The 51,255-nt window shown below is 40.0% G+C and overlaps 1 protein-coding gene across 1 annotated transcript; it reads left to right on the forward strand.

The window, feature by feature from the left end:
* Positions 1 to 9,809: 9,809 nt before the first annotated feature.
* On the forward strand, positions 9,810 to 43,580 carry LOC134200053 (uncharacterized). The gene is made up of 3 exons (XM_062671979.1): positions 9,810 to 11,662; positions 11,986 to 13,469; positions 43,510 to 43,580. The coding sequence occupies exons 1-3, from the start codon at positions 9,810 to 9,812 to the stop codon at positions 43,578 to 43,580; spliced, it is 3,408 nt and encodes a 1,135-aa protein (XP_062527963.1).
* Positions 43,581 to 51,255: the final 7,675 nt, after the last annotated feature.

Here is a 51,255-nt window from a genome sequence, read left to right on the forward strand (position 1 = left end):
TAGCAAAAAGTTTCATCCACGCTTCTTTGTGACGGACCATCATTATATTTATAACTAGCTGACCCGGCAGACTTCGTAGTGCCTCAATCGATAAATAAAAGATCTAAACTTCTGTATAAAATAAACTTAAAACAAACAAATGAAATCCGTCCGACGGGAGACACATCAAAGGAAAAACAAAATTGTTATTTTATTTAATTCCGAGCATTTTCATATTTATCTACCTTTTAAACCTTCTCTGGACTTCCACAAATAATTCAAAACAAAAATATGCCAAATCGGTCCAGCCGTTCTCGAGTTTTAGCGAGACTAACGAACTGCAATTTTTATATATATGTCGGCGCAAATATGACTATTTACCTACTGATCATCAACTAATTACTCTGTGATAAGAAATTGATGTTAAACAGTCCCTTTTATTGTAATTTCAATACTTTAAAATCTTGTAAACACGCTCACGTGTTTAATACTTGTAAACACGCTGACGTGTACGAAGTCCTATAAATACGGCCGTGCTGTCTAGCGTTTATTCATTCGTGTCCGAGCCGTAGTACAGTACGGATCTCTCTGTAACGTTGTTATGCTTCTCGTGCAATATACGCAGTTCTCGTGAAGTTTTGTTTTGGAAGCCCAAATATGAGTCATCATCGAGAACTTAAAGACCGTGACGTCAACAATGCTGACGTCACACTTTTTAAAAACATTCCTTCAGCGTTTCTCCTCCGTCATCAGAAGTGGGATCACATGCCGCCTCCGCTCAGCAACAACCTGGAGACCATTTAACCATATCGGCGGAAGAAGACTACCCCCCAGCAACAGCCGATGAGCTTATACATCTACTTCACAAATCAGCATGGTCGAGCAACAAAATCAACACTCAAAGATAAGTTTTTATTTTTGATTACCACAGCGTACGCCCACTGCATAAGTACCACAGTGTACGCCCACTACGTAAGTACCACAGTGTACGCCCACTACGTAAGTACCACAGTGTACGCCCACTACATAAGTACCACAGTGTACGCCCACTACATAAGTACCACAGTGTACGCCCACTACATAAGTACCACAGTGTACGCCCACTACATAAGTACCACAGTGTACGCCCACTACATAAGTACCACAGTGTACGCCCACTACATAAGTACCACAGTGTACGCCCACTACATAAGTACCACAGTGTACGCCCACTACATAAGTACCACAGTGTACGCCCACTACATAAGTACCACAGTGTACGCCCACTACATAAGTACCACAGTGTACGCCCACTACATAAGTACCACAGTGTACGCCCACTACATAAGTACCACAGTGTACGCCCACTACATAAGTACCACAGTGTACGCCCACTACATAAGTACCACAGTGTACGCCCACTACATAAGTACCACAGTGTACGCCCACTACATAAGTACCACAGTGTACGCCAAAACATCACACTACACAACATCCTTATCCGAACACCTTAAATATATCTACGAGAACCGCCGAGAACTCTACGAGAACCGCCGAGAACTCTACGAGAACCGCCGAGAACTCTACGAGAACCGCCGAGAACTCTACGAGAACCGCCGAGAACTCTACGAGAACCGCCGAGAACTCTACGAGAACCGCCGAGAACTCTACGAGAACCGCCGAGAACTCTACGAGAACCGCCGAGAACTCTACGAGAACCGCCGAGAACTCTACGAGAACCGCCGAGAACTCTACGAGAACCCTACGATACCCTCCGAGAATTCTACGAGAACCCTACGATACCCTCCGAGAACCCTACGATACCCTCCGAGAACCCTACGATACCCTCCGAGAACCCTACAATCAAATCGCATTAATAAGTCTCAAACCTACATAGTTACAAGTAACGCAAGTATAACAGATGCGCTACTCAGAGAAACTTTTTATTCCTGCAGGTCAATGAGAATCAAAGAAAAACCTACGAGAATCAACGAGGCCGGTGCAGAGCACGCACCGCCTGTCAGTATGGCCGTGTCGGCGCAAATATGACTATTTACCTACTGATCATCAACTAATTACTCTGTGATAAGAAATTGATGTTAAACAGTCCCTTTTATTGTAATTTCAATACTTTAAAATCTTGTAAACACGCTCACGTGTTTAATACTTGTAAACACGCTGACGTGTACGAAGTCCTATAAATACGGCCGTGCTGTCTAGCGTTTATTCATTCGTGTCCGAGCCGTAGTACAGTACGGATCTCTCTGTAACGTTGTTATGCTTCTCGTGCAATATACGCAGTTCTCGTGAAGTTTTGTTTTGGAAGCCCAAATATGAGTCATCATCGAGAACTTAAAGACCGTGACGTCAACAATGCTGACGTCACACTTTTTAAAAACATTCCTTCAGCGTTTCTCCTCCGTCATATATATATAAGTAAATAGATTTCCTTACAATTTCCATTAAGAATTTGACATATTTACTTACACATAATCGTAATCACTAACTGAATTTATTAGTTGTTATGAGCACGACACCACCGTTAATTTCCTGCAGGTATCCAGATATGCAATTGTTGATTTGAACAATGTACGAATAGAAACTCTATAACTTCAGAATCGATTCTTAAAATGACCCTTGGTACAGTATAGTTTGAGTTAAGTAAATTATAGTGGAGAGAACCTTCTTATATTGTGGAAAATTGTTAAGAAAAATAACCCTTCCTAAGCGAAATTTGATGAACGTATTTCATAAGCATCTACATCTAATTCGAATAACTACAGCTCAAGCGTTTGTTTATAATATATCAAGGGAAACATGCCATCATTTCGCTAAGGGCCCGTATAATAAAACTGAAAGATCATAAACATAATTGCCTTACACAACACATGATTTTAGTACTTATCCATGAAAGGACTGAGCTCATATTTGCTTGTAGTCGTTCCGGGCGCTCTACCCCGAGTAGGGCGGGATGAATCATGCTTTCTAAAGCTATGATTGATGACCGTTAGTTTGATACCGACATGGGACCCGATACTGTAAGTGATTAACAGTGAATTTTGAGGAAAAAACCGAAAGTTCACGGTCTCGACTTGTTTTTTATAATTTATGATGTAGGCTCTCTGTAGAATGACGTGAAAGACAATGTTATAAACTCACTTTTTGACGTTACAAAATATAGTGTGGTTAAGTGACGTCATCATTATTTACATTGCTTATAAACAAATAAAGATATTTTAGTGATTTAGTGTAGCTTTGTATGGTCAATATAATAGCCAATTCAAACTAATATAATTGAATGTAATTACGTAATTGTATGTATGTAATAAATGTAATTGAATGTAATGTAATGAAATTTTATTTTTTATTTCCTTTGTTCAATTATGAACTTATTATGCTCTTGATCTAAGCCTCTTGCAAATCCAACATTAAATCTATCAACGGAGTTCCTTCAGTGGCATTTCGTTTAACAATATTTGTTTTGTAACATGTACTAGCGACCCGCCCTCGCTTCGGAAACTGTAATTTATTATTGATTTCTCCACTATTTAATGGATATTGTTATACATATAAATCTTCTTCTTCAATCACTCTATCTATTAAATTAAACCGCATCAAAATCCGTTGCGAAGTTTTAAAGATTTAAGCATACATAGGGACAGAGAAAGCGACTTTGTTTTATACTATGTAGTGATATTGCGTAAATTTTCGTTTACGCAATTTTAAATTAGTCAGAACAGGTTCCATGTTCTATACGAAGTACAACTAAAATTTGCTCCGTGTAAAACATATATTGAGATTAATGACTTTTCTACTAATTCATTGAGGAAAAGTAAAAATCAATGTCACTTAGATCACGACTCATAACAATAAAAACTCCATCCAAAAAATTCCACCACTCAACTAAATATTTAAAATCTATTTTTTATTATAATTAATTAAAAATCAGCTCTGATATAAGATGCATTATATATGGTATTCGTAAATATTCAATTAGCTATTCACTTTTTCAAAGCATTAGTTACAGACTCGCCTTACGTCTTACAAGAATAAAAGCATTTAATAATAAGATAGCGTTATAAAATAAATATAAATTTTAATTCGAAAAGAAAAAAAACGGGTTTGATATTAGTTATCTGTAGAGATTACTAGTATCGTCTACTAATATCGTAATCTGTAGAGATTACTAATAATAAACTTGTAATTAAGTAATGACATTTGAAATGGACCTTCCATTGACAGATTATCCAGTGTTTATTTGACTAACTAATTCTAAAAAGTCTATACGAAGCTACCAATGGCACCGCATTATCTTTAAGATAACTGTTAACTAGATTTAGAGGCATTGGGCGGAGTAAGGGCTTGTACGAAATACTTAGTCACAGAAGGTTACGTTGAAAACAGATGTTAACATTTTATAGCTACGATACAAAATATAGAATTAGGCGATTTGGGTAAATTCAATTTGGTAGGTACCTAGGCGGCACTGAAAATTTCGGGAATTAACGAAGTGACACAACGTTACTATTTAAAAATGTATTTATTGCTTTTCGAGGTATTCTCCGCGAAATTTGACACATTTTTCCATACGATGGAACCAATCATTGAAGCAATCATTCCATTCGGAAGTTGGGGTCTCCAAAATGGCCGTTTTGTAGGCGTCCACAGCTTCTTCAGGTGATGAAAATCTCTGTCCACGCAATTTATTCTTTATTTTAGGGAAAGTATAGAAATCATTAGGGCTTAGGTCGGGGCTGTACGGCGGATGGTCTAATAATTCTATGTTTTCTTGCTCTAAAAACTCTTTTGTTCTGTGCACGATGTGAGAACTCGCATTGTCGTGATGGAGGATGATGCGGCGGTTGCAGTTCTCTTTACGGAGTTCAGAAACGACCTGTGGCAAACAAATGCTAGCATACCATTCTGCATTAACCGTTATTTGTCCCTCAAGAGGAATAGTCGTAACATGGCCGGTTTTGGAGAAAAACGTGGCCACCATTTTTTTTGCAACACTTCGTGAACGAACAATTTTTGTTGGCTTTAACTCATTTTCGAACACCCAAACTCGTGACTGGTTTTTTGTTTCGGGTTCGTACGCGTATATCCAGGATTCGTCACCTGATACAATGTTATATACAGCATTTGAGGATCCTGCGTGGAATCTTTCGAGAGTTCTGACGCACCAAGTAACGCGAACCGCTTTTTGCTCTTCACAGAGCGAATGCGGTATCCATCGGAAAAACAACTTTTTTACACCTAATTGTTCATGCAAGATTATTTGTATTTGACTCATGCCAATGTCTAAAGTTGCCTGAATTTCGCGGTATGTCACATGTCGATCTTCCTCAATCAGCTTACGCACAGCATCGACGTTTTCTTGGGTGACTGCAGTTTTTGGACGATCTTGACGGGGATCATCACTGAGCTAGACACGTCCACGTTGAAACTCAGCAAACCAGCGATAAATTGTGGTTTTGGATGGGGCTTCATCACCAAATGCAGAAATCATCCGGTCAACACACTGTTTTTGTGTTAAACCACTTTGAAAGTCATAATAAATCATCACTCTTGAATTTTCTCGAGTCAATTCCATTTTCTCAACGACTAAACAAGTTTGACAAAACCTCGTGACAAGACCGAGAATCTTTTTTTAAATAAATAAATGGTATTCGATTTTTAAAACCAAGGAGTTTTCAATTAAAAAGATTTTAATATGACAGGAACAGTGGAAATATTCCATTCCCGATACTTTTAGTGCAGCCCTCGTACATCTAAACTTTCACTACTGCTTAATTTTTATTAACAGATATTAAAAAGGCTGGTGGAATGTACGACTATATTTTTTGTATGTTCACGATTTCTGCCTCGTTAATGGAATTATTTTGAGTTTTTTGTTGTTTCAAACCGTATACTCTTAACGTGGTTATATTGTTAAGTTTAATAGACGTATAACACCTTCGATATCTGTTTTCAATTGCTATTTTTTTAATATGTTCATTTAAGTACTGGTGGTAGGACCTCTTGTGAGTCCGCCCGGGTAGGTACCACCGCTCTGCCTGTTTCTGCCGTGAAGTAGTAATCAGTTTCGGGTTGAAGAGTGGGGCAGCCGTTGTAATTATACTGAGACCTTAGAACTTATATCTCAATGTGGGTGGTACATTTACGTTGTAAATGACTATGGGCTCCAGTAACCACTTAACACCAGGTGGGCTGTGAGCTCGTCCACCCATCTAAGCAATAAAAAAAAAGTAAAACATAAAGAGGTTCTTAAGGGAAATACGTTTCCATCATAGAAACGCGGAACATCTTCTATCACTTATACCAAATAGCTAAGGTAGTTTCAGATAAGACGTGGACGACACAATATATCCAGGGTCGAGCTGTACACGGTTGTGGCGTTGTAACTTCTGTGCCACAAAAGCGTGGACGAATTAACTGTCCACTTCAAAATAAAAGGTCAAGAAAAGTCATTTGAGTACACGCAGACCATTGACTAGTTGATAGTTGCTACATCTGAGCGTAAATGTAACCTTCTAACACAAAAACTGCCACCCATTTTGAAATACAAGTTTTTTTTTCTCACCCAAGTTGATAGCCTTGAGAGGCTTTATCAGCGTTAGCGAACGAGTAGGTAAGCTCACGGAGCTCAAACCTGGCGAAGTTGCTAACACTGACTCTACCACCGGATCGGTAACGCGACCCACTGAGAAGATCCGGCGAGAAACTCAGTGGGCTGTGGCTATGGGTTAGTTTACTCGCCGAGCCCTTCGTCGCAAGCGACGGGTTCGACGAGAACGATGACCGGTGCTTGAGGTACCTAAAAGCACAGCTAGTGGATCGGGAAGACCCGAAATGACGTGTTTTGGGCGATGTCAATTGTTTACCAAATATAACGATAATTCGCAATTGTATCAATAGATAAAATTGACCTAGGCAATTGGTACATATGTAGTAGATGTTGATACTTGATTCCGGGATTTAATAGTTTGTGTCATCTCCGTCATAGTTCATCCAGTGACCCGAATATAACAGCTTCCTTACGTATCAGGACATTTTTGTTTTTCTTCTTTACATCTCATTATAAACTAGTGACCCGCCCTCGCTTCGCTTCGGAAACATAAAATTTTTTTATTGATAGCTGAGTCCCGCGATGTTATGTCCCGTCGTACAGCGGGTGACGCCGCGGGGCGAAGCTAGTCTAAAAAAAGTAAAGCCTACTCCTTATACTTTTTGGAGTTTACTCCTTTAGAATCGATTTACATATATAGGCCCGGGGTATGAAAATTATGGGGACCAAAATCGTACTAGCATGTCACACGAAATGCGTTATGCGCCTGCGCCGGCAGTCCGCCACAAAGCCTCGTACTGATCGCGCGTTTCTCTCATTATTGTATTTTCATATATTTGTTAGTCGTTTGTTTTGTGTCTCGTTAATTTGTTAATAATCTGTAGTGTATCGTGTTGTCGTAATATAGAACTATTTCTCGTATTGTTTCGTTTAATTTTTTATATCCAGTAAACTCCAGTCGTGCGTCGGAGCGGACACATACACTTTTTTTACTCCTTTATCTTTACTCCTTATATCACCAGCTACCTATCGGTGAAAGTCCCGTCAAAATCGGTCCAGCCTTTTCAGAGATTAGCCGGAACAAACAGACAGACAGACAAAAATTGTAAAAAATGCTATTTTGGTGTATGTACCGTATATAATATATTCATATGCATGTAGTAAAAAGCGGTTATTTCAATATTACAAACATACATTCCAATATTATTGATATGTATAGATATCTATAAGCCACTGTCTCTATTCTTTCACGAAATATTATTTTCAGTATTGATTTGAATTATTTCTTCAGAAAACTTCAGTAGCTCAGAACACGTAAAGTCAGAATCTATTCAAGTTATTAATTTACGATTCCATAACGCAGTTCATTGTACGGAACTATACTAGGAACATTCTCGGAACGTTTTCGGGTCAAGATAATGTATTATTATCGTGATCGCGTTTTAGTATTTTGTACACGAATGAATTGTGTAATCGGGTCGGAGGGATGCCGTACATCCAAGTGCTTACGGCCTTTAGATTTAAGGGCCGTAGCTTTGTGCGGTGCGTTAAGCGAGTAAACACATTAATAAATTTTAATATCGTAATGGTTATGAAACTGAATGGAATCCATTTTCTTTGAATGTATAAATTTATAGGCTTCTAAGCTCTTTCTAAAATTATCTATATATATAATACGTGAAGCAAAAACTTTGTATCCCTTTTTACGAAAATCGCGCGTACGGAGGAGTATGAAATTTTCCACACGTATAGAGAATATAGAGAAGAAGTGCACAATGCTTATATTTCTTTAAAATAATGCATAAAAGATACAGTAAACCAATAAAGAAAAGATTACACACACTACATACCATGTATTTGACGCACACACGCATGCATACTATTTATTGTCAAACTTTTGTTCTTGACGTCTGTTCTCAAATTGAGAACAGATTAAATATTGTTTGTCTTTGTTAATATTTTTTATAGTATAGTCTTGGCGAAATTTGTGATTATGGAAGTATAAAATACAATCATAATAGTGTACAAACTTACAATTCCAATTAATTATAGTCGAATTTCGACTACTGCGGGACCTCTAGTTTAAATTAAACTGTCCCAGACTAATGTATTCTATATTTTATAAGCACCAGGAATACCATAAGAAGGAAAAACAAATCGATAAAAAATTCAACTGAAAATCTAAATGTAACCCAATAGAGCAGTTGATAAATCAATTTCCAAAACCAAAATCAACTCTAATTTAAGGACGCGGAAAGCTGTTCCAATAACGGCTTGATCTCAATTGACCTTTCCCCTGATCTGCTGCAAATTTACGCCAAACCTCAATATAAATATTCATTTTGACGTGACAACGTCTTATAATTCGATGGAGCCGGCTGCATGCACGAAAAAACATGATCATGCGGCGTTACGTTGCTCTGAGGCGTATTTTCTTATGACGTTGTGACGTTTCACTATCGTCAGTAAACCGACTTTACAGACAACCGATTTTTTTTTTTTTTTTTAGAATTCGCAAGTTGTGCGCCCACCCGGTCGTGGACGGGCTTGCGGTGCGCACTCTGCGTGCTGTGGGTCTCGTCTGCGGGGGAGTTGCTGGACTTCGACCGGGCGCGTCCGTAGGTGGCGGATCACGGGCCTCTGGGCAATAGTCACAGGGGCATCGCTCCTTCTCTCCCGTTGTGTTACGGCGGGAGAGATTGAGCGACGCGGACCAAAACCAGCACCGGGGGCTACACGCTCTCCTCCCCCTTCACCTGCTGAAGGGTGGTTCTTCTGGAGATGCGTGGGCCTCCACTTTTTTCCCTTTTCTTTGTTACTTTATTGTTTTGTTTTTACTGTCCCTTGGTTATTTTTATTTATCTTAAGTTTTACCCTGTCTCTTTCTCTTCTTTTGTTTCCGTTCATTGTTTTATTTTACACGCTTTTCTATTCTTCTTCGCCTGTGGTTTTATTTTGTTTTATTTGGTTTTATTTTCATCTTCTTTCCCTCTCATACCCAATTCTAAGCTCTGACACCCGGCGAGAGAATGAATGGCTGGTGGGGGACCAGTCGTTAGGGTGTCCCAGGGAATCGTACCCCGGGTTAAAAAAATAAATAAAAATTTATGTAATGGCCAGTTTAAAAAAGTTATTACCCCAGGAGGGTACCTCCCGCTCAGCGGGAGGAGAATCCCTCCGTGTGGCCGACTCGTCGGACGCACGCTGCCCCGCGTATTCTGGGGGGGGCAAAAACTGCCTAGACGTCAGGTCCGGGAAGGACGGAGTTCAAAAGAAGAAAATTATGTCCGAGAAGGACCCTGAAGTAAGCTCCTTAAGAGCCGATGTCGTGTCGGACAACGATATGGCCACAGCTGGTTCGGCCCAGTCGTCGACCCATTCGTCGCCGACACGACGACGACGGAAAAGGGTGCTCAATATAAGCTCGGACGGGCTGAGTAGCAGCTCCGGCTCGGAGGCTCAGGATCCGACAGGTGTGAAGCCCAGAGCAGTCACGCCGTCAAAGCGTGGACGGGGACGCCCTGCGACCACAGGGCAGTACGTTGGCATGGCCGCTGCCAGGCAAGCGTACCTCAAGGCACAAAAAGAGGAGAAGGAGCTCACTGAGAGCGCGCGCACCACACGCCACAAGAGGAGAGCGGCTGAAGGGTCTGTCCCTAAGCCCGATGCCGAGCGTAGGCTCCATCAAAGTGCAGAGGTGGCCCTGATGGTCGCCGCCAAATCCAGCAGCCCGAAGGGCACGTACGTGCGTGCACTGAAGGAGTTGGCAGTCACTGTCAAGGAGGCCACGGAGGACCTTGTGGGCTACACCGCAGCCGAAGAGGCTAAGAGACTGCGAGCGGTCAACGTCAAGCAGGAGCAGGAGATCCTGCAACTGCGTAAGGAGCTCGATGAAGTTAGAAGGGAGTTGGCGAGGGTTTCGCAGGTGCTAGCGTTGCCCACATCGACTGCGACCCCGGCCCCGAACACCAAGGAGGAAGAGGAGGAGTTGCGCCTACAGCGCATTATGCGAGCTGTCGGCACTATGCTCGACGCTCGCTTTGAAGGGCTGGAGGCACGGCTTCTACCGGAGCCCCGAATGCGACCACCGCTAGCGGCGGACAAGCAGAGGAGCCGGGAAGAATCGTCTAATCCCCCTGTCGTCGTTGACGCTGCACCGGATGCGGCACCGTCATCAGTGCCACCGATGACATTGGCGAAAAAGAGGATGCGTGGCCCCAAGAGAAGTGTCACCGCGCAAGCGGCTTCATCCGAAACGCACACCTTCCTCCCGGCTCCAGCTTCCATGATCGAGAGCTGGTCAACGGTCACCCGTAGGGGTGCTCGACCGAGGGAGGAAGCAGTGAGGACGGTTCCAGCGGCAGCTATCGCTGAAGCGGAAAGGAAAGACCGGTCTTCTGTAAAGAGGAAAGAGAAGAAGCTGCGCCCTCCACGCACTCAGGCCGTTGTCCTCAAGCTGCAACCAGAGGCCGTGGAAAGAGGACTCACGTACCGCACTGTACTCGCCGAAGCGAGGGCCAAGGTAGATCCTGGGGCACTTGGAATACCCATCCAGCGCATCCGGTCTGCAGTGACTGGGTCTAAGGTGCTGGAAGTGGAAGGTGCAGACCAGAGCGCCAAGGCCGATCTCCTGGCCCAAAAGCTTCGTGAGGTTCTGCCCGCAGAAGGGGTCATAGTGACCAGGCCAGTAACGACTGCAGCCATCCGCATCAGCGGACTGGACGACTCCCTGATGCCGGAGGAACTTACCGCGGAGCTTGCCCGGATTGGCGAATGCGCTCCTGATGCGGTGAAGATCGGAGACATCAAGTATGGCCCAGGCGGGATGGGTCAAGTATTGGTCCGGTTGCCCGTCGTTGCCACGATGAAGGTTCTCGCCGTTCCAAAACTGAGGGTTGGTTGGAGCGTGCTCCGCGCTTGTTTGTTAGAGGCTAAGAAGCTACAGTGCTTCCGATGCCATGAGCTAGGGCACGTGAGCGCCCGATGTCCTTCGTCGGTCGACCGCAGCCGGGATTGTTATCGGTGCGGCCAGACCGGCCACGTAGCGGCCGGCTGCTCTCTTGCACCACACTGCGCTGTATGTACCGCTGCCGGCAGACCGGCGGACCATGTCTCCGGGAGCAAGGCTTGTGCCAAGTCCCCGAGACCGAGACTTAGAAGAGGAACTTCCGCTGCACTTGAAAATGCACGGAGGCAGCCCGGTACGGCTATGGAGACATCGAATGGCGTCCTGCTATGACAGGTGTCCTTCGATTCCTGCAGGGGAATCTCAACCATTGCGCCAGAGCTCAGGACCTTTTGTTTCAGAGCATGGCGGAGGGGTTGACCCATCTTGCGGTGGTCGCCGAGCCGTATCGGGTCCCTTCGAGCCCCGATTGGGCGGCCGATTTGGAGGGCCGAGTGGCAATCATCCGGCGTTGTTGTGTGGGTGCTCCGCCTACGTTTGCCGTTGTTGAAAGAGGTCGCGGCTTCGTTGCCGTCCTCTGGGCCGAGATATTCGTGTTGGGAGTGTACTTTTCCCCAAACAGGACGCTCGCCGAGTTTGAGGTTTTCCTCAGCGAGCTCAGCCGCGTCGTTGGAAGGTCGCACTTCCGACGGATTCTCGTTCTAGGTGACCTAAATGCCAAGTCATTGTCTTGGGGTTCCTCTAGGACGTGCCCCAGAGGTAGAGCGGTGGAGGAGTGGCTGGTCGGAAGCGGTCTCCTCATCCTCAATCGCGGTACGGAACTCACATGCGTGCGACGTTTGGGCGGGTCCGTGGTGGACGTTACATTCGCCACGCCTGACGTCGCATATCGCGTACGCGGTTGGGCGGTGATGGTTGGCGAGGAGACCCTCTCCGACCACCGTTACATCCGATTCAGTGTCGCCGCGACCCCGGTGGGTTCTGTTCGGGGCTTTTCCTTGCCCATCAGTGGCAGCGCTAGGGGTCCTCGTTGGGCCCAGAAGCGCCTCAACATCGAGCGGTTGCGTGAGGCGGCCATAGTGCAGGCGTGGCGTCTTGACTCGCTTGGCGAGCCAGCAGACGTGTGCGAGGGGGTGGAGCGTCTGCGCGAGGCAATGTCACGGGTGTGTGACGCTGCTATGCCTCGCGTGAGAGCTCTCGCTCCTAAGCGCCAAGTTCATTGGTGGACCGAGGAGATCGCCAGCCAGCGCCGGCTATGCGATATTAGTCGTCGCACATACCAGCGATATCGACGACGAAGAACGCGCCGGGACCCCAACGAGGAGGACCGCCTGTACGAAGTGTACAGGACGGCGATAAGAACCCTGCGCTTGGCTATCGGGGAGGCGAAGGAGGCCGCCTGGAACGACCTACTGGCCTCGCTGGACCGTGACCCGTGGGGGCGGCCCTACAGGCTGGCGCGTAATGCGCTTCGCCGTTGGGCTCCTCCCGCAACCAGCACCCTGCCGCCGGAAACGTTGCAGCGGGTAGTCGGGGGTCTGTTTCCCGATTTATCCGGGACGGCCTTCGTCCCCCCTGTGATGACAATGGCGCGGATTGCTGATAGCGAAGAGCTTGAGGACGTCTCCCAGGTGGAGTTCGATTTGGCTGTGCAGAGGATGCGGGCTAAGCGCACGGCACCCGGTCCCGATGGGATCTCGTCCCAAGCGTGGGCGCTCGCCTTGACAGGTGACGGCTTGGGGCCTGCCCTCCAAGGGCTATTCAGCAGGTGTCTCCGTGAGGGCAGGTTCCCAGAGCCATGGAAGACTGGTCGGCTTGTCCTTATTCCTAAGGAAGGCCGGCCACGTGACGAGCCAAGCGGGTACCGCCCAATCGTCGTGCTGGACGAGGCTGGCAAGCTCCTCGAGCGCATCGTCGCCAGTCGCCTCGTCCAGCACCTCGAAAGCGTTGGGCCTGACCTGGCTCCTAACCAATATGGTTTCCGGAGAGGTCGCTCCACCATGGACGCGGTCTTGCGCGTCCGCCACCTCTCCGATCGTGCGTGCTCCGAGGGGGGCGTGTTGTTGGCTGTGTCGATTGATATCGCCAACGCCTTCAACACGATCCCTTGGAGCACGATCGTGGAATCGCTCCGGTTTCACCGCGTCCCCCCTAGTCTCCGGACCCTGATAGAGGATTACCTCTCAGGGCGAAATGTAGTCTTCCCCGAGAGGAGGGGGTGGGGACGGAAAGCGGTGTCGTGCGGGGTCCCGCAGGGGTCGGTACTGGGACCACTCCTGTGGGACATCGGTTTCGACTGGGTCCTGCGCGGTGCTAGCCTGCGTGGCGTCGACGTAGTGTGCTATGCCGACGACACGCTGGTGACGGCCCGCGGAGCCGACTACAGAGCCGCAGCGATCCTTGCGACGGCGGCGGTTTCCACCGTCGTTAGTCGCATTCGGAGATTAGGTCTTGAGGTGGCCCTCCGCAAGTCCGAAGCGGTGTGCTTTCACCCAGTCCGGAGGGGACCTCCTCCGGGAGCGAATCTCATAGTCGGCGGAGTATCGATCGCTGTCCAGCCGAAGCTCAAATATTTGGGCCTTGTGCTGGACAGTCGATGGCGCTTCGACCACCACTTTGGTGAGTTAGTCCCGAAGCTGCTGGGGATGGCGGGCGCACTAGCCCGTCTTCTCCCCAACGTCGGTGGTTGCAGCGCCGGCGTCCGGCGTCTGTACCTGGGGGTCGTGCGCAGTATGGCTTTGTACGGCGCTCCCGTGTGGTCGCCCGCACTCTCTGCGCGCAATGCAGCTTTGCTGCTACGAGCGCAGCGGGTGCTCGCGGTGAGAGTCATCAGGGGGTACCGTACGATCTCCCGGGAGGTCGCCTGCGCCCTCGCCGGTTCCCTTCCTTGGGATCTCGAGGCTGAGGTAGCAGCTGCGGTATACCGGCGCAGAACACAGTCCCTGAGTCGGGGACGGACGCCCGGCCCGTCGGCTGTCGGTCGGTGGAGGCGTGCTGCGCGTCATCTGGCGTACGCCAAGTGGAGGGAGCGGTTGCTGGAGGAGCTTGGCCAAACGTCAGTCACTCGCCGACGCACCCTCGAGGCCCTGGTGCCCGTGCTGGAGGCATGGTCAGATAGACGACACGGCGTGCTCTCCTTCCACTTAACGCAGGTCCTCTCGGGGCATGGTTGCTTCGGGAGGTACCTGTGGAAGGTCTGCAGGAGAGAGCCACATCCGGGTTGCCACCAGTGCGGGCATCCGGACGATGACGCTCAGCATGCACTCGAAGCGTGCCCGCGTTGGGAGCGCTCGCGGCGAGACCTCATCGCGGTGCTGGGGAGAGACCTCTCCTTGCGGGCTGTCATCGCCCGCATGCTAGAGGACCAGAATTCTTGGGAGGCCATGACCAGGTTTTGCGACCTGGTCATGGCGTTCCGTGAGGCTGAGGAGCGCGAAAGAGAGTGGGATCCCTCTTCGGCTTCACAGCGAAGAAGGCGGAGTGGGCGGCACGGGCGCGAAGCTCCCGTTCATCTCCCGTAGGGGCTGTCGGGTGCCGGGTGCGGGGGTGCCCGGTACTTGGCTGTTGGTCCGGTGGTGAGGCGGCGCAAGGTGGCTCCTGTGCGCCGCTCACGGTGTGTCTCCGAGACGACGTCCTGCGGGATTTTCCCGGGGATGGAGTGCCGTCCTATTAACAGGATGGGTACCGGCGACGGCGAGCCTTCGGCGCGCACTGTGCGGTACCGTGGGTTTCGTGGAGTCGGAGTGGTGGGGCTCGATGGGGTTTAGTCGGTAGTCGTTCTGCGGGGCAAGTGCTTCGCGCGCCTTTTTCAAGGCGTAGTCTCCTGTGAGAAATTGGGGGAGGTGAAGGACCTCGGCTCTTCTCTTCTCCCCTTCTTCCTCTCAGGAGGCGCCGGAGTCCGACATAACCCGGTCCGTTACCCCCCTCGACCGGGTATCCGTAAATGGATTCCCCAGCGTTAAAAAAAAAAAAAAAAAAAAAAAATATATATATATATATAAAAAATGCAAACCAACTTTTAAAATAAATATATTATTACAAAAAAAAAAAAAAACGCTACCGTACATCAGATTGTCCTGTTCCTTATTAATTGTGTGTCCTTCGTTGCTAAATAAATTTCAAACATTTACACGTTTCACGTTATCAGCTTAATACGAATAAAGAAGTGTGAACGATCTAAACATACTTGTGGATATATCAAGATATATAAGTATATATAACGGCAAATAGCAGTTAATATGTATAATCTTTTTTTTTTTTATTGCTTACATGGGTGGACGAGCTCACAGCCCACCTGATGTTTAGTGGTTACTGGAGCCCATAGACATCCACATCGTAAATGCGCCACCCACCTTGAGATATAAGTTCTAAGGTCTCAGTATAGTTACAACGGCTGCCCCACCCTTCAAACCGAAACGCATTATTGCTTCACGGCAGAAATAGGCAGGGTGGTGGTACCCATCCGCGCGGACTCACAAGAGGTCCCACCAGTAATTACGCAAATTATAATTTTGCGGGTTTCAATTTTATTACACGATATTATTCCTTCACCGTGGAAGTCAATCGTGAACATTAGTTGAGTACGTATTTCATTACAAAAATTGGTACCCGCCTACGGGATTCGAACACCGGTGCATCGCTTCAACACGAATGGTTATTTTCAATTATTCATTAAGTCAGAGCCTAACAAGTGGACGGTTAGCGAGGTATGGATACGTGATGCGTAGAGAAGAGATGCATGTGACTAGGAGATGTATGGAAATGGTAGTGAATGATAGAGAGGTAGACCGAAGAAGACATGGATGGAGTGTGTGAATGACGATATGAGAGAGAGAGGACTGAGTGTTGAGATGACGGCTGATAGAAGAGAATGGAATAGAATAATTCGTTGTGCCGACTCCACATAGTGGGATGAGGTGGAGACAAAGAAGAAGATTAAGTCAGAGCCCGAGAAATTTGTAATCAAGTTTGATTATTTTATTTTCTTAGTAGTACAACTACAGTTCTATTCAAAGTGATTACTTTGTGGCAGAAATAGCCAAGTGTCTAGGCAAGGCAAGAAATGGGTAATTACCGGTGTGAACAGACTTACGTCTATACCGTTTCCTTGTTCTCTACTTTACAAAAGTAAAACATGAGTGGTCGTGAAAAAGTCCTTCTCACGTAACACAAATTACATTAGATAAATAACGGGGAAGGCGTAGGTGTGATTACGTGAAAATCCGTAGGATGCCCTATTTGAAAGACTATTGGCATGTTACATTTATCTCGCCTACGAACTCGGGCAGCAAAAATATTAGGGTTACTTCATGACAAGCCCAAGGAATGTTGGTCGGAAACCTAATCTATTTCGTGAATGATATTATTCAATTATTAAAAACAATACTAAAATTTGATGACGCGTTTATTGCTGCCTTATAAATGAACCAATCAGAATTGGTTTTATGGTATTAAGATCCTTGTTTATCTAATTCAAACATCGTTAACAGAATATAAAAGTAGAAAGTTATAATAAGTACATATAATATTAGTGGGTGAATTTGGTAATAATGCTCTATATATTTTTAGATATTTAACCTCAATTTGCACATTTTAATTGCGGATAGTAGCTGTAGATATACATGCCTAAATATATCTGTAGGTTACGAAATTAGGACCGCGTTAGAGTGTTGTTTTATGAGAAAAATGTGACACGATAAAACACCTCGTCGTTGTCGCTGCTAAGTACAATCCTGAACAGCAGCGACAAACCATCAACGCCTCAGACACATCCTGATGAATCTACTTAATCAATTCTAAGTAGTCTTGGAGGCTACTAGTTCTAACGCTGTTAATGTTCTAGTTAATAGCAGCAAAGCGCAGATAACCAACCGTACTGATAGTAGCAGTATCTTCAATTGATTTCCTACATAAGTTTCTAGTTAATTCCTAAAATGTAGTTCCTCTCATAAATATGATCATAGAGGATGCAGATATTTCGTTGTCCATTCAAGGTACAAAACCAGTCGAATGTATTTTTAAGCGTAAAAATTGTAGTATTTAGAGTTTGGTATTTTGTAACATCTTGAAGAATCTATATATTAATACGTGAAGCAAAAACTTTGTATCCCTTTTTACGAAAATTGCGCGGACGGAGGAGTATGAAATTTTGCACACTTAAGGAGAATATAGAGAAGAAGTGCACAATGCTAATATTTTTTAAAAATTATGCATAAAAGATACATTAAATCAATAAAAAAAACATTACACACACTACATACCATGTATTTGACGCACACACGCATGCATACTATTTATTGTCAAACTTTTGTTCTTGGCGTCTGTTGTCAAATTGAGAATAGATTAAATATTGTTTGTCTTTATTAATATTTTTTATAGTGTAGCCTTGGCGAAATTTGTAATTATAGAAGTATAAAATACAATGATAATAGTGTACAAACTTACAATTCCAATTAAGTATAGTCGAATTTCGACTACTGCGGGACCTCTAGTAATTATTATTATTCATAAAAATTACGTTAAGTTTCCATTAATAACATCAGCAACAAGGGATGTAATGCAGTTTTCTTTGAAGAGACTTAATTGGACCATCAATTTGGAGAATTTGTGTTTTAATTGGGGATTTTTTGTACTGTGATTTTGTAAGTATGTCATTTAGTTTATATTGTTTATTGAATTATACACTTAGTCAATTAGAGTTGACCGAGCGAATTCTATCATATTGTTACAAATTGATTGCAATTTAAACCTATTTAGAAGACTATCTCATTCATTAATCAAATAATTTACTTGAAATCGTCATCAATTCTTAAAGTTAGTTCAGAACATTGGTTTCCGCTTCAGAAACTCTAAAAAATTTCGTCTCTTATTGGATTGTGACTCTATTGTGTTTATTGTTGGAAATTATCCTGATAAAAATTAAAATTTGAACATTAACTAGTGTGCTTAATGATAATTGAAATAATAAACAAATAATATTGTATCCCGATATAAGTGCCACATATGTAAGTTAAGGTCAAGACGAAATGAAGGAAATATTAAAAAAACTACGCACGTAAATCAATAAAAAAATAAATAGTTTCAAAGTCATATAAGCGAACAGAACCGAAATGTATAGACTTTAAGCAAGTAATTTTTTATTTAGCAGGGAAGTTTATGACCAACAAAATATGAAGTGGTGATTATACTAATAATGAAGATGACAATGGAAAAAAAAAATTATTGTAAGATGGAATTAAACCCATCATTATTTGCAAGATCAAATAAGATACAAAAGAGAAAAGTGTTGGATAACTTCATTAAGCAGAGATTACGCCGCCTTATGGATTCTTTGAGATAATCCACGTTATAAGACTTAGACCCGGGAAACTTGTTTTCATTTCGTTTTATATTAAATTCTTAATTATCCCGCTCCCTACTGTTGTGCGTTTGTGGAAAATAATTTGCGATTTTTTGAGGGTTCGCGTAAAAGTTTCCCGTTTCTGGAAATTTATGAATATTTTCGCCAGCCTTACTGGTACAAATGATGTAGTTTTGGAATTTAAGTCGAAGTCGTCGTGGCCTAACGGATAAGACGTCCGGTGCATTCGTGTTGAGCGATGCACCGGTGTTCGAATCTCAGGCGGGTACCAATTTTTCTAATGAAATACGTACTCAACAAATGTTCACGATTGACTTCCACGGTGAAGGAATAACATCGTGTAATAAAAATGAAACCCGCAAAATTATAATTTGCGTAATTACTGGTGGTAGGACCTCTTGTGTGTCCGCGCGGGTGGGTACCACCACCCTGCCTATTTCTGCCGTGAAGTAGTAATACATTTCGGTTTGAAAGGTGGGGCAGCCGTTGTAACTATACTTGAGACCTTAAAACTTATATCTCAAGGTGGGTGGAGCATTTACGTTGTGGATGTCTATGGGCTCCAGTAACCACTTAACACCAGGTGGGCTATGGGCTCGTCCATCCATCTAAGCAATAAAAAAAAGCCAAATTAATTTTTATAAATTATTTAATTCATTAAATTATATATCATCAACGGAGTACCTTGCGATGGAATGTGTGTAAAAACCGAAAACGTACATTTTTTTCACTCATTTGATAACATTTTTAAAGATACTTTCTACCTATTCTATCGAAACTATAATTTTTTTAATGTTATGGGCCGAGTTATATTAAGCCGCCCCTTTTATTACTGCCAAAAAAACTGAGGAAAAGACATGTGATGTAAAATATTAAATTGAAATTTAGGGGTCTTACCAATATTGTATTCGTATTTGTGAGGATAAAAGGGTTTTTGGTAGTCTTTCGCCCAAAACCTACTGAAAGGATTTTGTTGAAACTTCACAATGGAATAGCTTATACGTCAGAATTCATTGTGGCGGACTATGGGGGAGACCTATATCCAGCAGTGGAGAGGCACAGGCTGATGATGATCCGTCAGAAAAGCACAAACACCATTATGCATATAGAAGATAAGTGGCACGTCAATAGTTTGAAGATATTGGTTTTTCATACAATGTGTCACAGCGGAGATTGACTGCGTTTCGCTACATAAAATTAAAATATCCAAATAAAACTTAATTTACTCCAACAAATTTCTTAACGTTCATCTGTAGTAGAACCTTCCTCTTGTTTAAAGCCCTTTGTTACATTTTGTTGATACATTTCGTCCGTATCTGTTACGAAGTTAACATGCGCTCTATTTCAAGAGAAATACAGCTGATATTCCATTGAAACGTTGAGAAGAGTGAAGTCCAATTGTCACAGGTACCTTAAGCTTGCCTGTTCATCTAGTAACGAGGTTTGTTTTGACATCCCTATTTTAAAACGGGACAGTTAAGTGATTGTAAATTTTAAAGGTAATGCTTTAAGCCAAAAATAAAACAATCCTTGTTCGTGTACGGGCTTGGTGAGATTTATTTTAATAAAAGGTTTTAGCACGGAATACAGTATCTTTTCGGTTGAATTAACATTTTAATCTGACAATATAACGGCCCGCATGTAAAAAGTTCGTGTTGGATATTACAATACGTTATTTTGAAATAACAATTTCTGTATTTTTGTTTTTGGTACACAAAAATAAACAGGGCTTTTAAATACATATTTGTGGTTGACATGGATGTGATAATATTATTAAGAATAAAATTAAGGTTGTGGATTCTTAGGGCTTTAGAACCTACTGGGTAGTAGTATTTGAGCTCCGTCTGCGTGGTTCTAGGGCGGGTAGTAACACCACATGGATATTTTCACCAGTCAAGAGGTCCGACAGACATTGGCTGTGACAGCTATTGTACAATACAATTAATATTTCGAATTCCAGATAAGCCATATTATGACTATACATACGGCTCTTCTGGTACAAATAATAATTAAAATTGACCATTACAACGCGCCCGACAGATGTAAAAAATCAATCAAAGCACAAGTCCGGCCTCGCTTGGAGTACTTATCTCTGGGCCGGGGCTCCCAAATACCAGCTTCTTCCATTTGACTCCATACAGAGGAGGGCCGTTCGGATTGTTGATAATCCCATTCTCACGGATCGTTTGGAACCTCTGGGTCCGCGGAGGGACTTCGGCTCCCTCTGTATTCTGTACCATGGGGAGTGCTCTGAGGAATTGTTCGAGATGATACGGACATCTCGTTTTTACCATCGCACCGCCCGCCACCGGAGTAGAGTTCATCCATACTACCTGGAGCCACTACGTTCATCCACAGTGCGTTTCCAGAGATCTTTTTTGCCACGTACCATCCGGCTATGGAATGAGCTCCCCTTCACGGTGTTTCCCGAGCGCTATGACATGTCCTTCTTCAAACGAGGCTTGTGGAGAGTATTAAACGGTAGGCAGCGGCTTGGCTCTGCCCCTGGCATTGCTGACGTCCATGAGCGACGGTAACCACTCACCATCAGGTGGGCCGTATGCCTGTCTGCTTATACGGCAATAAAAAAAAATTGATGGAAAATTAAATTTATAATTAATGAAAACAATTAGTTTGATACCAGGTAAACTGGATTCGGAAATGGTATTAAAACTAAATACAAAACGTATAAAATCGGTCAACGCGTCTATGTAACTGAACGTAACGTGAACGAATAAAAAAGACATAGAAGCAACAAAACATGTAGAAAGCGCACGCACATTCACAAGGGAATCGAAAGCGGTGGCGTCGACGTGGCATAATGACATGAGAAAGCCCCTTCCTACCTGCCGTCGCGGAATACGGTTCGAATTTACGGCTAAGGTAGGTTTTCACATCAAAAGATTTACATTTATAATTACTTTTAACTAGGCTTCTCCGTTTTTAATGGCATATATTAGCATCCATTTAGCATAGCGTATTTAGCATCCATTTTCGTCGGATACCAAAAATAGACAACCAAAAAGGTGCACAAGAATAAAAGGACACTATACGAACTTTAATCGTGCTCAGAAACGAAATTTCCATAAACAAAATTTTGTTATGCGAAAGAGCGGAATTTGTGTAACATTCTAAAAACTTTGTAATTGAGAAATTTCAGATATTCGTGAAATATTAAGCGAGGGTAAGGTAAAAGTTCGCTTAGTACTTAGCGAAGATTCTGTGTGAATTGCGATGGTAAATTCTAAGTATTTTAGATTAAGGCCTAGCATTGGTGTGGGACTTAGTCACTTAGGATTTGTAAATACTACAAGAATAGATATTTGGCCTTCTGGGCGCTATTGTCTAGCACAAGAAGAAAGAACAGAGACATAAGGAGGTATTTTTCTACGTAAGTACCTACCTTAGGAGCACATTTGGAACCGACCAAACGCGCATTGGACCGCTCGTCGTCCCATATTAACGATTGATAAATCTATTATATGTAGTAGGAATGTAGTTGGAAGCCCGTCCATTTTGCTTGCTTCTGTGTTTGGGTATATGGGACCCTTAGATAACGAGCGTCAAGAGGGTTATTTGGATTTAACTCTTAGATCGCATTCCTTTCTCACCATCTTTGGAATTTTGGCATGTGATAATTTCCTCTGGTCCAAAACAGAGATCTTTAGCCATTTAAACGGTTTAATCTGGTACGTATTTTTGTTACTATTTCCGACATTTCGATTACTAGATAATTAAAAGGCAACTAAAACGAATGAGGGATTCACTATGTTATTCGTGGACTTCGCAATCTTAAAATGCTTCAAAATATTCAACACATCTTATTTCATTTATTCTTAACAGTGCATAGAATTGGTTATTGCATGCTAAACAAAGTATTGTATACACAACGCGAGAATACTAAACGCGTTTAATTATTTTGTTCATTAAGCAATTTCGCGTGTAGTGCTAGGTAATTGACGTCAAATTGCCTTAGTGTTTGCATTAACGGAAACGTTTCTGATCGAGACCGCAATTGTTCGAAATGCGGTGGGTTGGTTCATTGGACATGTGTCCAGTGTCTGGTTCATTTCCTGTTTGATTCATTCATTGTGTAATAAATTTGGTGTTTAGCGGTATCATGTTAACATCGAAAATTTAACTGAACGTATTGTGTCAATGATAGGCTTAGATTAGGACAAGTAATTTTTTGAATAGTTATTAGTTTTTATCTGATCACTTCAAGTTGGAATGCATGATTGCTAGGCATAGGCATGGTGGTGGTAAATGTACTCGAGAGAGTGATTAAAGAAAGATATGTAGATAGGACACGTGATCTGAAATTAGTTCCAAATATGGAATCTCTATTCAAACCAAACTAGCTCTAATGAACAAATATTTCATGATGACGTCAGGAACCCACTGGGAAAGTCAATTACTACATTTCACCCGGTCGGTTTCCGTATAAACAGACTAAAGTGGCGGTCAGTTGTACATTTTCCGCTGCGTTTACGAATATATATGGCCACACATTAGTTAACTTGTAAGATGTCGGATGTTAATGAAACAAGGATGGTTTTTGTAATAAGTAAACACGGAGTCTTCCGTGATATTTACGGAGCTTTGTATCGTGATGTCGTCTAGTATAAAACCGGCCTTAAACTCATTGAAATATCGCCCGTGAGTAGTCCACAATAGTCTGTTTAAACGACAAAAGGAAAGTGATCTTTAAAATGAGGTACGTAGAGCTTACTTTGAAATTCCATTGGTAAATCGTTTTGAATTTGTAGGTATTATTTGTTACTATTATACTCATTAGTATAATAGTAACAAAGAATACCGAATTCATTAATTCGACTTTTAAAATAGGTGCACCGTAAGTTTTTAATCGAATGAAAATCACTAGTGCTTAATACACATATTATTATATACACGTACACAATAAATACACATTGAAGATCTTATTATTTTTTTGACGATATGTACCTACGTATAGTGACTTTTGTTTATCAGATACTGTAGTCTTGCGATAACGTCACGCGTTTTGAAACGTGGTCGAAGGTAGAGGTCAAAGGCTCAATTGTATTGTGATAACGTCATTCTTAGCTTTAGAATGGAACCTATAACTTCTACGTAATATAGGCTGTATAGTGGTACCTACTAGTTTTACCATTATTTTTATATTTCATTTCATATTAATAAATTTAAGTGTAATATAAAAAGAATCGAGACTGATAAACGTAAATTAGATCCTTTTAAACAAAAAATAATATTTAAAATCGGTTCACATAAACATAATGGTGAACTTAAATGAAATACATATAAACTTACAATATAAGCTTACATAATGTTTACTTCCATGACGATTTTCCCCTAAATGTCCCCCTAATGGTCCCCTAAATGAGTGCAGTAGAATGGGCTCGAGCAGGGAGAGATGGCGCGACATCGTGAGACGCATCAAGTCTGCCCCTTCCAACACTACATGACGATCACGACCACTTTGTCAAGAGTGACACGACTGAGAAGAAGAAGAAATAAGCTTACAATGCCCTATGCGTTCAATATACATTATAATGCATTTGGGATGGTGTTGTCACTGCCTCGCTATTGTAGTGCATCCACAATGCTTGCGACATCTCACACAGGTGGCTTCATAGCAAAAATGCGGAAGAGAAATGCGACGTTATTGGGTCGAGTGCCCGACAGTGGCAACAATATCTCTGAACATCATATCGAGCAAGATCGAGCGACTTCTAATGAATAAAAGCCTGTGCAGAAAGCACGTGGATTTTTTTTGTAATAAATAGTCAAATAGTTTTTAAGTTGCTAACATAGATTATAAGTAATACTTACTAACAAAATGTTCTGGTTTATTTACTGAGATAAAGGTAAATAATAATGATATTTAAGTGACCGTAGAATCCTTTCTTTTTGCAGTCGTCTAAAACTTATGGATACATCAGTTATATTTTAGTCAACAGTAAAGTATGTTAAAATTGACATTTCCCAAAGAAAATACCCGGGAACGAATGAATAATTCTCGATGTACAGGTAAGTATGCGAGGTCGCTGGTATGTTGACAGGTTTTATTAAATTCCGCGCTAATATTGAATTCTTACGAGACCTACAATGTCGTTCTGAGAATCGGTAGTTTTATCTGTCTGTAAAATATGAAGTAATATTAAAAATTACTAAATAAAATTGGTTACTTTATTAGAAAAAAAATTTTAATACGCTTTTATTAGCTTCAGACGTCTGTATGTAACGGAATCTTTGAACATGATTTTGGTCCTCTTCAAAACGTCGGATTAACTCGAAATCTGGCATACTTATTAAGGACCGATGGCAATTCAATATTTAAAAAAAAAAAGAAAAAAAAATTTGAAGAAATTTAAATTCAACTAGAAAGTGAAATATAAATGATAGTTTAAAAAAATTAAAAAATACGCTTTTATAGTAAAATCCAACAAAAAAATAGAAAATAAATTTGAATTAAAAATAATGTAATAAAAATGATTTTATTGTAAAAAAAGCATGGGGTGCATGGTACCAGTAGCTATAAATATTTTATGAACAGATATGAGTTGAGAAGAGTTATTTTGATAATATCCTGAAAAGCACGCGACGCTTTTTTACAATAAAATCATTTTTGTCTACACTATTTTTAATTCAATATTTATTAAAATTTATTTTCAATATTTTTAGTTAGATTTTCTATAAAACCTTATTTTTTTAGGTTTTTTTTAAACTATTATTTATTTAACTGTAACATACTGTAAGTCTGCGGTGTCAAAAAGCGGGTCATATCTTGATGCTTAAGGTGATGCATTAAATGACCTGTCGTCCAGATATATGGTGAGCTAAAAAATAATATAAAACAACCAATTCAAAAGAAATATTCTCTTCATCGTCAGATTTTTGTCATTTAATTTACGCACAACAGTTCATCTATTACAATAAAATGAAAATATGTTCGCTGTAAATGAATACTGGGAATTCTGAAGGAACTTAATTGAAAGGATTCTTTGGACCGAAAAATGGATGTCGTCTACTTTCTCAACTAAATGGGCTGTGGAGGGACACCGTCCTCTCATTTATAGTGCGTAAACAAAGCCCGGAGGGCTCATACATCGAAATAAACCTCATCTTGACGCTATTTTTGTCTGGCTATTTTTGTTAATGTTTCTTAGCTTAGTTCGACTTTATAATTTTTTTTTATTTTTTTTCTTAGATGAGTGGACGAGCTCACAACTCACCTGGTGTTTAGTGGTTACTGGAGCCCATAGATATCTATGACGTAAATGCGCCGCCCACCTTGAGATATAAGTTATAATGTCTCAGTATAGTTACAACGGCTGCCCCGCCCTTCAAACCGAAACACATTACTGCTTCACGGCAGAAATAGGCGGATTGGTGGTACTTACCCGTGCGGACTCACAAGAGGTCTTACCACCAGTAACCATCGCACGTCAAAAAGTAAAGGCATATTGAATAATGATTTCAATGTTTCAATAAGCAGTGTCGTGTATTCTATTCTACTACTCTATAGTATCTACTATTCTATTTATCGCGCGATATCACAAAAACAGCTACCTACAATAATCCCCGATGTTTCACTGCTAAAAATGAATTAATTCTCGGTGGCTGCCTTAAGCAAGTGTCTCATCGAGCTTTCACAAAGCGGATAATAGTGTAAAACAAATTTTACACTATATCCATACGGCTAGGGTAAGTAAAACTTTGACAGAGGCAATTCCTTAAGCCTTAAAGAAGTTGAAAACTGTGGATCTCATAAAAGCTAACACAGCTAATGTACTTGTTTAAGTTTTCATGCTCTCGACTGTGTTCACTACGTGCATGAAGATAATGATTGCGTAAAGTTAAAATGTGGGTTGTGATAATTTTAATTTTTACTGGTAGGTAGGTTTGATAAGTAGATTTGAATTTTTACTGCTATGGAGGTTTGATAGGTAGATTTGAATTTTTACTGGTAGGTTTACGGGTAGGTATCACCGCCCTACCTATTTCTGCCGTGAAGCAGTAATGCGTTTCGGTTTGAAGGGCGGGGCAGCCGTTGTAACTATACTTGATACCTTAGAACTTATATCTTTTTTTTTTATTGCTTAGATGGGCGAACGAGCTCACAGCCCACCTGGTGTTAAGTGGTTACTGGAGCCCATAGACATCTACAAGGTAAATGCGTCACCCACCTTGGCGAGCCACCACGAGCTCTCGGCATGTCTAGTTGAGTTAAGCAGAAACCATAGACAAATAACGATATTTCCGTCACCCATAATAAGTCACAGGGTTGAAGTCATAAATACTGTCAACAAAGCTGGTTCGTGTTACCAGAAATCTCATCAGAACTTAAGAAAGCACACGCGTAACATATCCCATCTTCGAGTATTAGTTGCAGAACAATTGTTTATAAAAGATTAGACCGCGGGATAAGCAATCATAACGAAGTTTCAATCTGATCTTATTTCGTGTGCAGTTCACATAAATCAGTCATTCAATGCGGAGAAATGAATTTTATTATTTATTATCGATTAAATTAAGATCGAGGGACTGCTGATTAGTAGCATTTGCAGCAGGCACCTGGAAGGAAAAAAAAATTGTAATGATGTAAAATGTATGTAATGATTTTTATGTGTTAGAGTTTTTAAGTTACTAACATAAATTATAAGCAATTCTTACTAACAAAATGTTAAGGTTTTAAAAAAAAAACTAAAATAAAGTATAATCTATATATATATAAAAATGAATTGTTGTTCGTTAGTCTCGCTAAAACTCGAGAACGGCTGGACCGATTTGGCTAATTTTCATCTTGAATTATTTGTGGAAGTCCAGAGAAGGTTTAAAAGGCAGATAAATATGAAAATGCTCGGAATTAAATAAAAATAACAATTTTGCTTTTCCTTTGATGTGTCCCCCGTCGGACGGATTCCTTTTGTTTGTTTTAAGTTTATTTTATACAAAAGCTTAGGTTTTTTATTTATCGATTGAGGCAATACGAAGTCTGCCGGGTCAGTTAGTAAATAAATAAATAAATTAGATCGAGGGGAAATATAGAGTATAGAGAATTAAAAAATTAATACCGATTTGCGAGACTAGTTATATATAGACAAAATCAGTCGACCGTATTCGCTATTCAAATTAAGTCTCATATTCAGTTACGATGACGATAATTTGGGTAATTAAAATTGAAAAATAAAGTGCAGTTATATTTTCTGAGTTCTTAAAGAAAAATGGTGAATTCGTTTTAAAAAAAAAATTATTTTTGTATTTGCCATCTATCACCGAATAGTCGAATGAAAATCGAAGGATCTAGTAACATCTAGAATGCTCGAGAAGCACAACGCCATCTATTATTAGAAAGCGGAAACACACGTAGAAGGTACTCGACTTGTGAGGAATGTTCTCGACGATTCTAGGGGTGTCGTGTCGATTATAAAAGCGTTGCAGAGATGGCACGCAGCTAATTAGTAATCGGAAGTAATCGAAGTCGAAGTTCTATTGAAGTTATATATAGACAAAATCAGTCGATTATGTTCGCTATTCAAATTAAGTCTCATATTCAGTTATCATCATCATCATCATCATCAACAGCCCACAGTCGTCCACTGCTGGACATAGGCCTCTCCCAATCCACACCACTGAGCCCGGTCAGTGGCTCTCCTCATCCACTTCTTGCCGGCCACCGTGCGGAGGTCATCGCACCATCTAGCCAGGGGTTATATTCAGTTATGACGACGACAAACTGAAAAATAAAGTGCAGTCATATTATCTGGGTTCTTAATGAGAAATAGTGAATTCGTTTTTCTTAAATTTTGATTTTTTAAATGAGAGCCATTGAATGTAGGCCTTCCATAGATTTACGAGGTTTGTTGTATTTATTATTCATGAAGCACAGAGGAGTGTCGTAAAATTTTTGAATAAAATATCTACTTCAAAATCCAACATCGCTCATCTTTTCTAATCAAAGTTAAAAAGCTGTGATATATTTTAACTGTGTCACATGTTTTCCTTCACAACTTTGTTCATTAGCGATGGATTCAGATTAATGAAATAATAACAGAAATCCTACCGAGTTGCCGCTTTCTCAGTCTTCGTACGTGACGAGAATGATAAATATTACAAACGTTATCAGCTTTGATATTCCCCTCATAATAACGCATTCGGTTTGGTAATATAAGGTGATACTGCTATTCGATCATGTTGTTAAAATACCTTTGTACATATTGATTGACCTGGTAGGCAGACCCTTATATGTCCTACTTAATGGTGAGTGGTTACCGTCGCCCATGGACATCAGCAATGCCAGGGCAGAGCCAAGCCGCTGCCTACCGTTAATTATATAGGATTAAGGTTAAACATTGCCAAAGTTGAATTGATTACATTAATAAAAGCGGAAACTAAATTAAATTGCTAATCTGATATAACTGCTGGTTATGGTAAGTAAATGTTTTACCGCGCCCCGTAAGCCACTCCTTGCGACACGATACTACGGAACCCGTACGCTTACCTATATTTATTCTTGTTTGTATTTCATTGCGTGCATAAAAAAAATTTCAAACAATTTAATAAAGCACTGGTAGCAGCACTTTAACTTTTTACTGGTGGCAGGATGTCTTGTGAGTCCACTAGGGTAGGTATCACAACTCTGCCTATTTCTGCCATGAAGCAGTAATGCGTTTCGGTTTAAAGGGCGGGGCAGCCGTTCTACTGCTAAAACTGAGACCTTAAACCTCTTGTCTCGCGCAGCCCACTGAGTTTCTCGCCGGATCTTCTCAGTGGGTCGCGTTTCCGATTTGGTGATAGATTCTGCGAAGCACTGCTTTTGCTAGGGCCAGTGCTAGCAACACTCCCGGTTGGAGCCCCGTGAGCTCACCTACACGTCAAGGAGAAGCTGAAATAGTCTCTCAAGGCTAATCAGCATAGGGAAAAAATCCTCGAGATGGGCGACGGCATTTACGTAGTAGATTTCAATGGGCGGTGGTAACCACTTAACACCAGATGAGCTATCGTCCACCCATCTAGGCAATAAAAAAAACACATTTTTACATAAAACTCCCCCTGAGTTTGAATCGGATATCGGAATAGTGTTTTATTCGGTTTTCCCGAGTCGTACGACTATATAAATAAAAGTTCTTTTACGACATAGATGTGTGACCGCAAAAACTGTAAGTTTTTAGAAATGTCACGTCGGATGCAATAAGCGTGTAAATGTATTTTTAAGTATCGTAATACTATTTTTTTTATTGCTTAGATGGGTGGACGAGCTTACAGCCCACTTGGAGTTATGTGGTTGGTTACTGGAGCCCATAGACATCTACAACGTAAATGTGCCACCCAGCTTGAGATATAAGTTACAACGGCTGCCCCACCCTTCAAACCGAAACGCATAACTGCTTCACGGCAGAAATAGGCGGTACCTACCCGTGCGGACTCACAAGAGGTCCTACCACCAGTAATTACGGAAATTATAATTTTGCGGGTTTGATTTTTATTACACGACGTTATATTATTTTCAACTAATATTTCGTATTATAGAGCTTAAAGAGCCCTGATACAAAACCCATGTCAACAATACAGTACATATCTATACTAATATTATAAAGAGGAAAGATTTGTTTGTATTGAATAGGCTCCGAAACTACTGAACCGATTTGAAAAGTTCTATAACTGTTTGGAAGCTACACTATGCCCGAGTGACATAGGCTATATTCTTTTTTTTTTAAATGGGGATCCTTGGGGGACTCCAATAATGTACACCCAAGGTTATTCAAAACTATCTTTATAATTTACATTTTTTAGTAAGCTGACGCAAATAGAAGGGTTGATGTGTGTGTAGTATGATTGTTAATATGAATTTTTTTATTAAAGACCCGAGCGAAGCTGGAGCGGGCCGCTAGTATATAATATTAGGCTACATGTCTTCAGTTTTAAATCGTTTCATACTCCGCCCTACGGCCGATCTTTGAGCCGGATATTGGATGCGTGGGCACCACGTTAATAGGAAATTGGCAGTTAATGTAATATTGATTAGAAATACCTTTTTAAATTACAATCCGAATGAAATTTCCTCAAGATGTTTTGTTGTATGTATATTCATAATAGCCGTTATCGTAGCTTAGACCGTCGATGAGTTGATAAGACTTATCTACCGATTTCTTGAATGAAAAATTAGATTATTTTATTAAGTTAGTTAATGAATAAAACTAATTATAAAAAAATACACAGAATAAAATAAATATGGTATATATAGACCAAGCTCAGTGGTGTGGATTGGGAGAGGCCTATGTCCAGCAATGGACGACTGTGGGCTGTTGATGATGATGATGTAATAATAGTATAATAATAGTAATATAAATATATAAATAAAGGTCCAAGTTGGATTAGATAAACTATTTTCGGAAACTGATTTAAAATTCGTCAATAGCTGCCGAATAAAAAAGAAAAGTGATATCGGTTGATAGACATTAAGGAAAACTGTACTTTACTAATGTGCATTTGCCCTTTATAGATATATATAAATCACATTTAATAGTTATGTTTTTCTTTCTTTTTTATATGTTTGTTTTATTTCTATGAAAAATTGTGTTCGTTTTTCAGGAGGGCGACGCTCCGTTACTTTGTTAATGTCGTGTATGTTATGTTTGTGGAAACCTATTATATTTATGTATGTATTAATTTTGTTGTTATTTTATGATAGTATTTTTTTGTAAGTAAATAAAACGTAGTGCAGGCGCAATTGCTGTTTTGGTATAGACGGCATCTGCGTATGGGAGATTCTGATTTACGTTAATTCAACTTTTTTTTTCTACCTGAACTGACAACCTAGGGGGTTACGTCAGCGTAACCGGACGAGTAGGTGAGCTCACGGGCTCTAACCTGAGGATGTTGATAACAATAGCCTTAGCAAGAGCCGTTCTTTGCACTATCTACCACAGGATCGGAAACGCAACCCACTGAGAAAATCCGGCGAGAAACTCAGTGGGCTGTGTCTGTGGGTTAATTTACTCGCCGAAACCTTCATCGCCAGCGACGGGTTTGACGAGAACGATAACCGGTATCTGAGGCACCTAAAAGCGCTGTTAATGGATCGTCTCAGTCGTCAACGTGCTTACTTACTTATAGAGCACTTGCATTTCTTACGTGAACAGGTATTAATGCGGTAACAATCGTGGTCTCACAGGTTATTCGAAGTCACAAATTTCTGTTGCCGGGAGAATTCGAAATGACGTGTTTAGGTTTATTTCAACATTTTGTTTGTTAGCCTATGAACTCTGATGTCACAGCGTCGTGCTGTATTTCCCTTGCTTTAGACTTTAGACTTTTCCAGTGACCGTCAACCTTTCTATATTCCCAACGTCCTCCCTGGAAATTAAGGCCAATAATTACCAGTGTAATTTCTAAGTAAAAAGGCTAGCAAAGAACTCAGTCACGCAATAACAAGGTCTATCATTCTTCTATTCTAGGTTGTTTAATATCTAAATAGGTTATCATGTTTCTATTAAATTGCTTTTGCGAAAAAGTGCGCTGACGTTACTATGTAGTTTTCATTAATCATTATTTATTATCACCGTATTTACTTCGTAAAAGCAACTTATTATTTTTGTTTTAATTAATCATCGGTTGACTTTTTTAATTACATAGTTGTGTTGTCAAAGTGACACGCCGACATGATGGTAAATGGATTTCGGAGTACATGGATTACACTATGCGTACGCTACCACCCACTATGGACCGAAGTTTTCAACCGTATTGCGTATTTTATGCGTTTTTTACTGGTGGTAGGACCTCTTGTGAGTCCGCGCGGGTGGGTACCACCGCCCTGCCTATTTCTGCCGTGAAGCAGTAATGCGTTTCGATTTGAAGGATGGGGCAGCCGTTGTAACTATACTTGAGACCTTAGAACTCATATCTCAAGGTGGGTGGCGCATTTGCGTTGCAGATTATGTCTATGGGCTAAAAAGTATATCCCACTTTCCGAATCGAATCGAATTGTGAAATCTACCCATGTCGGTCTATAAGATACCGGAGCACCAGTATGTATTCCGATACGTATACATCGGGTGTCACTCTAGCGCGCTGGCTCCATGAGGATGGGATGCGGTGCTGTACGTGCTGACGTTGTCATAGGACTTACACCAAGGGCATCTGCGGCTTGAGACGTTGCCATACCGCGGAGACCGGCGTCGTTGGTCGCCTGGGCGATCCATGGTCGGATGGCCCATAGTCCTTACCCAATTTCTGGGGACCGTCAAGACCTACATATCCCGCGCGCCTCCTAGGCACGGAAACTTCATGTATGAGGTTCTGCCCTCTGCACGGATGAAAAAGGTTAGAACACTAGACGACCGCATTGCATTCTCGGTCCGTTTCTCTGTGAAGCGTATTTCTAGTGGGCATATCCATATTACTAATCAGAGTAAATCCTAGATCGTCGAAATTGGAATGACTTTTGACTGAATCTTTATTTAATAATATGAATGAATGACTGAATCTTTATTTAATAATAATATTAAATATTCTACGAGTAGCATAAAGTACTATATTGGACTGTTTGGCCAGCGCATCGTGGTCCGTATTTTTCTTTGGTCAGAACTGAAACTTTAATATCTCAAGCGGCATGGAAACGGAGCATAAGATGTCTGTCTATTGACTGTATTCCCGACGCGGACATTCGATTGAATAGCAAATAGCTAGTTATTCTGAGAGCGATCTAGTCGCCTCGAAACTTAGTTATGCAAACATTATGCTTGAGTGCATTTGCTGTCTGATGGACTGTTGTCCTCGGCTGTGGACATTTCTGAGTGCTTGTAATGGCCAGACGTTGTTAAAATGTTTACATTCGAAATGGATAGCGCGAGTAATTGGCTTAAAGGGTTTTCTATGAGTCTCCAGATGCGAAGACGAACTTCGAGTCCACTTGGGATCACCGGATCGAATATAAAAAAACTTAGTATTTTTTTGGGATTAAGGTTCGCGTTTTGTCCAAAGATCTTGCTGCATAGCTAGGACCGTTGGCCGAGTTGTAGGGTTTTTTTTTAATTTATTTATTGCTTAGATGGGTGGACGAGCTCACAGCCCACCTGGTTTTAAGTGGTTACTGGAGCCCATAGACATCCACAACGTAAATGCGCCACCCACCTTGAGATATAAGTTCTAAGGTCTCAAGTAAGTTACAACGGCTGCCCCACCCTTCAAACCGAAACACATTACTGCTTCACGGCAGAAATAGGCAGGGTGATGGTACCCACCCGCGCGCACTCACAAGAGGTCCTACCACCAGTAATTACGCAAACTATAATTTTTGCGGGTTTTGATTTTTATTACACGATGTTATTCCTTCACCGTGGAAATCAATCGCGAACATTTGTTGAGTACGTATTTCATTAGAAAAATTGGTACCCGCCTGAGATTCGAACACCGGGTGCATCGCTCAACTTGAATGCACCGGACGTCTTATCCCTTAGGCCACGACGACTTCAATTGACTGCGCTTTGGTTTTTTGTTACCAGTCCAGTAGTAGTGTGAATGAATCAGCGGACAGAAGTTAGATAGGTAATTGATAGGCGTGTAAGTAAAAAAAACTGCGCTTAAAAATCAATGGATCCAGACGTCCAAGCAATTGAAAACTCATTTGCCACATCTTTAAATCTGTTTTAATGACTGAACCGTCTCAACGGTATATATTCGTATATAGCTAAATAAGCATCTAAGATATTCCTTAGGACTATTTCCGAGGGATTACGATTAATGTTTCCCGAATAAATCAACGGGATTGAAGACTAGTTTCTCGCCGCTAGTATTGATAGGTCTTTAGAAATTGCCCTAAATATTCTCGTCATAAAATGAAACAAAAATATAAAATTCGAGCACTAATCTTCGTTTTGTGGAGACGGACAATCGTGTTAATGCCATCATGCATCCTTAAAATTGTTTCTTTTTATAACACATTATTTTCCCTTTCTCTATTTGCTTTATTGATTTTATTATCGATGTATTGTTGAGCAACGCCTGTTCTTCTAACGTTATTATCACGGTTATAGCTTGTCGATCCAAATAGTAATACATTCCAAGTCTTCCCAGGGGGGTAAGAGTATTCACTGGAGGGTGAGAAATAGAATACTGCGATTGCCAAGCGACATTTTAAGGTGATTGGGCGTATTGTTTATCCTTACGATTGGATACTCCCATTCCTGCCCATTTCTTCTACCGAATAATCTTAATGCATATCTTGACCAACCAGATCAACAGAAAATCCGACCAATGTTATTTTCTTTTCTGAATATGTAGATCCAAAATACAAGAAACACTAAGTATTAGTTCGCAATGATTTAAAAATATCGAATCACTTACGATAAAATGCGAAAATTAACGGGCTTAAGCTTGGAAGGAACAGCAAAAAAAATTATCGGATATGAAAAAAAATTTCAATATTCCCATTCTATTAACACAATAATCTCGACTTTTCTTAGTTGAATAATTCTTTGAAGAGAGCTTTATTGTTTCATGAAATTAAAAGCACGGCCTCCTCATTACAGCGGAAGCTCGTGCTCAGGAGCCCAGAACTGATTGGCTTAATTCGGTTTCAGTAATTTCAGTTTTCATTATCCTATTAATGTTTATTATAGTCAGTTGTTTGTTGACTTCGATAAAATGATGCATTGCCCTGTTATGTTTTTATTTCGTCCACTCACACTATATATGTACGAGTATATGTATTATCATACTTTGATGAAAATGCACAACCAAGAAAATTATGTTTTTATGTTTGTTAGTCAATAAAGAAACTGATTTTAAAAGCAAGAGTATTTTTTGTTAATTGGAGAGAAGGAGCTTGTTTAATAGTGTACCCAATAAGAGTTCAATTCAAATATTCATTTTCAATATGAATTGATTTTAACGATTGGTATTGTATGTTTTGTTTTACAAGACGATTTTTATGTTAATGTGAAATTCAATTTGAAACGTTATTGGAAATAACTGTAATGCTAAAACTTATATGAACGACATAATGATAGTGATAGATTCCAGATAGTGCAATAGAAGCATTATGGTAATACATATTTAGAGCTTGGCTATAGGAGAGCAAACGTGTCGTATCCTTTCTGTAATGCCTTTGACTAATGTACAGTAGACTCTAAGACGGCCGGCAGCATTAACGTTGACCAATGTAAGAAAAATGATATAGAAATGACAATTGGTTCTTCAAACCCAAACTATAATGAGGATTCTGTACAGTCTAGAGAGTCCACAAGCTGCAGTGATTGTGTTTCTAGATGAATCTAAGCGAATGAATCTGACCCAGGTGCTTTTGATCGAAGTAATTTTAATTCAGTGAGAAATGTATCGGAAATGGATGATTTGTTTATTTTTCCAAATTATTTTTTTGTTATTGTCAGATTTGCATAGCTGTTTTCTATTTTGGCGCGTAGTTTGATTTGCATCTGTTATCCAGATTAAATATATCTATCTCGTCCGTATATATCTCGTCCGTATTTCATAATGGATAAAAACATCGAAAAAGAGTTTGTTTTAAATTTTGCAGCGTAATGGAATTCCGTGGTTTTTTTTATTGCTTAGATGGGTGGACGAGCTCACAACCCACCTGGTTTTAAGTGGTTACTGGAGCCCATAGACATCTACGACGTAAATGCGCCACCCACCTTGAGATATAAGTTCTAAGGTATCAAGTATGCCAACGGCTGCCCCACCCTTCAAACCGAAACGCATTACTGCTTCACGGCAGAAATAGGCAGGTAGTTTGGACTAGTTTGGAGTGATGTGTGGAAGATCCATCAACGTCCGCAACTGAAGTTAACATCGCAAAAGTAGTAGAAAAAACTACAAATATTCATTCTGGCTTAGGAGAGGTAGGTGCGAAATATTCTTCACCTCACGAGTCGTTCCATGCTATTTTAAATATCAAACGGTAAATAAAGAATATTATTTAAGCATTATGCGGCGCTTAAGAAAGCAAATCAGATGAAAAAGGCCAGATTTGTTGAAAGAAAAGTCTTGGATTAATCACCACGATTCACACAAGGCCATGATGAACCAATTTTTCACCAAAAACTCCACAAATACCATCGAGCAACCCCTTTATTCACCAAATATAGCTCCAGTTGACATCTTTCTTTTTCCTAAACTCAAATTACCACTTCGTGTCACCCGTTTTCATTCGGTAGAAGATACAAAGGAGAAACAGCGGCGAGAACAGAACGCAATTTGGGAAAAAGCGTCAAAAAATATTTTAACGGCTGGATTAGTCATTGGGCTAAGTGCGTGGCGTTTTTGAGCCTACCTTGAAGGTGATAAAGTAAATATGGACGTATAACTAACATTTTATTTATTATTCATCTTTTTCCGGTACTTTCTTGACAGAGTATAATTGTATATATTTCTATCTAATTCCTTACAACTATTTGCTGTAATAAGTACTCAAGTAAATTGAAAACCCGTAGTAATAACCACCACAACTATTTCTATTGAGTAGTTTGTTGAAAATGCCGCATCCAATATTCCTTAGCGAATGTTCAGAACCGATCGGCTTAATCCGGTTTCACTAATTCGTATTTTCTTTATCCGATTATAATTTACGGTTTGAAGCGTTTCTAGTTTGATATTCTTTTGTTTTGTTTATATTATAAGTTGAAATAATGATGTGTTTATTCGGGTAAAATTCGAGTAAACGGAAATAATCCACTGTACTACCCATGTTCTTGTGAATTTTCTAGTAAATGTTCGGATCAAGCTAAAACTTATGATAAATATCATATTATGCTTTTTAATATTTCTATTGTGGACATTTTTGCATTTACTAATTTACAAACTGCTGTCCAATATTTATGGATGACTAGCTGACCCGGCAGACTTCGTAGTGCCTCAATCGATAAATAAATGACCTAAACTTTTGTATAAAATAAACTTAAAACAAACAAAAAGGAAAAACAAAATTGTTATTTTTATTTAGTTCTGAGCATTTTCGTATTTATCTTAAATCTTTTAAACCTTCTCTGGACTTCCACAAATAATTCAAGATCAAAATTAGCCAAATCGGTCCAGCCGTTCTCGAGTTTTAGCGAGACTAACGAACAGCAATTCATTTTTATATAATAATATATAGATAAAGATAAAGATAGATAATAGATAATAACCATAGTATGTTTGGAAAACCAAAAGAAAAGAAGCTTATTAAAAAAATCGAAATGATTCTTCTTCAGCTGAATTGAATTTTTAAACCCACACCATTTAATGAAGCTTCAAAAAGTTACAGCCACGCACTGTAAATATCCCTTTAGAAGAAAACATCAAAAGAGTTTCAAATTTAGCTGTAAAATGTTAGTGGGGCTCCCGAGAGGAATTTTAAACTTATAAGACTCGTCAGAATGGCTGGATTCTTAGCATTTTCTGGTCGGTTCAAGGATTTTATCTAGACACGGAGTTACCTTGTTTTTGTGGGATACATGTAAAAATCACGTAAGAAACTTTGAAAGATTAGTTAGTTATTTTACGAATATTTCTTAATTGCAAATATACGATTGGCATTGTTGATGTCCACGGGCGACGGTAACCGCTCACCATCAGATGGGCAGTATGCATTGCTGCCCACAAGGCCAATAAATAAAGAGCGAGATCTGTCATTAATGTCATTACTATTTTAACGATTACTGTTACTTCATTGCGATTATCATATGAGAAGTAATATAGACGTTATTAAAATGGGGGATAGCAATTTGTCAAAGCGATTTTTTTCGGAAGAATATAGCTATTAAAGATCTACTAGAATATAGTATGTTATAAATCGAAGGACTTTTATTTCTAATATTTACTAAAACGAATTAAAAACTGAACGGTTAAAGTATCGTTATCTCATCATATCTATCATATTCATCTATCTACGGTATAAAGGAAATCTCTTAGAAAAAGACGATGGTTATGATTCTAGCCACGATAACACTAAAAAAATAGACCCTTTGCAGCGCCCCATCTTTGTACCATGAATTTCACCCTCATAACACTTTGCTGGGTATTTTTAGAATTAGTTTTGGGTCATAGAAAATATTACAAGTACAGGGTAATATTTACAGGGTACAAGATAATATTTACAGGGAAAACGGGCGATAGTAATTGCAAGACAAATAAGTAGAGGGTGAGAGAGAGAACATACTTTATTGCAAAACCAAAACACAATTAACTTTAGAAAATACACAACAAGCAGATACACAATTTGCACAATAGGCGGTCTTGTGGCTAAAAGCGATTTTTTCCAGACAGCCGTTTAACAGAAATTCTGGAAAAGCTAATGATACAGCAGGTATGTTTGCGGTTTACTAGTAGAACATCAACTATATAGAACATCAAGTTATTTATTAATTAAGTATATATTTCATTACTTTACTGTACATTTGGTATATAGTTTAGTGATTGAGAAAAATCGTCGAAAAACTCGGGAAACTTTTCAAATTGACTAGCACAGTTCATGTACCAATAATTTTAGTGAAAAAGAAAATTCAGTTAGAAAAGGTTTTTATCGTGACGCGTGACGGACATAAAAGCAATCTATATATTAATACGTGAAGCAAAAACTTTGTATCCCTTTTTACGAAAATTGCGCGGACGGAGGAGTATGAAATTTTCCACACTTATAGAGAATACAGAGAAGAAGTGCACAATGCTAATATTTTTTTTAATTAATGCATAAAAGATACATTACATCAATAAAGAAAACATTACACACACTACATACCATGTATTTGACGCACACACGCATGCATACTATTTATTGTCAAACTTTTGTTCTTGACGTCTGTTGTCAAATTGAGAATAGATTAAATATTGTTTGTCTTTGTTAATATTTTTTATAGTGTAGTCTTGGCGAAATTTGTGATTATAGAAGTATAAAATACAATTATAATAGTGTACAAACTTACAATTCCAATTAATTATAGTCGAATTTCGACTACTGCGGGACCTCTAGTTCGATTAAAAGGTCGTATGTGGATTATAAAACAGACAATCGGTAGAAAGAAAATCATAAAGTTGTCATTCGAAGTTTTATTGCCATTGTAGGCACGAGCGGTGAATGGTGATGGTCATCCGATGTTGAATGCTCACCGTCGATCGAGGACATAAGCAATACCAGCCAAGCTGTTGCCTACAAACTATAATAAGTCTATACTTAATATTATAACGCTGAAGAGTTTTGTTTGATTGAATTGGTCCAATTTTAAAAATTCTTTCAGTGTTAGATAGCCCGTTTATTGAGGAAGCCTATAGGGTATAAAACATCACGCTAAGACCAATACAAGTGGAGCACCAATAAAGAATGTTTCAAAATCGGGGTTTTTTTCCTTTTGAGAGCTTCCGCTGCGTGCGCTGCAGAAACGGTTAAAATTTCGCTAAAATAATGTATGAAAAAATTGTTCCCTTAAAAATTGGTCCATTAAAAGATCTATCCAATGATCGGAGGCACTGGCGGGACATTACAAGAAGCAAAGTCCTGTCGACATAATATGTATATTATAATGGTCACGACCCTCAGCAGTGAGGAAACGACACGAGGAGGAGAAAAGATCTAAAAAAAGTTCGCGACAGCATATGTTTATATGTTAAGGTTTTTAAGCTAACAATTTTTTTTCTAAAATTAATCCATTATTTGTGAACTATTCCACGCGGACGAAGTCGCAGGCAAAAGCTAGTTATACATATAACTGTATGGCAAGAATAAACAGTTAATGTTCAATAATTTACAATGTGTAATATTAACGTGCTACATTCGAATTATAAATGCTCACCATTCTCATTTCATTCTTCAACAAAGAGCTTAAATATCTTTACTTGTCCGGTGCACGAGCTAAAGTTTCAGACGTTTTCCTAAAATACACCGCTTTGTTCAAATTTCAAACTAGCATTGTGAATTTACTTCAAAGTAGAATTAAATGTGACTGTAATTTCAGAATTAGCGAATGTTTTATTTCAGGAACAGTTTTGTAAAAACTAAATTAATTTTTAAGCAGTCTGTTTGGAAATTATTGGCACTGTTATTATAATTTATACTAGCCACATTTTTTTGTTAATCATAGAGTTTCCTTTTGAGATACGAACGATGCCTATCCTAGTTGCATTCGATGATTAACCTCTTTCTCAATGTTGATAAGCGTAGCGTGGGTAGACTGCCCACGAGGTGGACCGATGACCGTGGAAATCCAGTGGACGTCCGTGGGAAAGAAAAAAAAACCAGTGGTCAACATTGAGATAATTAATTGTAAAAAAAATGGGAAGATCGCTTTCTGTGAATCGAAATACAAATAAAATCAGTGTATAAAGTTTAAAAAGTTTAAAAGTGTAAAAAGTTTAAAAATAAATGCCCATGATTTAGTTATGGCTTAGTATTTCCAATATTCAAATAAAATATACGCAACTGGCCTCACGCCTCAAGTGTGGCGGCATTCCCATTATGATGGCTATGGGCTTCCCTAATCACTTTACACCAAGCCACACGTACATACATGCAATAAAATCCAAGAGCCAATTCAATCAAATCTTCTTCTCATAATGCACTAAACTCGAAGACAAGAAATCGTCGTGTCCTAAAGGATAAGACGTCCGGTGCATTCGTATGTAGCGATGCACCGGTGTTCGGATCTCGCATGCGGGTACCAATTTTTCGAATGAAATACGTACTTAAAAAATGTTCACGATTGACTTCCACGGTGAAGGAATAGCATCGTGTAATAAAAATACACCCCGCTAAATTATAATTTGCGGAATTACTGGCGGTAGGACCTCTTGTGTCTCGACACGGGTAGGTACCACCGCCCCGCCTATTTCTGCCGTGAAGCAGTAATGCGTTTCGGTGTGAAGGGTGGGGTAGCCGTTGTAGCTATACTGAGACCTTAGAATTTATATCTCAAGGTGGGTGGCGCACTTACATTGTAGATGTCTATGGGTTCCAGTAACCACTTAACACCAGGTGGGCTGTGAGCTCGTCCACCAATCTAAGAAAAAAAAAAAAAAAGACAATGAATTTGTTTGCCCGAATCAGGAAAAAACTTGAAATCTCGTAAAAACAAAGACCAATTCACGATAAGATTCATCCTGGATAACAAGAGCATTTCTTTTATCCGCACGAATTTACAGTACCAGTATACAGGTGCAAAATGCCAACCGTATTTCATAAATAAAACATGCGTTGCTCTTTGACGTAACCGAATCTCTTAGAGCCTTAGAAGGAGCGTTTTCATAAATTGGTTTTTAGAAAACCGATGTTTGTTCTTGATGTAAAAGGCGCCAAGGATTTGCAGCACTGTCTTCTGATTAAACATTTTGGAGGACATAGGTACTATCTATGACGTAGTCGCTTCTTAGTTTTTTTGGTATTGAGTCAGGTAGACTGAAATAATGTATATTGGATATCTATCACCTCAGGCGGATATATTTTTTATTCACCAAAGGGAATGTCGTCACCCAACTCGAAACATCAAGTTTCAGACTGAAAGATGCCATTGCTTCGTGGTAGAAATAGGTAGGACTGTGGACACAAGTCACTTGACCGATCTTTGTTGTGACATTTAACAATTTTAAACCACAATTGAATTTCTTGTCAAGTTGTTGTGCTTATCATTTCTTTTGTGGCACATCTAATTGTATGACTATATGAATTGCTGAAGATAGAAGATTAAGGATCTCAAGATTCGGTCCTAACTTGGTAGGTACTGATGGTAAGAATCAGGGGGGAGTAGAGTTAGTTAATCTATATTTATAAAAATGAATTGCTGTTCGTTAGTCCCGCTAAAATTCGAGAATGGCTGGACCGATTTGGCTAATTTTGGTCTTGAATTATTTGTGGAAGTCCAGGGAAGGTTTAAAAGGTAGATAAATATGAAAATTCTCGGAATTAAATAAGTTTAGGTCTTTTATTTATCGATTGAGGCACTACGAAGTCTGCCGGGTCAGCTGGTTAGTAATAAATGTTGATATAGCTGTAGCGGGTTCGACGTTGAGGAATTCGTCATTATAGAATTTGCTGTAGACGAAGAAATATGGCGAAAAAACCTACCTTTAATATTTACTCCGATAGTCAACAATGGTTTAAGATTCTCTCGCTTACGTTAAATAATTCATTATAATGCAACTGCGTAAATCACGTATCTAAGACATTTTTATTACCTCAACTGAATTTATGTGGATCGGCAATAAATTAACGAGGATTTAAAATCAACCTTGAAGCCTATTTGAATAAAACACATTTTTATTTGGGATTTCACCAATTTACGCTACTAAATTTGGTCTTCGGCACTCCTCATCCAATTCTAACTGGCCACCCTCCGAAAACTTCGCTCCATCTGGACATGCGATTTGATACCCTATCAAACGAGCATCCAAGAAATTTATATATCTAAGCCAAAAGTTATCTCACACTCGCAAATTAAGAAAGGAGCCATAAAACTCCACATCAACGTGCGGCCATGTTTATGCCTAGCGAAATTTATCAGTAGGAACGTAAATTTCTCGACCTTTATCTGGGCACGTAGCCAGAGGGACACTTGGTAAAGGTCTGGTTTATATAATTTATAATTTTACTAATTCGCCTCACGAGAAAAACAATCTCAATGTCTCATTTATCGGGTATTAATGGAACAAGAGATTTTGTTAAAAGTTTCATTTATTCATTTGGTACATTATGTTTAGTAATCTTATTAACACAAGATTGTTCTAATTTAGGTTCTTTGAATAACATCAAGATCTCCGAGGTGTACGTGCAGCTGAGAATCGGAGCCAATGGACGACTATAGCGTTAGGGAATCGATATAAGGAAGAAAAGGAAGTCGTGGAATGCGGCATTTTTATTTATTTATTTATTTTAATTCTGTACTATTCTGATTTTTGTTTACCTCCTCAAAGTAAACTTACTGTCGTTAATGGGTTGGACATAAATTACTTCTGTTGTAAATGATTCGATAGAAAAGCCAGCAGCGTAATGAAGAGGTCTTTTATTTGTGAGAAAAAGCAAAAAGCGGGTAGAAATGGCTGGCAAGACTTGTTTTATTGACACTGTCCTCCCTTCGTTGGCTTTGGCTGGTGGCAGTGGTGGAAGGAGGCGTGTTAATACGTGGCTTGGCGGCATGGCTGGTGGCAGGCATGGCAGCTGACGTCATGTCCATCTAAGCAATAAAGCCATCTAAGCAATAAAAAAAAAAAAAAAAAAATGTCCGTTACACTTTAATAGAATCCAAACTTCTACTCGCAGTCTTAAGGTAAGCGATAGAATTAAAAATTGTTTTTCAAACTTCTCATAGTTTAGCACACAAAGCCACTAGCAACTCCATTACCACTAATGTAGGTACGTGTTGATCCCGTACGGGCAGGCTGTCGTGGTCAAATTGGTAAGACGCACTGTTTATTCTCTAGTGATACAAATGTGTTAGGTATCAAATCGTTTGATAAGTGCCTAAGTTTCAGCCTTAGAAAACCACAACGCGTTCTATTCAAGTCTCATAACGAGCTTCAGCATTCTCCGATTATCACACAGCATTTAATAATGGTGGCAATGCAATTTAGATTTCGATTCCATGTCTCTCTGTTCTTCTGTTTGATACGAACCTTTAATATATTTTGTGGAATATTATCAAAACTCCTGAATACAGCCCTGCGGGAAACATTGCTAAATAAAACCCATAAAATGGCAGTTTCCTCGGTGTAACACCGAATAAATGACGCCAATCCTGATTTGTTACCGCTCATTCGTAAACGCGTGAGCTCAGAAAAATCCGTCTCATGTGTTGATTTCATGAAACGCTTGTTTTTTGGTTTTTTGCTTATTTGGCGACCGATAGCATCGTACGATGTAAGAAATGTGTATAAATCAACTGTACACTATTTGTCAAATGTACAAGAACACAGTTACAAATGACAAAAAAAAATTATTGTGCATCAGCATCTTTTTTTAAATTTATTTTTATCCAAGAGTGGTTTTGTATCTTCCAAAAGTCGGATTATTGTATGGATTATCTTATCTGTTTTTGGTGCTTTGACTAAGCAATTTTTAAGAGGCAATCTTATCTTGAAAATGATAAATGGCTTGATGTCTTTTATGTCCAGAACTATCGTTCGATTAGGCGTAATTCTGAATGAGGTGTCAGTATGATATTATGTTTCAGTCATCAATCGTCTCGAATGTCTAGTGTTTAGTGACTACTCGGGTAAGATCGGTATCTGTTTCTCAGTCTCGGGCAATGGGATACGGGAGAATCTTTTGGGCATTTCAATGTGGAATTTTCTTTACCAACAAAAGGTGGTCAAAACGAGAATGGAAAGTAGAATAAGAAAAGCGTAATTAGTCAATTATAATTTGCGTGATTACTGATGATAGGACCTCTTGTGAGTCCGCACGGGTAGGTACCACCACTCCGCCTGTTTCTGCCGTGAAGCAGTAATGCGTTTCGGTTTGAAGGGTGGGGCAGCCGTTGTAACTATACTGAGACCTTAGAACTTATATCTCAAGGTGTGTGGCGCATTTACGTCGTAGATGTCTATGGGCTCCAGTAACCACTTAACACCAGGTGGGCTGTGAGCTCGTCCACACATTTAGGCAATAAAAAAAAAATGTAACTATACTGAGATCTTAGAGCTTATATAAAAAATGACCTGAGCGCTGGCATGAACGCCAAGCATGCTGTGATTGGAGGCGTGGTCCGGCTGCGAGTCGTAGTGCGACGCGATGAACTGGTAGTGGTGCTGCCGCCACGTGAAGATGGCGCCCCAGTGCGACAGCGGGTCCGCCACCACGGGCAGCCGGTTGCGCCACGTCTTCACTATCGCCTTCATGTCGTGCAGGGACGTCGGCTGGCTGTGCACCAAGCCCTGGATCTCAAGATGGCAGCGCATTTACGTTGTAGATGTCTATGGACTGCAGTAACCGCTTAACACCAGGTGGGCTGTGAGCTCTTCCACTCATTTAAGTAATAAAAAAAAGTCATCATCCGCATTCGTTTATATTTTTTTTTATTTTTTTTTTATTGCTTAGATGTGTGGACGAGCTCACAGCCCACCTGGTGTTAAGTGGTTACTGGAGCCCATAGACATCTACGACGTAAATGCGCCACACACCTTGAGATATAAGTTCTAAGGTCTCAGTATAGTTACAACGGCTGCCCCACCCTTCAAACCGAAACACATTACTGCTTCACGGCAGAAACACGCCAGTAATATCTCAATCAACCGAGAAATAAGTCAGTTACCACACTTATTGCGTAGAACGAAACATATTTGAAAATCCCCTCGGCGTGCGATCACAGAAAACGTGGAGCGATAATCGCCAGCCTCCAAAGAAACGGATATTAAGAGATCGCAGAGATTTCAATTCAATTTAAAAAAAAATTCAATGGTTTGTTTGATGTGAAGATTTTCGCAGTTGATAATTGAATTTAATCATGCAATAGCAGCTGGTAGCATTAGAAAATGCGGGTTTTGTTTTATTCAACTAAAGCATTACTTAAAATACGCAATTGCTGTCAAAGGAGAATCGAATTGAAGTCTTTGTTGAAAATATCAGTTTGTTTCAATTCAAAAAAGTTTTCGATGCAATCTATGCTTACACGATGAGTATTTTTTATTGAGTCATTTGAGCCGATAAAACAAATCATCTTGTTTAGCATAATTTGATTTTAGAAAACGAAATAAGAATACCTTGAAATTTCAAACCGGCGGCACGGCACTGCTAAGATCTGAAAGGAGAAATTCACGATTTTCAATAAATTGGTCATTACAGGTAACAGTAGTTTGTGGTTGTCGTTCGTAACTTTCCCGAGGTTACCTCGCTTCGGAAATTTCGTGATTGATTGCTGACAAAAACTTTAGATACACGAGACAAAAAATAAAACATACATTTTCTAAAGTGTCAATTCATGTCTTCAGTCAATCAATCATATCATACCTCAATCCTATCATACCTATCATACCAATATAAATTATACCTTCAACTCGGTCAGATTGACGTCCTGCACAAAAAGTTACATCAACGATTTTAATATTATATTTTTGAAGCGAAGTTTTCAACATATCATTGAACCCTCGGTTACCGACGAGTAATTTCAGAAAGACTAACCAAGGAGGCCCAAGCAGACGACCTGCAAACTGTCCTAAACGCGTTTGGCAAAATGATCGACAGTTACGGACCAATGTTGGTTCTGACGCAGCAGGAGGTACGGATACCCAATCGACGAAGAGAATGGTTAGTCGTGGGACCGACAACCATTTTCCTCCCACTTGTCTCGATGAACTTCTGCTACATCCGAGGCTCGAACTAGGATTGTTGAGCGAAATAGTGTTTTAGTACAAATCCGACATGCTGTGTCTCTTTCCTCGAGCGGGTAGTTCGAAGCCCGACGACGGCTTCCTGGTCAATAAATACCTCTTCTAAACGAATGCTCAACTGCTTCACACCAAAATTGTATTAGGCAATACACCTACGTGCAGGCCAAAAGCAACAAATTAAAAAACTAGGCCAATAATGAGTGTTGCACGTCTCATGGATTTCATATGATTGAAAACAGCTACAAATGCGACACATACTTTTTTAGTATTTAAATGCTTGCTCGAAAGCCATTAAAAATAATGTTCGTCCCAAGTCAGTCGGCTTTCTAAGTAAAACCGATACTCAAGATCGGTTAAGTACCGAGATCGAACTTCGCCTAACATTTTATTTATATTAAATTAGAAATATTTCAATCAATCCGAAGTAACTTCATTAAGGAGTTGTACAACCGAAAAGTTTGGTAATACTGTGTGGAACGTGATTCTTAGTAATGTGATTTAAAAAGTCCGCAATTAATATATCCGATAATCAGCAGGTCGACTCTATTCAATCTTAGGCTGTGGATTAATTACAGTCCGACACATATTTCTCTAATTTCGGAAGCCAATAACTTTTGTAACAATACGTACTCTGCTATCCACGCAAGAAGACTTCGAAAAACGATCGAAACACATTAGATAAATTTGTGATAAATGTCTGTTTTGCTGACGGTACCGTGTTTTTTTTTCCTAATAAATTCCGATTTATCTTAGACTATTTTAATTAAATGTGCCCAATTACAGACTATGAATGGGATTGTGTAAGATAGAGGCTTTCTGATCATAAACGTCTTGTTTAACTGGAAACACTCAAATATCTAATTTATTAATCAAAGCGAACCTGATATCCTAACCAGCCATCAAAGAAAAACTCTAACTCGAATTTGTAATTAAAGAATGTTAAATGGTGTATCTTTAATTAAGCTTTGCTTTGGGTCGGGGGATTCACACAGTTTTAACGAAATAATTCAGTTTCTTTCTCTTCATCAATCTTATTAAGCATCAAGACAAAAGTTGGTAAGTTTTTCTTTCTTAAAAAGCGTTCCAATGAAAATTAACGTCGTGTAATAGCGACGATATTTGAACAGACCTTTTGAATAGTTCATTGACTTGGAATTTATTAAAGCTGCATCGCTTTACTGCGCTGAAAGCAATTAAGCGGATCCGTTTTCTACAGCGCTCGAGTGTTCTGAAGCGCATTTCCCTATTGGATGTTTAATCACATTATTTTCACTGTTATTGAGCTAGCTGGGTGATGAATAGGATTTGTTGTTTTATCTATTTATGTATATAAAAGAAAGTCGTGTTAGTTACACTATTTATAATTCAAGAACGACTGAACTGATTTGGCTGAAAATTGGTGAGGAGGCCGAAAATTGGTGAGGAGCTTAGAACCAGGAGAATGACATAGGATACTTTTTATCACATTCCCGTGAGAAGTGACATAAAACGTAGTATAACAAAACGCAACTGACAGCTAAACGTAATAACTATATTCTATGGTTAATTGTGTTAATTATAGTAGAATTTTGAAGTTGACCGGTTGATGTGTTTGAAACAAACCTTGTTGCGGAACAAATTTCGCCGGGTCCGCTAGTTATCTTTAAATCGGTTCTAGGTTTTTAATTAGTACTTTTTTAATATTCTCAAGATTTAGATTAATAAATAATAAAAGATATTAAATAAAAATATTTTATTTCTTTTTATGGCTTTAATGGTTCAAAGAGCTCATAAGCAGGTTGGGTTTTCCCCCCTACTTATTGCTGGTAACCACGAGAGGTTATGAGAGCTTCACCGAAAGCGACGAGCCTGCGGGGAGACTTCGTTAATATCTCATAGCATGAGCAGTGCTTCGCTGAATCTATCACCGGATCGGAATCGCGACCCACTGAGAAGATCCGGTGAGAAACTCGCGGCTGTGTCTTTAGGTTAGTTTTCACGATAAACCCTTCAAATTCGACGGGTTCGACGAGAACGGTAACGGATTCTGCTTGAAACGCCAAAAAATTATTCTACCGATCCGAAATCACATGTTTGGGGCGTCTGCTGGTTTGTAAAAACAGGACTGAATGACTTGTAGGGAGCGCCCTGCCTCAGTCCTTATGCTTACATATTGACGCTTGAAATGCAAACGTGACTAAGCGCCAATGCGTGAACTTTACAGTAGACTAATTTAAAGTTGAAATAACTGAAAAAAATCTATTTTAATGAATCTAGCTGTAGGATTGAAATTATTTTAATAGACCTAGAAATATATATTTTTTGCGCATCGAATATGGTTATTGCCTATCATTTATGTACAAAGCAGCTACTGTCGCTCAGTCACGTTTGCCTTTCAAGCGTCGATATGCTTATGTGCGTGTGGATCACGTGAGCGAACACAACACTTGCATAAGTCATCACCGGACATATGCAAGTTTTGGTCAGTAGCTCCTTATTTCGACGGGATAAATTACTTGGCTTACAATTCATCGGATAGAGGGGATGCGGAGCCTATAGACATACATAAATATCGCCATACATATTTAGATATATTGTCGAAGCTTATGTTCTATCCTTCAAACTGGACTGAGTTAATGCTTCGCAGCAGAAACGGCCGGACCAACAGTACGCCCTACCTACTAAATCTGGTTTGAAGCATGGCGGTGGCGTCATTGGGATGTTTATGGGTTCTGTTAACCACATGACATCACACGAGCCGCGAGATTGTACTCGGCCGTGTCAATTCTTAAAATAAAGTCATATTCATATTTACTGGTGGTAGGATCTCTTGTTTTTGTGGTAGGACCTCTTGTGAGTTCGCGCGGGAAGGTACCACCACCCTGCCTATTTCTGCCGTGAAGCAGTAATGCGTTTCGGTTTGAAGGATGGGGTAGCCGTTGTAACTATACTTGAGACCTTAGAGCTTATATTTCAAGGTGGGTGCATTTACGTTGTAAATGTCTATGGACTCCAGTAACCACTTAACACCAATAAAAATAAAAGTCATATTCATTTACAATTGTTGTGTTCTTATGTGTAAAAGTGTTACTATCCACACAGCCGAGAATAGACTGGAGTGGCGCAGGATAATCCAGCAGAAAGTTATTAGAAGAGGCCACGACCCTCAGCACTGAGGATTATCGATGCAAGGCGGAGAGATTAATTTACAAATGTTTTTAATGTTTTTTTTTTAAATAAATTTCGTAATAATCTTCAATCTGACAAATAGTGCAAAGGCTTAATAAATACATCTTTAGAGGAAAGGCTTTGGCTTATCAGCATTATTTGATAGATAAACGGCCTCAGAACTAAACTATCGATTGGTGGGTTCCGCATAATGTTCGAATCTAGATATTGAAAATGTTTTTACGAATAGCAATTTCATTCGCTGCTAGAGTCTTACAAATCTTACCATATGCCTTTCGATTTTATTTCATGTTTGTGCTTAAGTCGGTGCACAGTGTAGAAAAGTTACAACAGTACAGAAGTTTTTTGTAGGTAAGGTTTGAGTGCCCATCGACTTTACGCCGCAATGCCGTCATACGTGCCAGATTGAAAGGCGTACGGCGCAATTGAGATTCCGAATTTATCAAGATTGGTGACGGTATTCACGCTCTGATGTCTAAATCTATCTATATGGCTCGGTTAATCTTGACAGATCACTCTAAGTATTGGTAGTAAGTACACCGCAACATACCTGCTGTATCTTTTACAGAATTTCTGCGGATAAAACGGTTGTTTGGAGAGATTGCTTTTGGCGGTAAGACCGTACAGTTTTACCAGCCTGTTGACTGTTTTTGAATGTTAATTGTGTTTTGGTTTGCAATTAAGTATCTTCTCTGTCTCTCTCCCCCTGTTATCTGTATCTCTGTCTCTCTCTCTTTCTCTCTCTCTCTTTATCTTTCTCCATCAACTACTCAATAGGTGTTCTTGCATTCAATCATGTATCTAACTCTAGTGATTTAAAACTAAATGACTCAAAAATGAAATCGCCTGCGTGCTATTCGCCGTTGTGTCTTTGGTCGATTGAAAGTACCTACTGAATTTCTTTGAACTACTCCCGACGGTGTTGAAGATTCAGTGATTTTGATAAATCGCTTCATTCGTTTGGAAATGTCGATTACGTCAGCTCAG

This window comes from Bombyx mori, chromosome 14 (genome assembly GCF_030269925.1).
Source record: "Bombyx mori chromosome 14, ASM3026992v2".
Classification (NCBI taxonomy): domain Eukaryota; kingdom Metazoa; phylum Arthropoda; class Insecta; order Lepidoptera; family Bombycidae; genus Bombyx; species Bombyx mori.

Excerpts from the sequence above, each read along its gene's own strand:
- LOC134200053 (XM_062671979.1), top strand. The coding sequence starts at position 9,810 with ATGTCCGAGAAGGACCCTGAAGTAAGCTCCTTAAGAGCCGATGTCGTG. Across the intron at positions 11,663-11,985 it reads GGGAGCAAGGCTTGTGCCAA|AGGTCGCGGCTTCGTTGCCG; the intron begins GTCCCCGAGACC and ends CGTTGTTGAAAG. Across the intron at positions 13,470-43,509 it reads CGTCCGCCACCTCTCCGATC|GTTCTTTGAATAACATCAAG; the intron begins GTGCGTGCTCCG and ends GTTCTAATTTAG.